This window comes from Acomys minous, assembly GCF_964271855.1.
Source record: "Acomys minous genome assembly, chromosome: 5".
Taxonomy (NCBI): domain Eukaryota; kingdom Metazoa; phylum Chordata; class Mammalia; order Rodentia; family Muridae; genus Acomys; species Acomys minous.
Window position 1 is genome coordinate 7,675,675 of NC_140494.1, and position 55,015 is coordinate 7,730,689.

The 55,015-nt window shown below is 44.6% G+C and overlaps 1 protein-coding gene across 2 annotated transcripts; it reads right to left on the minus strand.

Annotated features, from left to right (window-relative positions):
- Window positions 1–1,558: 1,558 nt before the first annotated feature.
- On the minus strand, window positions 1,559–43,675 carry IL2RA (interleukin 2 receptor subunit alpha; the record flags this gene model as incomplete). 2 transcript variants are annotated; one of them, XM_084783972.1, is made up of 8 exons in its annotated part: window positions 43,433–43,675; window positions 17,299–17,475; window positions 15,497–15,610; window positions 11,509–11,724; window positions 9,640–9,711; window positions 8,927–8,998; window positions 7,309–7,375; window positions 1,559–2,014 (listed from the first exon to the last, which is right to left on the minus strand). In XM_084783972.1, exons 1-8 carry the CDS (start codon window positions 43,494–43,496, stop codon window positions 1,990–1,992), a joined length of 807 nt encoding a protein of 268 aa, XP_084640098.1. In that variant the 5' UTR covers window positions 43,497–43,675. The 2 variants fall into 2 exon arrangements, with proteins under 2 accessions (XP_084640098.1, XP_084640099.1); XM_084783973.1 differs by lacking the exon at window positions 1,559–2,014 and having other exon boundaries at window positions 7,305–7,375.
- Window positions 43,676–55,015: the final 11,340 nt, after the last annotated feature.

The window sequence follows — 55,015 nt, forward strand, 5'->3', positions numbered from 1 at the left end:
TTAATTTAATGGGGCTGGAGAGATGGCTCATTGTTTAAAAGCACTGGCTGCTCTTTCAGAGGACAAGGGTTCAATTCCTAGCACCTATAGGGCAGCTCATAACCACCTGTTCCAGGGAAATCCTACATCCTGGGCACCAGACACACTCGTGGTACACAGATAGATGTTAAAATTTTAATTTTATGTGAGTAAGGTTTTCTATGGAGAGGGTGGAGGGTGAGGCAGGGTTTTGCCGTGTGGGTGAAGCTGGCCTCATACTCACTCTTATCCTCCTGCCTCAAGTGCTGGGCTCCCAGGTGTTTTCCTCTACCCATAGCTCTTCAGTGAGATTGTAACTGTTGGATTTTTCCATTTCTTTTCTAAAATTAGTGGTTTGATATTCTACTTAACCCCACCCCCCGCCTCCCAATCAAAGGCATATTTTGGAAAGGAGAGGCCAAAGATAGAAAAAGTCTGATTCATATTTGGTCACATAAAAGACCCAAAATAGTCCTGTCTGACCTTTGGTTTTGGTTTTGCTTTTTTCCCTCCGTAACATTTTCAGAAACGAAGACTGATAGTTTAAGCTTCTTATGACTCCCCCAAATACTGTTAAACTCCAACATCTGACTCAACTCATTTGAGAGGAAATCTCGTACAAGAGATTGAAGAAGAACGCCCTCTGAAGCTGGGTGATGGAAAGCCAGCTGCTTTTGGCAGCAGTGGACGAGGAGAACAACACAGGGTAGCCCAGCGGTTCACAAAGTGTGGTCTAGAGATCAGCATAAAGGCACTGCCCAGGAGCTTGCAAGAAATCCAAACTCCACATTTACTGACTCAGAGACAGGGCTGACTCCACAGTCTGTTTTCACAAGGCTTCCTGGCGACTCTGGGTTGGGGGGTTTGGGGGCCAGTTATGTGATGATGGCTGGGATAGGCAGTCCATAGTCAACCCTTAGTATAGAACCCTCTGCTTCTTTCTTTCTTCCCTCTCTCCCGTAAACATTAAAAGCATTCCTTTCTTTTTCAGTGTTTTCATGATATGTACCAAGTACGTGTCTGCTCCTTGTGCATTCACCTGCAGACATCAAATTTGCTCAGGCCAAATTTGGAGTGCAACTAATAGCAGTTCCAAAGAAACCAGCTCTTGCAGTGGCCTGTTAATAAAGCGTTTGACTAGTGTGATCTGCGCCCCAGGATCTGGTTTAGCCTTCCATTCCTGGCACTGACCCTAGCAGAGGCTTCTGGAGAGTGAAACTCCATGGTTCCCCGCAGCTTGCCCATTTTGTGTTGATGTTACCCAAAAGTTGTTCTGCCGTAGTTTCTGTTCTTTAGAAATTCAAAACTGAAGCTTCAATGGAAAGGGGGGTTCCCCCGTCTGGGATTGAGCTAAGAACATATGGAGTCCTAGTCACCAGCCCAGAGTTTTAAAGGCTGCTCAGTAAATGATGAAATCAGAAGAACCAGTTAGGCAACCAGAGGTTGAGAAAGGAGCCATGTGGCTAGGATCAGCTTGGGAGAGCAGAAAGGAAGAAGGAAAGGGGGCTGGGGCATGGGGGAGGGGGAGGGGGAGGGGAGGAGATGGGAGGGGGGAGGGGGAGGGGGAGAAGGGGAGCATTTGTGCTGGGCTTTAATAGGCTTTCCAGACTGGGAGGTTACAGTAAAGTCAACCTAAAAGCTACCTTTCCTATATTATATATGGCATGAAAAGTGTCCATGCTACTCTCGTTCTTATCAACATATACACACAAAACCAGAACACGCAGAGTGCGTTGGTCCCTCTGTCCCATTAAAGACTTTAGAACTGCTGTTTAGAAATGGTTAGATCCCATTCTTCAACGGCGAAGTCCAACTTAGAGTTGCAGTTTCCTGATGTGCTGCCATGTCTGGCAGCTTCAGAACTTTCTAGAACCCAGGAGACAACAGTTGAGTGGGTGTTTCTCTTCTTAGGTTTTGCTTGAGCTTCATGATTCCACCAGCTTCTCTTGGCCTCCGACTGCTCTTAGTTTTCTAGATGGTTCTTCTACTCTTCTTCCTGGAAGAAGATTAACTCAGTCACGGCCACCTGTGTCATAGTATACCAAGAGCAACATGGTCCCCACCCATGTGAACCGAACAGTGCACTTTAACCCTAACTGAGATGCTAACCTTAAATTCCACCTGGGGTCTTGTTACCTTCCTGCCTGGTGTAACCCAACCTCAAGTGTTCTCCATCTCTCCAGAGGCCAAAACTGGCTCTGTGTACTGGTAATTCAACTCAGTGTTCTGAGAAAGAACCCAAAGAAGTAACATTCCCCCCCCAAACCCCCCCCCCACTGCACTCCCCACCACACCCACGCTAACTCCAGGCTGGACGGTACAGATATAGAGGCTGAGTGAGTCTGACAACGTGGATGTCCAAAGGGGCTGTGCTTGTGGCTAACAGAGTATATTACTTGAGACCATCGCTTTACATTTTGCTGTAGGATCTGGTGGTTACCACCCTCTCTATCTCAGAAACCCAGGGCCCCTCTCTGACTCCCCCCTCATCCTTAACCCTACTTTCATCCACTTAACCAATCACACTAACTTGGCCAACTCTTTTCCGTATGGCTTGATTGTTTTCCTCCTTTCAGTCAGATCCACAGACCCACATGAGAGTGATCACCGACTTCTATGTGGATTCATTCCATCACAGTCAACTTGCCAGCACATGGTCCACAGTGAATGTGGCCTCTACAGGGCCTTCCGAACACTCAGAAGCTCAGAGTTGCCGTCCCTCTCCTAGGAGAGCTGATCTGAGCTACTGTCACCCCAGCATGACATCCTAGCTCTTCACTGTGGCCTCCCATCTTCCGTGACAGTGTTTCTGCCCATCTGGGCAGTGTGGTATCTTTGTGGCCACAGTCCCCATTCATTTTACACCCCGTCACCCAGGATTGCCTTCTCCCGGACATCACCCCGCCATTCACATTTCTGTAGGCACCCCAGCTTTCTCTGCTAGATGCTGTTTCCTGCCTTAGTTTAGCTGAGCCTTCAGAGGCTGTGAGTTCAGTAAACTATCTTTGAATCCCATGTGGATTAGATGCCCTGTCTGTTTACATATCTTCAGCTTAGACTTTCAACAAATCTTCTTCCCACTCCTCCCTCCCTCCCTCCCTCCCTCCCTCCCTCCCTATCTCCCTTTCATCTTTTTCTTCAGTACCAGAGATTCAGTAATAGGATTAAGAAACTGCTCCACTATTGATCTACCTCCTCAGTACCACAAAAACAACAAAACAAAACAATTTCAAGGCATCTTCTCGTCTACTACTCTGTAAGTTCCCAAGGGCAGGGCTGAGTTTTGTATATCTGTGGCCCATGGTGCAACATCCGACACTTGGCAGTTGTGGACTTTCCCCCCTTTTAGTCCTGTGGGATAATAACTGCTGACCTGGAGTAATAGTAGCAATTAAACATACTGAGTGATTTATGTGGGTTGAGATGCCTTGTTTCTAGCTGGTGCTAGTTTGCACTTTTGTTGTCTACCCAATGGACATATGTTAGCAGTGAAAACTTGATTAACATAGTTAAAGAACTAAAGTGTGTGTGTGTATATGTGTGTGTATGTGTGTGCGTGTGTATGTGCATGTGTGTATGTGTGTGTATATGTGTGTGTATGTGTGTGCATGTGTATGTGTATGTGTGTATGTGCATGTGTGTATGTGTGTGTATGTGTGTGCATGTGTATGTGTATGTGTGTATGTGTGTATATATGTGTGTGTATGTGTGTGCATGTGTGTGTGTATGTGTGTGTGCATGTGTGTATGTGTGTGTGTGTGTATGCATGAGTGTGGAGGCCAGAGAATGACTTTGGTTGTTATACCCCAGAAGTCAGTTATTCTGATATTTTGAGACAGAGTCTCTGGTTAGCTGGAAACTTGCCGAGAAGGGTAGGTGGGTTGGCCCATGTGCGTGAGGGAGCTGCTTGTCTCTGCCTTCCCAGACCTTGGATCACACATGCTCACTGTGCTCAGCTATTTTTTTTTAATGTGGGTTCTGGGCTTAAGCTCATAAGGCAAGCACTTTAGCCAGCTGTCTTCTCAGCTCCAAGAAGAGATTTTTAATGGTATTTAAGTTTGAATTTACAGAGCTAAATTATGGTTTGAGGTTTCCCATCTCACTTGGAACGTCACAGGCTCCAAGCAGGTTTGTGCTGGGAACGTCTAACAGATCCATGAAGATGGCTGCCTGCTTCTGCTGTGTAAAAACTCCCTCCACACCTAGTGTTCAGCTACCACTGTAATCCCACACTTAAAAAGTTGTGTGATAGGAGGGCTGCTATCGGTTCAAAGATGCCTGGGCTACATAGCGGAAAATCTGTCTCAACACACCCAGCCAGCAGTTCTCAACCTGTGGGTCTTGGCCCCTTTGGAGCAGTTGCTGAATGACCCTTTGGGGAAGTTTTTGAATGACCCTTTCACAGAGGTTGCCTAACATTGGAAAACACAGGTATTTACATTACGATTCCCAATATTAGCAATATTACAGTTATGAAGTAGCAACGGAATGATTTTATCGTTGGAGGTCACCACAACATGAAAAATTGTATTAAAGGGTCCGTGTATTAAGGAGGTTGAGAAGAACTGATATAAATCAAACAAACAAACAAACAAAAAACTCAACAATCCAATGGGAAAAGAGAGTCTTAGTGGGCAAGGGGTTTGGCACCTGAGGGAGAGAACTGACCCTGGAAGTTGTCCTCTGACTCCTGCACACATGCAGCGTCAAGTGGGTCAACCCCACCAAAAAAGTAATATTAAAAAACATAAAAAGGGAGAAAAATATTAACAAAGCAGTTCAAAGGGCTGGGTTTTGTTGAATAGAACACTTGTCTAGCATGCTCAAGGACTTGGATTCAATTTCCAGGACAAAAAAAAAAAAAACGAAAGCAAACAAGCAAACCATGAAATACCTGAAAGTTTGACCAATGTAAGGCAGACATTACACTCTCCTAGATCCTAGTACTCTGTCCAAAACAACCAAAATACCTTGGGCAAAGATCAATTTTTTTCAGTAATTCCGAGGTAGGATTTCCAAATGTCCACAAGAGGGCACCGTTAGATGAAATTAGCTTCTAGAAAGTAGACTTTGTTTTCATTTTTTTGAAAAAAATCTTATTTTTAATTATGTGTCTACATGGGAGTGTGGCACATGTGAGTGCCGGGTCTTGTTATGTAGCCTCAGGCTGGACTCCTTAGTTCTAGGATTTTAGAACTATGGGTTTTGTTTATTTGTTTGTTTGTTTTGGCCGAGTTCTTTGACCAAAGGAGTCATCTTGAGGTCATATTTCAGTCCTCCTAATGACTGTGGTACTGGGAGGTCTTAGGGGGAAACTCATGTGGTTTTTTGCAGTTCCTTGCTTCACATTATAAACTCTATGCTATCGCTGCTCACAAAGAGCCCCACCCTCCGATGCTGAGGGTTCTGGTCTTTAAGCTACCAAAGGAGAAGGCCCTTGCCAGGTAGATGCTCACCCTGAGCAGGGAGAAGGTCTCACAAGCACCGAGGCCACAGACTGTCAGGCATGATACTTCATCCCCCATAGCCCCAAAAGGAGACCTTAGGGAAACAGGTCGTCAGCCGTTAGGGCTATGAATAACTCCTAGTGCGACAACCATCCAGGCATCCTCATTTGGACAGCAGTGATTTCTACTTGATTCGTTTGAGGAAGACTAGGAGTAGGCCAGATGAACAGCATAAGAGTGGAAGAAATTGGATTCCCACCTACCCTATGGCTGTGTTATTAAAGATTTAAGAGTATCAGGGCTGCGCAGAACCTGCTCTGGCAGCAGAGGCACACCCTTGACCTTTGGGACTGTGATGGTTTAGTTTTAAGAATGGAATCTCACTGAAGGACTGCCTAGATTAGGTTTCCTGTGGGCATGTCTACAGGGGACTGTCTTCACTGTCTTAACTTGACCTGGGAAGACCCAGCCTGAACCCATCCCATGGGCTTGGGTCCTAGACTCTATAAAAAAGAAAAGAAGGGAAAGCGAGCTGGGCATAAGTGAGCACACATCAATTCATTGCTCTTAGCTTCAGATTGTGGGTATGGCATGGGTAAGGGCTTCAGGCTCTGGCCACCCATCTCCCTCCCACGCCAGTGATGGGCTGCAGCCCGGAAGTGTGAGTCAGCTAAATCCTGTCTCTCCGTATCTTATAAACACCAAGAAGAAATGAACCGAAGTCAGGAGCAGGCTTTTCTCAAGATATTTTTTACAGTCTTAACTCTTTAAGAAATAATTTATTTACTTTTTTTGTTTTTATCTTTTTAATTTTTTTGGTTTTTTGTTTGTTTGTTTGTTTTGTTTTGTTTGTTTTTATTTTGTTTTTTGCGACAGGGTTTCTCTGTGTAGCCTTGGCTGTCCTGGACTAACTTTGTAGACCGGGCTGGCCTGGAACTCATAGCAATCAGCCTGCCTCTGCCTCCCGAGTGCTGGGATTAAAGGCGTGCACCACCACCGCCTGGCTTCAGTTTTTTTTTTTTTTTTAATTTAAGATTTCACACTGCCCAGGATGACCTTGGACTTCTGATTTTCCTGCTTCTGCCTCCTGAGTGCTCGGATCATAGGGGTAGGCCACTGTCCCTGGTTTCTTAAGGTGCCCAGATCAAGCCTGGGCTTTGTGAGCATGTGCAGCACTCTACACCTGAACTACACCCCTCAGCGTGTGACTTATGCTTTTTTTTTTTTTTTGAGAGCGGTCTCACTATGTAGCTGTATCTGACGAATTATTTTCCATGCATCCCAGACTGCCCTCAGTGATATGATCTTCCTGCCTCCAGCTCTTGAGTGCTCCTCCTCCCTCTCCCTACCCTCATAGGTGTGGTGTGTATGTGTGTGTGTGTGTGTGTGTGTATGTAAGTATGAATGGATGAGGACACTCGTGTGTTGGATGAGTACACGTATGTGTCGGGGAGTAAATATGTATGGGGAGGCTAGAGGTCAGCCTCGAGTGTTTTTCCTTAGGATACTATTCACATTATTTTTTGAAACAGGGTCTCTTAATGAACCTGGAGTTCACCAGTTTCTCTAGGCTAGCCGTCCAGAGAGTCTGAGGGACCCACCTCTGCCTGCCCCCTCAGCACTGGAATTATGGAAATGACAGGTCCACACCACCATGTTCAGCTTTTTTTTTTTTAAACAAAGATTTTGGGGATTGAGCGCAAGTCCTCAGGCTTGCAAGGCAAGCACTTCCTCAATGGAGCTATCTTCCTAGTCTGTCAGCTGAGAAGTTCTAGGCAGTGTTCGTGCTGCCAGGCGAGGGACCAGACACCGGGGTGCTTAGCCCTTACCGGGTTGAACTCACCATCTGTGTTGCCAGGTGAGCCCGCTCAGAAGAATGATGCTGACGAGCAGGAAGATGCAGCTGGCCACTGTCAGGAGCGAGAGGGAGCTGAGTGAGTTCAGGTAGGGGGGCGGGCTTGGGGGAACGGGGAGGGGCGGGGTTGGCGCTGGTTGGGGCCATGCTTGGGGGAGCGAGGGGGGTTGGGGAGCGGAGCAGTGGGGGGGGGGCGGTTGGCGCTGGATCCAAAGAAAATTCTCTAGGTGAGCAAGGACCTCCTTCACAGCTGGAGCCTACAGCTTCTTTTTCCCCTTCCTCTGCCCTAAGGATTTCTTAGAAGGCTCAAGGAGCCAGAGCAGAGACCAGGCGGCCATGGAACGGCATCTAGGCTGGCACTAGGCCTCCAAAGCAGATTGCCGCTGGAACTTGAGGAAGGCTCAGAGGACAGGCCTCACTAGCCATGAAGGGGAATTGATAAAATCGGGGTACCAGGGTTCATGTAAGGGGCTGTCCCTGAACTCCCCACGAGCGTGAATGTCCATTGGGTAGATGGACCATAACCGGCTGCTCAGAGTCCTGCTACCGCATGTTTCCCATAGTGATGGGCTGGACCCTGGAACTGTGAGTCAGAACAAACCTTTCTCTCCTTCACTTTGTTTTGTCAGGCATTTGGTCACAACAATGCAAAAGGCAGCTAACACAGCTCACAATACACTAGGGCTGACCCGTGTGTTTCTGAACAATGTTAGCTACCAAAGTCATATTGTCACCTTATAGGCAAAACATTAGAGAAAGAAGGGGTTATTTCTACCAGCCAATTACACGTATCTTGGTGTAGAGGGATTTTAATCCAGCAACATGGCTACTCAGGATGGAATACAGACACATTCTTAGCATACACCTTTGATCCCAAACAATGAAGGTAAAGTTAGTTCGTATAAGGATGCACCCATGTTTGAAAGTGATCTGTAATTGAGTGGTAGACAAAGTGATGAACCAGAAAAAGATCTGACAGAATAGGATATGTCCGACTCTTAAGGGAGTGTATTGGAGATAGGGAGGAGGCAGTTTTACTGGGACAGTTGTACAGAGGCGGGTTGCAGAGAGAGAGAGAGAGAGAGAGAGAGAGAGAGAGAGAAAGAGAGAGAGAGAGAGAGAGAGAGAGAGAGAGAGAAAGAGAGAGAGAGAGAGAGAGAGAGAGAGAGAGAGAGACAGACAGACAGACAGACAGACAGACAGACAGACAGACACAGGTGATGATGGATGAGCTAGAGAAGGAGCCAGAAGACTAGAACATACTGCCAAAGTTAGTATGATGCCAAGCAGAGTAATTCAGCCAGAGGCCAAGAGATTGATCCATTTGAATCAGTCACCTAGGAGAGGAGTTTGAGCCAGAACAGCTGAGTTGATCCAGCCAGCCAGAGTTCAGGAAGAACTAGAAAGGGTGAGCTTATTCAGCGGTAAGTCACAGAGGGTGAAAACATTCTAGGCCTGTATTAGATTGTACGGTGGCTGGAACCTTTTAGGTTAGCAGACGGAAGCAGTAAGTCTCTGAGATGACAATCACATCAGGTGAATAGGAGTTGCTTTTGCATCTTGGCGTGCTGCATAATTTGTCCATAAATGAGATGACCTGACCCACCTGCTACATGATACTCTGTTGTAAGTGCAAGTGTCTCCATAGTCGTAGCTGCTTCTGAGAGTTGTGGGAAGCCTGTGGAAAAGAGAGATGAGGGGGCAGTCAATATGCAGCCAGCACAGGACTGCATGAGGCTGGAAGAGGAAGGGTTTCTCAGTAGATTCATCACTCAGCGTGGGGAAAGCGAGGCGAAGGGCCTGGTGGGCAGAGTCTGTCTAGAGACCCCAAACTCAGTCCTGTTATTTCTCTTTCTCATACTTCCTTTAGATTGTGTGTGCGTGCAGGGGGGCGGTGTATACATTCATGTGTGTGTGTGTGTGTGTGTGTTTATGTGTGTATGTGCATGTGTGTGTGCATGCAAATGCCCATGCAGGTATGCCTATAGAGGCCAGAGGTCAACATCAGATGTCTTTCTTCATTGCTTCCCTTATTTTTTGAGACAAGATTTCTCACTTGCCTCTTGTTGGTTCAGCTAGACGAGATGATGGCCAGCAAGCTGCAGAGACCCCAAACTCAGGTTCTCATGCTCTGCTTGACAAGTATCTTATCAACTGAGCCATCTTCCCAGACTGCCTTGGGTCGGTTATGCTGCATTGGAGGAGAGGAAGGCAGCTAGTGCTGGCTTCCCCCTCCTCCTTCATTGCTGGAGAGGCTTACACAGCCATTGTCTGTCTTGCATGATGGCCAAATGTCTGCTCATGAAGCTCTCTCCATACCTGTGGTGGTGATGGGACAGGCAGTCTCACTCTCAGGAACAGGATCTCTGCTTTCTTGAGAGTCTTCGCTAGCTGCAGAAGAAAGAAACTGGTGTATTTGGTGCCCAAAATGGAGATCTGGGACTCCAATGCCTCCCTCTGCCCACCGTTTGCTGCTGGCCCCAGGTCCACCTTCTACGGCAAAGCACCTTTTCTGTGCATGTCTCTGGGACACAGTTCCACATCAGGCCCTTTAGAAGCTGGTAATGTGGAAGTCTAACCCTATCAGTGACTATCTTATTGAACTGTGAGCAAATCTTTCTCTCCAGGCTTCCTGTTCAGTCTTGGCTTCCACCCTTGACTTGGAAATGAGCCAAAATAACACACACACACACACACACACACACACACACACACACACACACACACACACACACTCACACACACCACCACCATCAAATGGAGCTAAATGGAGCTTTGATGGTTCCTTTGTGATCAGTGACCCAGAGTGCTATCTAGTTGTATGTCACCTTGGCATAGGCTAGAGTCATTGGAGAGGAAGGAACTTCAATTGAAGAACTGCTGCCTTAAGACTGGGCTGTAGGTGCCGGGTGGTGGTGGCGCATGCCTTTAATCCCAGGACTCGGGAGGCAGAGGCAGGCAGATCATCGCTGTGAGCTCGAGGCCAGTCTGGTCTACAAAGCGAGTCCAGGACAACAAAGGCTACACAGAGAAACCCTGTCTCAAAAAAAAAACAAAAAACAAAAAACAAAACAAAACAAAACAAAAAGCACCAAAAAAAAAAAAAAAAAAAAAAAGATTGGGCTGCATGCAAGTACGTAGAGCATGTGGGAGGGCCCAGCCCATTGCCGGTAGTGCCACCTCTTGCCTGGTGGTCCTGGGGTTCTATAAGAAAGCAGGCTGAGCAGACCATGAGGAGCAAGCCAACAAGCAGTGCTGCCCCATAGCCCTTGCATAAGCTCCTGACTCCAGGTTCCTGCCCTGTTTGAGTTCCTGTCCTGACTTTGTTCAGTGATAAACAGCACTGTGGAAGTACAGGCCAAATACATCGTGTCCTCCCCACATTGCTTGTGATCGTGATGTTTTATGACAGCAACAGTGACCCTAACTCGGATAACCAGGGCCTTGCCTTTCCACCCACCACTTTCAAAGACAGTTATCGGCATGCCCTGGCCATGGCTCACTGGAAGCAGGTTATGGGAAAGAAGTAGCATCCTGGGAGAGCCATGGCGGAAGTCATGGATGTGGCAAACGGTAGCAAACTCATGAATGAACTCCAGTAACTTTTGATTATGGAAGTAGTAAGATTTCAAACAAAGATGGCAGAGGACTTCAACACAGGCAGCTTATATGTGGGCAGGACTGAGTATGTGAACACACATGCTAAAGCAAGCCTCGTTCTACATACTTGTTTTTTTTTTTTTAATTAAAGATCAGGGGGGACATTTACAGGGAGTACAATGACAATGGAACACCGTCTAGATGACATGCCTACATTAAAGACAAGTACAAAGAAGAGACAGTGCCAGTGCGAAGCTGGACTTTGCCTTGTGAACTATGGGATGCATTTGTGGTTGGGAAGAAGTTCTGGACTAGGATCAGAAGCAGCTAGACACAGGACAGCACTGTTACCCTGAGACAGCATCCTGTGTGCTTTGGACCACTGGAGAAGAGATCATTAGTTCTCTGCCTTTAACTATCACTATGCAGAGCAGGGCTGAGAGGACCACGGTGTTTCTTCTGATCTATGTTTTATAACATGAGACCTGGAGGGACAAGCGGCTTTCCCAAGGTCCCAGGGTAGTGAGGAGTCTCACCTTGACCCTGATGAGAAAAGAATGGGATGGACGCGAGAAAGAAACAACCCACCTGGAAACTGATGGTGTGTTCTTTCATCTACACACGTGAGCTGGGGCTGAGTCCACTCTGTCTTCCCACACACCGTTCTGCAGATGCTCGTGGTAGGACCTCTCTGCAGAGCCTTGTATCCCTGAACGCACTCATACTGAACTCTCTGTCCCGCCACGAAATGGTAGATTCTATTGGTATCTTCGTGTTCCCACGGAGGAGGCTCCCTGCAGTGGCCTGAAGGAGGAAGAGCATCCTGAGGGCAAGCTTGGGAAGGCGCAGTGAGTGCCTCTGGGTTACTTCTTGCTCCCAGAGCGATTCTGGTCTCTAGAAACTTGAACTTGGTCCTTACTTTTCTGCTCTACTCTTTCACGGAACCTACAAGTACTGAGAACCCCCCATGACAGGAATGTAGGCGGTGTAGGAAAGGCACGGAACCCAGTGCTGCAGCCATTTCTTTTGAGCTGAATTATTCCCTCTTAGAGGGAGGTTCCTTACGACTCAGAAAAACAAACAAACCTCACAGATCTCAGGATGCTCCTGAAACTCACCCCCTCTCTTCTCTTACTGTTATACAAGCAGTAACAATGACTGAGAGGAGAAGAGTCAAACTGTTGGAGCTGTGAGCCTGGGATGGGGGGAGCCCCAGTGAGGTGGCTTTCAAGGGCTGTCATTCATGCTGGGGTGGGGATTTTTTTGATGATGCAGCTGCATGCGAGTCATCCATACTGCCAAGAACAAACCCAATAAACTCACTGGTTCATGGGTGGAATGTTTCTTTACTTTGTTGTCAGTGTTCTATCAGGAAAAGGCACACGGTGCAGTGCTACTCTGGCAAGGGTTGGACAGTTGATTAAGTAAGACTTAAGCAGGTGGACAGACAGTGGATTTGTCAGGTTAAGAGAGGATGCTTGCTGGGCGCACAGGGGTGTAGAGCAATTTAAACTTAGAACATGGCTGCTCTGGCAGGACATCACGTCCATGACCTTCTAGGTCTGTGCAATCCAACTGGAATACAAATATAACTTTAAATCCAGGAGATAGAGGCAAACAGATCTGAGTTCAAGGCCAGCCTGGTATAGAGCAAGTTTCAGGTAAAGAAAAGCTTAGATCCAGGCCTGGTGGTACATGTCTTTAATCCTAAACAACGAAGGTAAAGTTAATTTGTAGAAGGAAGCACCCATGTTTGAAAGTGATGTTTAATTGAGTGGCAGAAAAAGTGATGAATCAAAGAAAGATTTGACAGAATAGGATATGCCCAACTCTGTTTTTTAAGTTATTTATTATTATGTATATAGGGCTTTGCCTGCACTCAGGCCAGAACAGGGCATCAGATCACATTATAGGTGGTTGTGAGCCACCATGCGGTTGCTGGGAATTGAACTCAGGACCTCTGGAAGAGCAGTCAGAGCCCTTAACCGCTGAATCATCTCTCCAGCCCCAAAATGCCCAATTCTTATGAGTACAGAAAGGAAAGGGAAGCTACTTAAGAGAGCAACACAGAATAAGAGGCCAAGGGGAGGCAGTTTTACTGGGACAGTAATAGAGAGACTGGTTACAGAAAGAGAACTCAGGTGAAGACCAAATGAGGAGCCGATTAGAAGGAGCCAGGAGATTAAAGCAGACTGCTGGAGTAGTTTGAGGACAAGCAGAGCAATCCAGAGGCTGAGAGAGAAGCCAGATTGAATAAGTCAGCTGGGAGAGGAGTTTGAGCCAGAACAGCTGAGTTGAAGCAGCCAGCCCAGAGCTCAGAAAGAACAAGAAAGGGTGAGCTTATTCAGCAGTAAGTCTCAGAGGCTGAAACATCCTAGGCCTAGATTAGATTGTAAGGAGGCTAGAAGCTTCCAGGACTAAGCCTAGGTTAGTAGACGGAGGCAGTGAGCCTCCCAGACAGCAATTACCCCAGGAGAGTAAACGTTCCTGTTACACAGGGGAATGAGTTCTTCATTTGACTGATGCTGCGAAGACCCCAAGGGTTTTGCAAGAGTAGACAGGTGCAAGAGTGCTCTCGTCTGAGAGAAGGCGGCAAGGTGGAGTCAATGGGCAGACCACTCTGTATTGCCACCAAATAAGAGAGGAGGAACAAAGTGAGTGCCAGTTGGGAGTCATCCTAGGACTTTGGGGGCGCTGACTGAGGATAAGGCCAATGTCTGGAGCAGGGGAGAATCTCAGAGTATGGATCATGGTCTTTGATGAAACCACAACGAAAGCTTGACCCAGATTGATCCTGTTGAGCCTTCTAAAGAGCCCTATGCCCAGCAGCTCTGCACTCACTGGAATAAACCCAGACTTGGCTGAATGTTGGCCCCAGAGATTGTGGCCTGTTTGGCGTTGATCTCAAAATTCCCTACCAACTGCCCTTCATCTGATCATGCAGAATCCATATATACAGATACTGTCTACTTCTGAATCATGAAATTACTCATACGCCTAGAACCTTCCAGATTTTCAAAACCCCCAAACACCCAAAATAATCACCAATAGAGCCACATACAAACTCACTGCCCCAAACAGGAAGCTGAGTGTTTCTCACCTGAGCCATTTTCTGTTACATTGCAGTTTGCATAATAGCACAGGGACTGTAGTTTAGCCTCAGAAAAAAATTATTATTTTAAAGTCAAGAAACAACATAAATGACAGAACCCATTTGAATTTGATTTGTTTCTTTAAGATGTAACACCAAACTATAACAATTTATGAAACATCCCTTAGGTAGAAACAGCTGGCGCTCTCCTCCTCCTCCTCTTCCTCCTCTTTTTCCTCCTTCTTCCTCCTCCTTCTCCTCCTTTTTCCACCTCTGCTTCCTCCTCCTCCTCCTCCTTCTTCTCCTCCTCCTCTTTCTCCTTCCTCCTTCTCCTTCTCCTTCTTCTTTGTTATTTGGGGGTGGGGAGGGAGGGTATCATACAGTTCAGGTTGGCTTTAAGCTTCTGCTCCCCAAATGCTAAGATTACTGGCACATACAACCATGCCCAGTTCAGCTGCTTGTCTCTAGAGTAAGAAAAAAATGTTGACCCTCCTAAAACCCTTCAGTAACTATAGAGGTTGGCATCAGTTACCAGGAGAACACAGAAAACATTACATGTACTTGAAAACACCAGGAAGAGGGAAGGACCGAAACCATCACATGGCAATAATGCAGTAGTGTGGCCTTTCTCCCCAACCCCCATACTGGGCACTGCGAGTAGTTTTTAAGTAGTTAAAGGTCCCTCGTCTAACTTAAGGGACCAGAGCTCTTGCTTTCACCCTATGATGTGACTTTAGCTAAATTGTTTAATGTCACCGTGTCTCAGTTTCTTTGGTCATTAAAGTACGTCTTCCCACTCCCTGATTCACTCAGTTGTAGAGTTCAAATGGAGATTATACATGATGCAATAAAGGTCTTTGTAAGGTCATAAATGATCTTCAAATGGCCAACTGGTCCCCTGAAAATCTCAGGCAACCCTAGCAGACTCTTTCTTCCTGACTTCGTAGCTTAATTTAAGCATTATTATTTCATTTGGGAAAGGTGTGGGCAGACACAGTGCACCCACTCATCCACACCTCATTAACAAGTAATAATTGTCTGGGGCTATCACTTTATAGCTCTGTTCTGTAAGGAGCAAATTGTTATCAATAGATTTTCTCACAGTACATCGCTGTGTGCTTTAGAGAAAAACAGGAGGAATTTGGGACAGCAGGGACCACTGTCTATTCGACCTGTTTCTTCTGTGGGCAGTGCCTAGTTCAATTCACAGCTATTCCCAATGCATGCTTTTTTAATTGAATTGAATCTGGAGTTGAATTCTCATGCTTCTAAAGTGTAGCCCATGTTGCCTTCAGACAGACTGGTTTAAAATGCTAAGCAGTGAGTCTGCCAATATCAGGCAACGTAGCCATCTGCATGGTCTTCTGACAGGAGAATGAATTGCATCTGCCTGTGGAGAACAGGCCTAACCTCCCTTCTCTGGCTCATCCTCTCTGTGTAACCAAAGGCCAGCTCCCAGGATGGCTGCTGAGCCGCATGCCTTACCTGGAAGGTTCTCTTGGTGCACAGACTGTGTCGTTGATGTCTGCACTTCTGTGGTTCGTCCCTCTTTTTGGTTTTCAGGAACAGGTGTAACTTTCTTTCTTGTGTTGCCATTGTCTGGAGAATATGGGAGCAACAAGGCAAATAAGTTCCCAAATGCTCAGAATAGGAAAATGCTGTTCATTCACCCCGGGACTTCTCTTTAGTGCCCAAGAATTTCTTAGTGTTGGCATAGGAAAGATGAACAAAGAAAGCCGCCCTTGGATGGAACCGGCACACCCAGTCCAGCCCTGACCTCTCTGTATTTGCATTTGTATGCATATTGGCAACGGATACAACATATTCCTAGAAGTGGGTCTTTCCTTGTCATCAGTGTGGCCAGCGTTGCACATGGCAGGGAGGAGCAGTCTACCTCCAAAACCCTCATCTAACGCCTTCACTCTCCTCTGGTGGTTCAAAGCTATGGGTGTTGGAGAAACGTGCTCTTAAGGCAGAAAGCCCCTCCAGGTGTGCTGGCAGAGAAGCTGCCGACACGCACCTCAGTGAGGGGACATCAGAACTCCAGCTTAGGATAAGGGGAGATCTGTTGGGAAATGAGTCAGCCAGGAGCTTCAATAGCAGTCATCCTTAAACTCTGCCCTGCTCACATGGTTGGTCTCACAGACTCACTCCATCCTCAGGGTTAAGAAAGAAAGTTGGATGGCACAGTAGATCAGTTATGGGGCCCACCTTGGCATCCAACAACAGAGGAGCGATTAAAGTAAATGTGGTATGTATGGAATTTTCCTTTAATACATGCACATACACACATACACACATACACACACGTGTGCACACACATGCGCATGTGTGAATCATGATTTCACTAGGTAGTCTTGTTTGGTATGGGGCTCATCATATAGACCAGGTTGGCTTCAAACTCACAGAGATCCACCTGTCTCTGACTGATGGATGCTAGGTTTAAAGACATGTGCCACCACTCTCAGCTCAGCTGCATGATGGGAAATTTTCAGCCATAAAGAAGAAAATTAATGCAACTAGAGATAACAGTATTAAGCAAATTAAGCCAATCTCAGAAAGAGAAATATGGTTGTTTTTTTTTTTTTGCATTTGTAATTCCTAGATTTTCTATAGGTACCTAAAGTTAAATGGGTCATCTATAGGACCTGAAAGTACAATAATACTGTCCAAGGAAACAACCAAAAAAAAATGACTAATAAGAGGCTGGAGGAATAGAGTAGTGGGTATCAGGTGGGGACAGAATATGCTCATTCTACAGTGTATATGAAAATATTTGTATATAACACAATACTATGTATAATGGATATACACAATGAAAATGTTATATACACATATATACATAAATATACACATATAACATATACATGTACATATATTCATAAATATACATATATAACGTTTTCATTGCACGTGTGTGTGTGTGTGTGTGTGTGTGTGTGTGTGTGTGTGTGTATGTATAACTCCTCCACAGTCTCACCCCCCAGAATGGAGAACTGAATACAGAAAGAGGCTGTGTGAAGGAGCATTCTGAGCTCGAGGAAGGGAGAAGGAAGGCCAACAGCATTGTCATAGAACTTATCAGATCAAGCCAGGCTTAGGACCGAGTAGACAGACACTCGTTAAATACTGTTAAGTGACTGGATATCCCAGAAGCCTCTAAAATCTGTTACCTGATAGATTTGTCCACCATTCCTTTTTAATCTGTTGGTCCGAGTTAATGGGAGCTGGGTAGCCTCCTTATGTCCTAGTTCCTTTCCCATGGAGGTTACCAAAGGGACACTTACAGTTGCTCGTGCACTGGCAGGTGTTGCTCCATGAGTTTCCTAAACAAACTATATAGACCAACTCATTGACTCTTCGGAACGTTCTCTTGCATTCACAGTTTAGGATGGTGCCATTCTTGTAGGAGAGAGCTTTGAACGTGGCATTGGGGACCTTTGGTAGGTCATACGGGCATATCTCTGTAAAGACAAGAAGGATGTTAGGGCAGGAGGCCCCGAGAGACACCAGTTTGATGGTGTAGTGGCTTGCTCACACACTTATTTCTTCCCTCTATTTAAAGAGTTGGTATGTACCCCCACTTCCCCAGGAAAGGAACCGAGGCTCACACTTGGTTCCTGTCCTGTCTGGTTTTATACCAACTCAACACTGGATAGACTCTTTTGAGAGGGGAGAACCTCAATTGAGAAAATGCCTCCATAACAGTAGGCCTCCATAGGATGTAGGCCTGAAGGGTGCTTTCTTCATTGGTGATTGATGGGGAGGGCTCACCCCATTGTGGGTGGTGCCACCCTGGGCTGGTGGTCCTTGGTGCCATAAGAAAGCAGGCTGAGCAAGCCATGAGGAGTAAGTCAGTAAGCAGCACCCCTCCATGGCCTCTGCATCAGCTCCTGCCCCCACGATCCGGCCATGTCTGAGTTCCTCCTCTGGTTTCCTTCGCCAGTGAAGTGGAAGTGGAAGAAGTCAAATAACCCTTGACCCCCCGCCTCCCAAGTTGCTCTTGGTCATGATCTCATCACAGCAACAGAAACCTTAACTAAGATGATTCCTTAGAAATCTCTGTATCAGAGACACTTCCATTTGGAATGAGTGTCTGTTACTGCATAGATATAGAAATGAGCTTCCTGCTGAGAATAGGAGACTGTCGAATGCTCAGGCCCCTCCAAGGCTTGGGAACATTGCAGAAAAGGGAAGGGAAACAAAGTAAGAGTGAGAGGAAGGGGTGGGGCAATGTAGAACACTGTCTTCTGAGCATGACTTGGGCACTGCACTCTTGAACCCCCAGCAGTTGTCGTTACCTGCACAATTTTGTACCTGTCAGCATTCCATCATAAAACAGGGAGGGAAGGACCCATGGAGTCCCACCTGTTGCTGACGATTTATAAACGGGCAACAGTTGGTGATATCATGGGACCCCATGGTTAAGATATAGGCAGTTGGTGGTTTCTGAGAGAGGGAGAGAGATTTTTCTCAGGAAAGTCAGACTACATAGCCACTGGTATGTTGCTTGTATTCCTGCAAATAGCCTGACACCCATGCTCCCATAAGTAGCGCTAAACTCATTGGTTCACCACAAAGACAGACATGAACACAGAAGAGCAATTAGGCAGGGCATCAGTAGGAGTGGGATCAGTGGGGGTGCGTATGTGAATATGATCAAAATACATTATATGCATGCATGGAAATGCCATAATAAAACTCATTAAATATATATATATATATATATATATATATATGTATGTATGTATTCATGTCAGAGATGCTACAGAAGTGTTCACTCACTTTCCTCTACAGTATAAAATGCACATTATAGAAGGAATAAGTAGAAATAAGTAGAGTTTTATCCTGAAGATACTTCGTGTCTAGCAAATACAGAAGAGAGGATGGGTGGGCCAAAGTAGGCCAAGGCTTTAGAGACGGACTGGTGTCCTAGCTGGTGAGCAGCACAATGTGGGTGCTGGGAACTAAACTCAGATCTTCTGGAAGAGCAGTATGCATTCTTAGCCACTGAGCCATCTTGCTGGTCCCCACATGATAGAGCTTACAAAGCCTCTGCAAATGGAAAACACATGACAACTGCAGAAGGAAGGTTGAGGTTAAATAGCCTTTAGCTATTTAAGTTTTTGTAGCATGCCTGAAGTGGTCGGGCGTTAACTAACTAGAACATGGAAAGTTAAGAATGCATAGCAAATACCCCAGGGAGGGCATCCAATAATGAAATAATGAGCACATATAAAAAGGTAATGCAGTAAATGAAATAGAATATTCCAATATATATTGAATATATATTTGATTAGCCAAAATGAATAAGGATACTAATGGGAGCCCAGAATGGTGGCACATGCTTGTAATCCCAGCACTCAGGAGGCAGAGGCAGGCGGATCTCTGTGAGTTCAAGGCCAGCCTGATCTACAAAAGTGAGTCCAGGACAGCCAAGGCTACACAGAGAAACCCTGTCTCAAAACAAAACAAAACAAAACAAAACAAAACAAAACACAAGTGGAGCACCTAGGAAAGAGCAAGAAGGCAGATGTGAAGATCAAACCATTGTCACTGATTACATTAAACATCAATGTACAAAATTTTCTAAAGTAGAAACTGACAGACAGCAAACAGCAGGGCTCACCGACATGCTGTCTGTGCTAGAAGATGGCTAAATATGAAAACCACAATAAGTTGGAAGTAGGAAAGCAGGAAAAGATATGCAGAGGTAAGCATAAGAAAGCTGATGTGGCTATGTTACTATCAGAAAGTAGCTTTGTAGAAGGGGCGTTATTCATAGCTGAAATATCTCTTTCCATGAAGGCACTAGGAGTTCTACACAGCGGCACTGTAAGGCAGTGGGTGTGGCAATGTCAAGTCGCTTGTCATTTGTACATACTGAATAAACTAGACAAAAATCTAAAATCAATTGTATTAACACATTAAAATATTAAAAAATAAATCCACCCAAACCTCCAAGAAGACCAGACTGGAAAATTGTAACATTGCTGAGATAAATTTTAAGGAAAGTAAATAGAGAAACATACAATGTTTATAAATTGGAAGAATGATTTTTTTTAAAAGACACATCAGTTTACCTTCAATTCATCTGTCAATTCAATGTAATTACAATCAAAACATCCAACGTACGTTTTAAAGTAGAGTTGGCAAGTTATTTTCAAACTTCCTTGGAAGTGTCTAAGACAATTGTAAAATGAAGTTAGGGGACTCATACCATCTGTTGCCCAGACCATCAGCAAAACTAACCATCAAGACAGCAAGGAATTAGGATGAAACCAAGTGCAACAACAGAACATAAGTTACAGAAACTCCTGCACATTCCTGCACATCCAACCCACCACCCCCTGTTTGCCAAAGCAATTCCATAAAAAAGGAAGAATATTTTCAGCAAATACTATTGAGCCACGTGGATAAATGTGTAAAGGGAAAAGAGCATCCTTCCATAGAGAAAATTAATTTTTTTTCATATAAAGAACCATATAATATCTATAAACATCACACATGCAACCATAAAACTAAAACTATAAAACTTCTGAAAAGAAATAAAGGCTTTAGAAGTTGGGGATAGGTAAAGATTTCTTAGGACACAACTTGTGCTGAATGGAAGAGAAAAACAGGGCTGGAGTGATGACTGAGCAGTACGAGGACCAGTGTTCTGTTCGCAGCACCTAAACCAAGCAGCTCGCAGCCACCTGTGACTCCAGCTCCAGAGGCTCTGACTCTGCCTTTCCACCCACCACTGCACAGATTAAATTTTTTATAAAGAAAAAAAAATACAAAAAAAAGTCAGCACAGAAAATGGAGAAGATTATGGCGAACTGTGAAAAAATATTTATAATGTGTATATGACAATATTTCTTTCCAGAGTAGTAAAGACCCACACATCAACACTAAAAGGCAAATGATTCAATAAATGAACAAACACAAGATCCCAGGAAGCTGAGGCAGGAGAATTCTGAGTTTGATGCCGGCCTGGACTACTAGAGAGATCTTATCTCCAGCATAACAAAACCAATTCAATAATTTATGCACCTATCATTGTGAGACTAGAGCACAAAATTTAAAAAGCACGCAAGCTTGGGTTTCTGCCACACACACAACAGATAAATCTAAAAAACAAAACAAAACAAAACAAAACTGAAGAAGCTAGTCACACTGTGTGGTCCACTTACACATGACATTCAAAAAAAAAAAAAAGCAGACAGAGCAGGGCTCGAACACAGAGACAGCAGCTTCTCGTGGTAGAGCTCACTGCTTTCTTATGTTTGTGCACAGCTGCCAGGACTCATCACATTGCTTCAGATCTGTGCATACAGCTTCTCTACACACAGTCTTTCCTACACACCACACAACAATAGCAGCAGCAACAACAACAACAACAGCAACAGCAACAACTAAAATAAACCTACAGGTCCGGGTCTGGAGAGATGGCTCAGCTGCTGCTCTTCGCTGGGTGTCACAATCACTTGGATCCCAGAACCTGTGCAGCAAGCTGGGCGTACACCTGTAAGACCGGCCCTAAGTGGTAGTGCAGGTGGGAGGACAGCTCGGAGTTCCTCGCTTGCAGACTAGCTGAGAAAGGGTCCAGGGAGAGACCCTGCCTCGAAGGAATAGGCAGAGAGTGACAGAGAGGGACACCTAGTGACATCCTATGGACGTTAATAGTACTTGGGCATATGGTCTGTGCATACAAGTGTGTGTACACTCACACAGGCAGAGATACACACATTAAAAGAACAATATATAAAATCTTTAAAGATAATTTCTCTGTAATTAATTTTACTGCAACAAAATCAATTAGCTTAGCATTTCTTGAGTAACTCTTCACTAGCACAAATAGTCAAGGATTAATTTGTGTGTTTTTGGTGTGTGTTTTGGTTTTTTTGTTTTTGTTTTTGTTTTTGTTTTGTTTTTAGAGACAGGGCTTCTTCTCCGTGTCACCCTGGCTGTCCTGGAACTCTCTCTGTAGACCAGGCTGGCCTCAAACTCACAGAGATTCAACTGCCTTTTCCTCCCTAGTGCTGAGACTGAACGGTGTGTGCCACCACTGCACAGCAAGGATTAATTTTAAGTGTATTTGGGATCTGGTACCAAACCACAAGCCAAAAAGCAAAGCAAAACAAAACCTTTTCAAACACATAATGTTAAAAAGGGTCAGGTGGGAGCCAGGTGTGGTGGAGCATGCCTGTAATTCCACTCGGGAAGCAGAAGTCTACAAAGTGAGTCACAGGCTACACAGAGAAACCCTGTCTCAAAAAACCAAAAACCAAAAACCAAAACCAAAAACAAAAACAAAAAACAAAAAACCCACGCAAAACCAAAAAAGGTGAGTTATCTTTGGGATAACTTTGCATCTCTAGGCATTCTTCAATGCATGGTGGTAGTTTTCTAGACAAGGCCATGGAAATTTCCATAGTTGTCATGGATTAGTCCCATGTCCAAAGAGGTCATGTGGGAACATGGAGAAAGTTCTAGAACTTTGTGTTCTCAGATTTTCTTTTCAGAAAAAAAAAAATCCCGGAATTGCTCATAATTCTCTCTCCTGAAAGGCCTTGCCAGACTGTTCCAAAAATTACCCAAAGACCCTGAGGCAGAACAGTCAATCTGTGAGACAGGCATCCCTGGAAATTTTTTTTTCCTTTTGAATCCCATAAGAGTAAATCTGGGTTATTCTTAGCTCTTCTCACTCTGGTGTCATAAAAGAAACATCTGTGTACCAGCCAAAAGAAGAAGAAAAAATAATTTGTCTAGAAGGTTTTCAGAGAGGTCATGAAGGAGAACTCCATGTACACAACTCAGAAAAGGAATTCTAAATTATCAGTCTAAGATGACATCATGTGGCAGCTGCCTTCACGCTCTGCTTTTACCTCCTGAAAACCCCCAAAAGCACTTCCTCCAAATCAGCTCCCAGGCCTTTCTCTGCCTTAATTCTTGGGATACAGGGCTTTCAGGAGACTCCTCACACAGACTCCAAGGAACACGGGTGTGCTGTTGCTTTCAGCTTTTACACCCCTCGTGTGGGCACAGGGCCAATGAAGCAGCTAGCAGTTGTTTGCCAACCCAATACAAGGGTTTGGATCAGAGACTTCCAGTAGGAGAGTTACGCCACACTCGGCCAGTGTTCAACATGCTGCCCATCTTACGTCTCATTCACCGTATGGGGTGGCCGTGTGGGGTGGCCGTGTGGGGTGGCCGTGTGGGGTGGCCGTGTGGGGTGGCCGTGTGAGGTGGCCCCGTTCTCCCCAAACCCCTCTCCTTCCTCCTCCATCTTCCACCCTCCATCACTCTCCCTGAAATTAGACCATGATGCAGCTTCCGTTGTGTTTATTTGTGGATCTAGTGTTTCCGGGAATTTCCTGAACAACTGGAATACAAGACGGTATAGGAACTTTTGACTCTCTGGACAATAATAGTGACAATCACAAAGCCTCCTCCTGGTGCCTGCAGGGGTTGAATGTGGAAATCAGATCTCCCATAGGCTCCTATGTTTGAACACTTGGTCCCCAGCTGGTGGCGCTGTTTGGGATGATTGTAGAACCTTTCAGAGGTGGAGCCTTACTGGGAATGGAGGTAATTTTTGCTTTTTTTACCATTAGCTTCTGCCCCAGAAAGAGACCCCCATACATAGCAAGGAGATAAAGGCGCACAGACTAGTGTCAGTACTTCTTATCCTAATTGCCATCCACTTAATATGGCTTTAGGGCTTTGACTCTATGCCTCAAACAGAAAAGCTTCCCCCTTTATTTTTAATTCTCTCTCTCTCTCTCTCTCTCTCTCTCTCTCTCTCTCCCCCTCCCTCTCACCCACCCTCCCTCTCCCTTCCCTTCCTCTCTCTCCAGGGTTTCTCTGTGTAGTGCTGGCTGTCTTGGACTTGGCTTTGTACAGCTGGCTGGCCTCGAACTCACAGAGACCCATCTGCCTTTGCCTCCCTGAATGCTGAGATTACAGACATGGTGCCACTACGCCCGGCTAACACTTTCATTTTTAGAAAGAAAATAAAGCTAGAATTAATTTTGCCTTGACATCTGTGTCCCTTGAGCTAAACAGAAACATTGACAGTTTGAAGACTACTTGGAAGACAGGTGGCCCCTTTTATCAGTAAGACGGAGCCACTAATAGATGACAGGCGAACTGAAGCCGAGGTTGCTCATGATGGCGAGCATTCTAATCACCTGGAGATACAGACTGGGCGATTTCTAATAAGCTACCAAGTGGCGTTGGCGCTTTCGGCCACACAGGGGGTAGTTAAGGTCTGGGGAGAGCTTCTGCCTGCTGCATCCATCTTTTGCTCTGTGCACCCTTGCTGAGGACGCTTGCCCTCCGGTGCACATTGAGCACGGCCTTGATGTTTTGGAATGTGTCTTCAGAGTGGCTTGTACTTTACTCAGTGTCTCATTGGGGACTGGAGGAAAGGTAGGTGAGTGAGAAACACTGTGGGCTGGGAGAAAGTAGCATTGTCTTGTCTGTGATGTCTAAGAGGAAAACTTATTTGACCCCTGCAGCCCAGGTGCGTGACATGAAAGGTACAGAAGAGGAAGAGGCTCCCAGAGGATGTGGACAGAGTTTGAGATAAGAGTCACGGCTGTGTGGGTGGTTCAAGGAAAAGTGTGTAGCAATGCCAGCACTGAGAAAGTGGCTTCCCTTTTGTGCCTCCCCCTTTTCCAGCTATGGCGAGTGAGGAAGGAGGTTAGAACCACTCACCAAGCCTGTCTGCTGGACAGGCATTTACCAAGCTTTATAAGGGACTCACCAATACATCAAGTGTGCGAGGCACCTGATAAGCAGCCTGGCTTTGGCCTGAAAGTCATTCTCTTCCACATCAGCTCCAATGAGAAAGCCAAGGGTGATAATGTCAAGGTTGTCTCCAGCCCAAATCAGTGGTCAGTCCTTAGAGTTGATGGTGTGTGTGTGTGTGTGTGTGTGTGTGTGTGTGTGTGTGAGAAATAAAACACCATAGAATGTGCTGAATGTCTTTGGACACACTCAAAAATGCTTTGAGAGCTGCTAGAGTCACAAGGATGGAACTGACCCTTCTTTGTCCTTTCTGTGAATTTTGGAAAAGCCCAAGGAAAGACTGAATTCTTTGATTCCAAGTACAGAAATCTTCCTCCCATGCCAGAGACATGTGACCTCTAGGAGACGGGACACTCTTCACCCTGTCACTTGCTGTCACTTGCAGGGAGATGTCTCAGTTGTCTGAGTACCAGACGGTATTTATTGCTGTTGTGGTTCAGATCATTATCTACGAACGCAGAGCACCCAGGCCCCCCTACTTGGGTTTTTTTTTTTAATGTATAATAACAGCCCTAATTTCTGAGCTCCGCTTTGTGTATGTTACCCTGAGTGCTTTGTGCAACCGCGAAAGGGAGATGTTCTCATCCGGCTTCGCACAGCTGGAGACCGAGGTCCCAGGAGGTCATGTCACCAAACCGCACTCTCACAGTGCTGGGAACCGAGTGCCAAAAGTCTACTGGCTGCCTGCATGTTTATCTTTCAAAAAACCCCAAGTCTGCCTTCAGGAAATTATCTCAAGTGGAAAACTCAAAGGTGTTAGGACAGAGCAAAGAAAGAGGAAAAGGACAGAATGTGCATCTGTAATGATCTTGAAGGAAAGAGTTAGAAATAAACACACAAGCCACCCCATTTGCTTAGTGACTGTTATCATCTGAGCCAATTCCACGTATTCCTGACCCCTCACAGCCATGCCTTTCCCATGAGTCACAACACCCTTGCATTCATAGCCTCTCTCCACTGACTTTCTAGACTCTCATACAACCCAGTGACTGGCACTTCCGCCGCGATAGCATCTTACAATTTCTCTCCGCCCCACTTCTTCCTACCGTTCCAAAATGCCTCTGCAATGCCATTAAAATGAAGAACTAACTGGAAGGGAAGTCCAGCGTGGCACTCAGCTTTGTGGTTTGTCTCAGGATACAGCACCTCTCCAACGCCTCTTTTTGCTCCCTTTTTACCCAGGAAAATTTTCATCTAACATACACTAAGTTCTTGTGTGAGTGTGTGTGTGTGTGTGTGTGTGTGTGTGTTTGCTAGACAAATTCTTTTTAAAAATTTATTACATATACATTTATATAATTATACATACATGCAATAAACTACCTACAGCAAGAAGAACCATGAAACAATCAGGAATTATATAAATGTTACATTTATAACGTTTTGGCTATTTGTATTTGGCAACCTTGAAGAGAACATCTTGGTGAGTCTAAAATTCTGAATATAAATCAATATCTACCATAGCTCGTCTTTATCAACTTAAAACATCTATCTAGACCTAAAAACATCTTAACCCCTAAACAACTAAGCTTTTTTTTTTTTTAACAACTAAGCTTAACTGTAAAACTAAACTCTGGTCTTCAACCCATTGGGCCAGAAGGCTGAAGATGATGCTCCAACATTATAGAGAGATTTGGGTGACTGTTCAGGCATCAAACTGTCCCTGTCATTTTCTCATTGTGGAAGCTGCTTACCTGCACTTCCTGTCTACTCAGATAATTAATTTTATTACACCAAGTTCTCAACAAGGAATGTTGACTTCATTCTTACTTTACTTTGAGCATCCAGTTGCCAGTCAAATAGCAGATGCAGCTTCCTCGGAACCATCAGTCAGCCATGGGACCCAAACAGCTTCTCAGATACCCTGAGACAATGCCACATGGATTTGTCCTTCTGAGATTTGACTTGGAGCCCATTGGGGAGAATCCTGGCCCCTGCCTCCAAGCCAGGTTTGAGTTCCCCTTGACTGGAGTTTAGATCACAGAAAACAAGCTATCCCAGCAGAGGGGTTGTGGAGCATGGAAACATGGTGTACTATTTCCTTCTTTGCTGTGACTTAATACCTAACACAGGCAGCTCAAGGAAGGAAGGGCTTATCTTGGCTCACAGTTTGAGGGTTCACAGTTCATTATGGTGGGACATCACAGCAGCAGGAGCTCGAAGTCAGGAAACAATGATAGACGCTGATGATGAGCTAGCTTTCTCGTTTTAATGCAGACCAAGACTATGGCCACTGGGAAGGACACCACCCACTTTTAGGGTTAGTCTTTTTTACTTATTAACCTAATCTGGAAAATCACGCCCCCTCAGACATACCTGGGATTTGTTTGCAAGATGATTCTAATTCCCATCAAATTGACAATGAGATTAATCGTCACAAATACATTTCTGTACTCAGCAGACTACAAGGAGGCTCTTTTGCTGGACTGTTTGTTACTCAGAAGGGACAGAAAGATGAGTGTCCCATTGAAATAATTTTATTATTTATTAACTGTAAAATTCTCCGCCAGTCTCTACAATATTACTTCTCTGTGTTTTGTTTGTTTATTGCTGTTGTTGTTTTAGAAGTAACTGATATGTGAAGTTACAGGACCAGGAAACAGAGTTTCTTTTGAAGTAATATTCTAAGAACCATAAGAGAACTCTGAACAAGTTCCCTCCCTCAAACGTGCATTTACACATGTAGGTAATAGCCTTTGAATCTCTTAAAATATGGTAATTTTCTTAGTTTTGTTTCCTGTTGCTGTGATAAAATGTAGCAGCTGTTCTGGCAGTGGCTTTGTTGTTTGTTTGTTTGCTTGCTTGCTTGCTTGCTTGCTTGTGTTTTTGCCAACTTGATAAAAGCTAGAGTTCTCTGAGAAGAGAGAGCCTCAGCTGAGAAAGCATTCCCCTCCGGTTGGCCTGTAGGCAGGCTTGTCAAGCATTTTCTCGGTTGACGTGGAAGACCCAGCCTATTGTGGTGGTGACCATCCCTGGCCAGGTGGTCCTGGGGTCTATAATAAAGCAAACTGAGCAAGCCAAGGCAGAGGGTATCACATGGGCAGATGGGGCAGGAGCAGTAGTTTGACTATCTCCTCTTGTAAAGCCACTAACGCCACCACAGGTCCCTACTCCTAAGACCTCCTATATGATAATCACCTCCCTAAGGCCTCACTTCCAGATGTGGTAAAGCAGGGAGAAGGGGGTGGTAGGGAGCAGGGCTGTAGGCAGTCCAGATGTCCAGGATAAGCTTGACTCTGGTTATAGGGGGATTTCTAATGAACACAGGGAGAGCAAGCAGAACACTTACATGCATGCAGTCAAGTCTTCTGCTTTCCAGTTGTGGCTGGGATGTGATCTGACTTCCTGAGAGATCATGAGCTATGTGTTTATTCCTTTCTTCTCAAAATACGGTCCGTTGGATGTCTGATATGTGGTTTTTCTTTATTTTGTTTTGTGTTTTTGAGAAACGGTCCTAGAACTCTCTGTGTAGACCAGGCAGGCCTCAAACTCACAGAAATTCACCTGCCTCAGCCTTCTAAGTGCTGAGATGGAAGTCATGTGCCATTATGCCTATCGATGTGTTCTTTTTTTTAAATTGATGAATTTATTTAGTTATTTGTTATTGTGTATGTATATGAGTGTTTGTATGCTACAGTACATGCGTGGAGGTCAGAGAAAAACTTTGCAGGTGTCAGTTCCTTCTCCTATGTGGGTGCCAGGGATTGAACTCAGTTCATCAGGCTTAGTGTCAAGTATCTTTACCTGATGAGCCATCTTGCCCGTGCAAGCTATTGTACTTTAACCTCTCCGAGTTCCAATAGGCCTTCCCTCTTGATTGGCTCAGTGTGTGGCCACACCAAGATTCAGTATAGACCTAGGAAACTGTGACTTAGACACACTTTACAGGTCACAGTCTGTATGATAGGAAGCAAGGCCCACATTGCAGAGGGAACCGGAAGGCACTTCCTTTGTAAGCAGGGGCAGCTTCAGGGGATTTTTAGGAGGTGGAGGATGAGTCAGTCTGTATTGTGGATGCACCACCCTCACCTCAGCACCAATTGCTTTGGGTTGGCCATGTTCTCCATGCTCAGAGGTTCTGAGACATTGAGAGGATTAGTTAACGACGGGGATAGTTTTCACACCTGCAGGCACATGGACAAGACTGGCCAGTGATAATAGCATCCAGGTAGCTCCTACAGTCAGAGTCCTGGGGTTTGCAGATGTAGCTCAGGGATGTGAATATAGCCTTGCAGTGCTCACCGTCAAGGGGCCTGAGCTCTGTGCTGTCCTATCTGGTTTGAGCTGTTTGACTAGAATACAAGGTCTGCTACACACACACACACACACACACACACACACACACACACACACACACACACGGTGAACTCTAAAACAAGAAGTTGGGTAAAGAAGCATTTCTGTCACCTAGGCAAGAAGGAAGAGTCAACTTAATTAATTCCTCTTGTTTTGCATGTGTCTTTGTTTTCCCCTACTACTTTTCACACTCCTTTATCTAATTGTATTTATTAATGATCTAACTTGGATCTTTTTCATCTATTTCTCATTTTTATTCCTTTTTTATATTAATTCTACTTTTATTATTGTATGCCTTTTTTGTGTGTTTGATATTAACTCCACTTCCTTATGGCCATTGGTGTTGTGGATGCTACCTTTTTTTGTTTATTTGGGGTTTTTTTGGTTTTGTTTTTCGAGACAGGGTTTCTCTGTTTAGCCTTGGCTGTGCTGGACTCAGCTTGTAGACCAGGCTGGCCTCGAACTCACAACGATCGCCTGCCTCTGCCTCCTGAGTGCTGGGATTAAAGTCATGCGCCACCAACCCCCTGCCTGTGGATGCTATCTTAATAGGATTTCATTGTACTTGATTTGCTTCTGAGCCATTGATGCTACTGTTGGTCCTGGCGCTCAAGCCCAGCATTGTAAACACACAGGGTAGGAGGTGAGATGTACTCCCACCACAGATGAGAGAAATTACACCACATTCCCTCCATCACTTAGGCAATATCTCAACATGAATAATGAAGGAGAAAAAAAGTCCCAAGATGCTCAAGAGTGGGGTTGGGATCAGGGCTCTTCAGCCCTGGGTGGAAGGACAGAAGTAATGCATTGTGCCAGCTCCACACAAGAGAAGCACTGCTATAAATCACTTCTGCACTCTTCCAAGTTACATAGTGCCGAGGCCACAGCAATAACCAGAGATCCTGCATGTCATATACTGCACAGTCTATAACAACTCCTGAACTACTAAAGGGACCGCACTCATGGGAATCCTACAGTAAAAGCAGCACGCAACCAGTCAGAAGCTACTAAATGCAGCCCAGGAAGCCAAGGGACACACAGAAGTAACCCAGCTAGAATTAAACTTAACACCTGCCACAAAACAGACCGATGCTCCAAGGACCTCTAACAAGAGAAGGCTGAGCCATAAAAAGGTCTTGTTAATTGTCAGCAAGCTTGATTTGTGGGCATTTGGGTAGTCGTGTGCCCCATACATAAGAAATGTACATTCTCCTTACCACACGTGAAGCCTCCACAAAAACTGAACTCTTACAAAGCATCAGAGGTGGTTTCTACACGTGTCAAAGAGTAAGCACCACAAAGTCATCTTCTAACCGTGGTGTAATGAAATGAAAAGTTAAGAGCAGAAAGCAAAACCACAAGCAACAATAAAACTTCACACATTTTAAAAAGAGAGCTTAAACATCCAAATAAACCCATGGATCAAAGGGGAACTCGGAACTCATTGTGCAAAATGAAAACAATAGGCATAAAACCCTGCCGTTCGCAGCTAGCACGGTGTCCATAGGGAAGCTTACAACTCCAAAGGCAAACACAGGTTTAATTAAAGAAAAGCATTGCCCAATTAAATGTCTACTGAAGGAAGTTTTTAAAAAGCGGAATAAAGCTAAAGAAAGGAGATCAAAAGATATAAAGACTATAGGAGGGTTTGATCAAAAGGAAAACAAAAAACAAACAAAAACAAAAAACAAAACAAACAAACAAACAAAAACCCAGCAGAGAATGTCAGCTGAAATAAAAGCTATTTATTTAAGTAGATTCTGAAAATCCCCGGGACAAGAAGGAGCAACAGAACACCAGTATGAAGGTAAGGGAGATGTAACTACTGATCAAAAACTCAACAGTAAGCAGGATTGTGAGTTCAAGTCCAGCCTGAGGTACATGATAACACCTTGTCTTTGAAAGAGAGAGAGAGAAAGCCAGGTGGTGGTGATGCAAACCTTTAATCCCAGCGCTTGGGAATCAGAGGCAAATGGGTCTCTGTGTGAGTGCTAGACCAGCCTGGTCTCCATAGTGAGTTCCAGGACAGCCAGGGTTACATAGTGAGACCCTGTGTCAAACACACACACACACATGTGTAGTCACTGCTAAAGAGAAGTTCCCTTAAATTAAAGGGAAGACACTGAAAACTGTGAAACATATCTGCACAATTGTGTCTTGCTGGTGCCTAGCCTTTCTCCTTTGTGAGTTCTGGTGTTACTGGACCCACAGTTTCTGAGGCCCAGCTCCCTCAGGCTGCATCCAAATGGCAGTCTCCGCAAGGTAGGAGTGAGCGAATGACCAGTAAGGCCTTTTTGGAGAAAACCTGTGCCTCATCGGCAGTCATTACACAAACAACAGATTGTAGGCCTAGAGGAACTAGGAACTTGCGCTTAGAAAGAAAAACAGAGGCAACGCACTGAGACTCTCCACCACACATAGCTGCCTCTAAACTGTCACGTCTGGGAACCTGCAGTGCCTCAGCCTTACGGTGGCTGGGCCTGGCTTTTTCTAACTCCCCAGTCTCATTGAAAACAAGCTTGAGCACTTGAAAGAGTTAACCACAAACTTACCACAAAATGTCAACTTGATTTAAATTATCAGATTAAAAAAAAAAAACAGATGGGGAAGAAATATCCCTCTTCTTTCTCTGAAAACTAGAGCCAGTTTTCCCCCTCAAATCTTGGAAACTGATTTCCTGGGAAGAAGCCATATTTTTAGCAGTGCTATACTAAATTAGCAAATCCCACCCACAGTCTTCTGAAAAGAGACAGAGCCTTCCGAGAAGTTAAATTGTACTGGTAAGGAGATTTTCAAATAGATGTCTATGGGGGTTTCCCCTGCAATTGTCGTCCCAGTGCTCAGGAGGTTGAGGATGTGACCACCATGAGTTCCAGGCCAGCCTATCTATATAGTGAGTTCCAGGTCAGCTTGGGATACATAGCAAGACCCTGTCTATAAATGTATAAATAAATAAATAAATAAATAAATAAATAAATAAATAAATGCATGCTAGAGAAATGGCTCAGCGGTTAAGAGCACTGGCTGCTTTTCCGGGTCTCCTGAGTTCAATTCCCACATGGTGGCTCACAACCATCTGTGATAGGATCTGATGCCCCTCCTTCTGTCATACAGGTATACATGCAAGTAGAGCATTCATATACATAAAAAACATAAATAAGTCTTTAAAAATAAAATAAAGCTGGACGTGGTGGCACATGCCTTTAATCCCAGCACTCAGGAGGTGGCTCACTGTGAGTTCGAGGCCAGCCTGGTCTACAAAGCGAGTCCAGTACAGCCAAGGCTAACATAGAGAGACTCTGCCTCCAAAAACCAAAAAAGAAAAAGAAAAAAGAAAAGAAAAGACAACAAAAGAGCAGAGAAGTAAACACTGTGTGGGACAGCAATTTAAGATTAGAAGAGAAACAGAAAACCACAACAACAAAAAACCCAAAAAAGTCATGGAAAATAAGAGGCACCCAGGAGCAACTATGCTGAGCATTGCAAATACCCTAGTATAAGAACGTATATTATATGGTGATGCACGCCTTTTATCCCAGCACTCAGGAGGCAGAGGCAGGTGGATCGCTGTGAGTTCAAGGCCAGCCTGCTCTACAAAGTGAGTCCAGGACAGGCAAGACTACACAGAGAAACCTTGTCTTGAAAAACCAAATAAATAAATAAATAACTCATATTATACTGTATATTATACTAAGAATATGTATTGAAATATATGAAAGCAAAGCTGGAGACGATTCCGTGGGCTTGCCACACAAGCGTGAGGACTGGAGTTTGTCTCCCCAGCGTGTCATCAACTCCCTATGGCTGTGCGCGTTCAAACCTCCAAACTGGAGGGCAGGGAAAGTGGAGACAGGCAGACCCTCTGAGCTCACTGGCTAGACAGCCCAGCTTATCAATGGCTGCAACTGTAGTCTCTAGAGAGGAAGAGGGTGGCCAGATGCCCCTGGAGCCTGGCAGGCTTTGGCCAACAGTTCCTCAGCATCAGCAGCTAAAACTTGCCTCAGAGAAGCAGAAGCTGAGGAAACAGTGAGAAAGGGAAAGTGATGGACTGGTTGGTACCAGGCGGGGAAACAGAAGAAACTGAACATCAGGATCCTCAGGGCGTGCCTCCCCTCAGGGGTAGCAGCAGGATGGCTGAGGACCTTGCCCTTTTATCCTAAAAAGACTCTTAAAAAGTTTGTTTTACTTTCCTTTAAATAAGAAGTTTTCTCTTTACAAAAGTTCTTTGTGCTCTAAATCAGGCTCTGAACAGAGGTGTCACTACCACAAGGACAGGAAGCAGACACTACTCTGATGCTCAGCTGAGTGAGAGGCTTGGCAGGGAAAGCCACCACAACCTGCCCGCAGTCAGCAAGTGTCAAACATGCAACCCGCTGTCAAGTCACTGGCCTCAAAACTCCCTGGAAACTCTCAGGGTTCTTTCTGGGCAGGAAGAGATTGACGTCATCGTAGATGTCGGGGACTTCAGACAAAACTTTTAGAAACATTTCTTTTGCCATTGCCCAGCGACATGATAACCTGACCTTTCCCTGGGGACATGGGCCAGTTTGCTTTTGGGCCTAATTTCATTTACATATATATATATATCATATTTTTATATATACTTATTTATCATGTATTATTCTTATAGTCTATAAACACACCTTTTAAGAAGCATTGCTCTTTGCTCTATAACGTATGCTAAGCACCAGGGGATGCAGCTCGGTGGTAAAGTGTTTGTCTAGTGTGAATGAAAAGCCCTGGGCTCAATCCTCAGCAGCGCACTAAACAGACACAAACGCCTAGTGTGATAATATACTTTGTAATCCTAGCACTTGATTGAGGAAGGAAGATTATGAGTTTAAGGCCAGCCTGGACTGTGCAGAAAGTTCAAGGTCAGCCCGAGCTGGCAGAGTCCCTGTCTCAAAAGACAAGAGCTTGAGCTATGCCTGCGCCCGCCTCCCCACCTGTGGTAGAGTGCTTACCTAGCTTAGCATGTGGAAGGTCCTGCCTTAGAGCTTTAGCTCCACAGAAAGAGATGAAAAAGAGAAGGGGAAGGTGGAGGAGGGAGGAGAGGAGAGGGGAGAGGGGAGAGGGAGGAGGGGGGAGGAAAGGGAGGGGAGGACAGGAGGGGGGAGGGGAGGGAAGGAGAGGGGAGGAGGGGAGGGAAGGGGATGGGAGGAAGTGAAGGGAGGAAGAAAGGAAGAGGAGGAGAGGGAGGGAAGGGGAGGGAAGGGGAGGGAAGGGAAACCCACTAACAGCATAAATTAGATTAATGAGATTCCCTCTCTCACTTGTTTCCTCTCTTTCTTGAAGAGGTCATAGCTTTTGAGGACTGGAGAGAACTTCAAATGTATTCAGACAGGTGGCCATTGGCCCGTAGCTGGTGCCCCTAAATTCATGAGACTGAGCAAACCATCTGTTTCTAAACGACCCCACATATACCTGACCTGAAATGCTCCCGCAAGGTGTCTCCTGAGCCAAACAATGCACAAAACCTCCACCCAAATTGATCTAAATTCAAAATGGAAAGGGTTGGGGTCAAATAATTCTAGCAATTTGTGCTGACAAGGGGGTGCTGTCCGCTCTTCGCTCTGTTCTAAACGTGAATATCCTGGAGGGCTTACAGTGTGCTGGCCTTGCAGGGATAGCGGACAGTGGCCTCTGTGTTCACCAATTCTGTGTTTGTGCTTGAACCTCAGCACTCGGCTTGGGGGGGGGCGAGAGTTCAGGCAGTGTTTCTTTCCTCATAAACAATCAGCTCGTGGAGGCCAAGAGCTGGGTCTTACTCATCTTTGCCTCTCTAACCTTGTGACTAACACACAAGTGGTTGCTCAACAGACGGCGAACGAATTAATGAGTAGAGGACAGAACAAAGCAACAGACAGAAAATTAAGCAGAAGTCCTGCTGTGACAGGGCGCTGCTTGTCACTCTGCCCCTTCTGCCTGTCACATGCACCTGTACAGCACCTTCTTAGTCGGCCTTTGGAGCACCTACCCATCTTTGCCTGTTTTTTCTTTTTTTTTAATTACTTAGAGCACACAAAAACAGTTTCTGAAGGAGGTATCTATTTTGGTTCCAAACAGAAAACAGTGGGTGATTCTGTGGGCAGAGACGGCAATTCCTGAGCAAGGTGTGGTGACTCACACCCAGAGGTGCTCAGAATTTCCTCTGTTTTGTGGGCTGCTGAGGCAGGCTTGAGCCGAAGTGCTTTCTTTGAAGCACCAGAAGCAAGGAAAACACCCCCAGTCTGCTCTTTGAAGGTAACAGAAGGATCCAGAGAACACAGGTTCTGAGGATGAGGCAGGTCCTGAGATATAGTGGCATGCACTTGTAATACAAGCATGGTGAAGGATGCTTGTAGCCCCAGCAGTGAGGCTGTCGAGACAGAAGGCTCACGGGAGCTTTCTGACCAGATGATCTAGCTGAACTGGTAAGCTAGCTCCAGGTTCAGCGAGAGACTCTGTCTCTAAATAAGTAAAAAATAAAGTGAAGAGATAGAAAATAGAATGTTGACCTCTGAACTCCACACAAGTGTGTATATACATGCATTTGTGTACACACACACACACACACACACACATACACACACACACACACACACACACACACACACACACACACGAAAAAAACACACACAAGAGCTTCAACAGGTAGGCCATTCTGGTAACCTGTGCAAGGTGGCCATGGCTCAGGATGGTGGGTAGAGACACTGTAAACTCAAGTTCTAGAGACTCCCTAGTTGTTGTACATCAGCTAATGATTAGCTGATGAAAGGCTCAGTTTCTCAACTATAAAGTGAAGATAATAAGACCTTTTAAAAATTTTTTAAGAGTCAGGGGCTCATTATGCATGTAGCTCTGATTAGCATGGAACGTGCTATGCCAGTGGTTCTCAATCTGTGGGCCTAATTGGCTAATTGCCTAAGACAATTGGAAAACACAGACACTTATATAATTCACATCAGTAGCAAAATTGTAGTTATAAAGTAGCAACAAAAATACCTTTATGGTTGGGAGTCACCACAACATGAAGAGCTGTATTAAAGGGTCGCAGTGTTAGGAAGGTTGAGAACCACCGCTCTATGTAGAAAAGGCTGGCCCAAAACTCACAGAGATCTGCTGCCTTGATTTCCCAAGTGTTGAACTTGAAGGCACAGACCACAGTACCCAATAAAACTACCTTATTTTGAAAATTAAACCCAGATACCTATTTAATGCCATATCTGAGAAATTGCACATCGAATGTGAACACAGGTTTTTGTTATTATAATCACTGTTTAAAATGCTTCTTCCAGGCCTGGAGGGATGGCTCAGCAGTTAAGAGCACTTGTTGTTCCTGCAGGGGACCTGGGTTCAATTCCCAGCACCATATACTGGCTCACAATCTTCCAGAATTTCAGTTTCAATGGATCTGATGCCTTATTCTGGGCTCCACGGTGCACATACACACTTGCAGGCCAAACGCTCATGCGCAGAAAATAAAGTAAAATCTTTAAGACATATAATAAAGAAATAAAATGGTGCTTCTTCTGGGTGAAACCATTTGCTGCTGGTAGTCCACTTATGTGAGCCCAAGCCTTCTGCGTGTAGGGTGCCCGGTACTGCCTTGAGGGTTGCTTCGTGAGGCCTAGTGAACTGGCAGGGGAGAAGTAGGCTGTCACCTTAGAAGCCCTGAGATTCTGGTCTTGTGGTAGGAGGTTGACAGGGCTGGGTCAGAGTTAAAAACAGATGTAGGAGTAGAAGACTCAAAAATTCTTTGACCGTGTCCATGGGCGTCATGTGGTCCTTGCAGTCCTGGTCAGTAATGTACCATGTCAAAGAAATCTACTAGAGACAGCTAATGCCTATAGGCACTGAGGGTTAAAGTAGGATGAAGGGCATGCAAAGTAGGATGAGCAACAGACAAACAGTGTTATTGTTGTTATTATTGTTGCACATCTGTATGTGTGCATGTGTTTGTGTGTATGTGTATCTTTCTGTCTCTCTTTCTGTGTGCATGCGTGTGTATGTGTGTGTGTGTGTACATATGCTTATGGTAGGTATAGTTCACCTGTTTGTTCTGTTCAGCTCCTCAGCCTTCAGCTGACCATGCGTAGATAATGTCCATGGCTACAGCTTCAACTGAACAGTCACACAATACCGACTTCCAACATCCTCTGTTATTCGTAAGTACCCTTCAGAGCCAGATTCTCCACAAGCCCTTCCCAGAGCGACTTCCTTAGTTGTCTGCGCAGTGTGTTGCGCCCTCTCGTCTGAGCACTTACACTATCCATAGGCTGTGTTATCTACACCTTGCAGCCTTTGGCCAATATTTGATCTTCTCTGGAGTTGCTTCCCATTTTAGTCTCGAGTTCTGTGTGGCTAGGTCATGTGTATTTCTTCTGTTCCATGAAAGCCTGCTGCTCAGAACTGGGCCAATAGGCTGATAGTACAGGTCTCACCTTGGGGCCTGTTTGAACTGATTTGAGCTGTCTGAAGCTACCAAATCCCTACTCAAACAGAATGCCTCCTAACAAAATCTCCAAGTGTCTTGTAAAGTTTGAGAAGTACTCCTGTATTCTCAGTGAATAAAAATGAAATAATGGAATCAGACCAACATGGGAACCATTAGTGTTTCTCCTCCTCTTCCCCTCCTTCTCCCACTTCTCCCTCCTCCTCTTCTTGTTTGTTTGGTTGTTGTTGTTGTTGTTTTAATCAATCACAATGGCCTCACCTCAAACTCACAATCCTCTTGCATAGCTCTCCCAAGTGCAAGGGTCACAGCTGTGCACACCATGCCTGCCTGGGCCGTAGTTTCACTTCCCTACAGTGCTGGCTGGATTTCAATCCCCACTGCATCCTCATTGTTTGCAGAGACATAAAAACAACATCATCAGTACGTCTGGTTCTTCTCCCAAGGGAGCCTGACTTCACTGGTCTTAAGAAGTCCCAGTCATCCCAGCTGCACAGTGTGCTGTGCAGCTGATGTTGGGAACCGTTGTTCCACACACAGTCCCCAGTGAGACCTGTGTTGTCTTACTGGTGAGGGCAAAGCCCAGGATGACCATACAATCAAATAGCCAAAAACTATCTGAGCAACGTTAGAGTAGAAAATATCAACATTTCCAGGGGATATTTAATTGTTGTTTTCTCTGCAAATGGGTGACTTCCTTGAAAACAGGGTGGAGAATTGGTAGTGGAATGAAATGTTGACTCACCGCCAGATGTTGCCTTTCCCTTGGCAGTTTCAAGATAGGAATCACTCAGCAGATGTTTAATCTTCATATTGGAGAACAAGGGCTATACCTTTCTCCATCCCTATAACCATAATGTCTGAATGGATGGATGGATGAATAGAGAGACATCACTTCTGAGAATCAGAATAAAGATGTGTAAGAAATATTGGGCCAATATTCAAGAGGCCTGAGCGGGGCACACCTTTAATCCCAGCTCTTGGGAGGCAAAGGCAGGTGGATCTCTGAGTTCCAGACCACCCTGGTCTACAGAGGAACCCAGCCCAGGACAGCCAGGGCTACACAGAGAAACCCCGTCTCAAAACAAAACAAATAAAAATAACCCCTCCCCCCCAAAAACCCCAACAAAACAAAAAAAGGAGAGTTTGAGTCCAGCCTTCATTTGAAACCCATTTAGGGACAAAGGGCTTATAACATTTTAAAAAGAATTATTCTTGTGTGTGTATGTATGTGTGTGTGTGTGTGTATACAGCACATGCAATCCAGAAGAGGTCACTGGATCCAAACACGCAGTTGTAAAACTCCCAGCATGGGTACTAGGAACCAAACTCAGCAAAAGTTAGTATGTTATCTTAACCACGGAGGCATCCAAGGCCTGGGGCTTATAACTTTTTGAAGTAATGCATTGAATGAAGGTCCTCTTTTTTCCTCACATGGAATGACTCAAAAGAAAGAGAAAAGATTCCCACTCCTATTGAGAAATATGGTCATTTTTGAAGGCAGAAATCCCCACAGCAAGCAAACCGGCACAAGAAGACTTCACCAAAACACAGTGGTATTTTTACCCTACACCCACAACTTGAGCAGTGCGGAAGTAATAATCACCTTTTGAGAGTGGGAAATAACCTACAGCCAAGATATCAGATTTCAGTCTGTTGAGACTGGACAACCTTTCAATCCATGTGGCACTGGACCTGTCTTTGGTTGGGAACTTTTCCTGTTTCAAAAAGTATCCCAGCATAAAAAGGAGGGTGTGTGTGTGTGTGTGTGTGTGTGTGTGTGTGTGTGTGTGTGTGTGCGCAGATTTTTTTTTATTTCCATAATTCTTGACGTAGAATAATGGGACTGGAAGGGGCTTTCAAGATCTCTGTACCGACCTTCTCCTTTTGTGGAGAGAATTTTGCTGAAAGCTGTGACTTCCAGGAAAGTTTTGACATCATAGGATTTCTTGCTCTATGCTCCACTTCTTTAAAAGCTCATTTACTTCCTGCTTCTATTCCTCACTGGCCGCTGGTGGCATGCTCTATTTCTTAAGAGAACTCATTCTTTATTTGTAAAATGTATGTCCGCCACTGGACAGTAAGGAAAGCAGAGTTAACGCCATCAGCCTCTGTACTGAGGTGTTTCTCAGTATTCGGCCGTCATGGTGTTCGTTGCTTCCACAAGAAATTGTATAGAGTTATCAGGGCTGGCGAGACGGCTCGGTTTGTAAGTTGCTTGCTGCATAAGTTCTGATCCCTAGAGCCCACATAAGAGCTGAGTATCGGGGCTGAACATATAGCTCATAGGTTAAGAAAACTTGTTGATCTTTCATAGGACCCAGGTTCAACTCACAACACATGGGAGTTCATAATCATCTGTAATTCGGTCCCAAGTGATCCAATGCCCTCTTTTCACCCTTGAAGGCACCAGGCAGGCACATGGTGCACATATATACATGCAGGCAAGACACTCATACACCTAAAATAAAATAATATTTAAAAAAAGTTAAACAAAACAAACAAAGAAAAAAGCTGGGCGTGGTGGCGCACATCTTTAATCTCAGCACTCAGGAGGCAGAGGCAGGTGAGTTTGAGGCCAGCCTGGTCTACAAAGCGAGTTCAGGACAGCCAAGGCTAACATGGAGAAACCCTGTCTCAAAAGAAAAAAAAATTAAAAAGCAGTACATCCCTTTAATACCAGTCCTGGGAAAGCAGAAATAGGTGGAGTCCTGAAACTCACTGGCTAGCCAGCCTGGCCTAACCATGCAGCACCAGGCTAGCCAGAAAGTCCATCTCCAGATGGAGACAGCAACACTAAAAGCCCCAAACAAGCTCATGTGAATGGCACCTGAGGGTTAACAATGTCGCTGACTTTTGGTCTACATACACACACACACACACACACACACACACACACACACACACACACTCATCCGTATACACTCGTGTCCACATGAACACACATGTACATACATGAACACAAGAATCCCCCAAATCCTTGTTTTGGGAGGAACAGAGTGACAAAGGTACAGAGCACGCACAGGCTGTTCTTTCAGAGCAAGGCCAGTCGGCACATAGATGAATGGAATAAATCATTATCCTTTCAATTCTCAAAGCTAAATGGAGCACAAGCATGGGTTGCATATCAAGCTGTCTGTTTAAGACACTTAGGGAAAAAAATCATGACTGTTTTATTGAGTATGCCTGATATTTAGCAAAGCCTCGCCTCTCTCTCCAAGGTCTGTTTTGAAGATGAACAGAGCAACAGTATCTCTAATACTACAAAGAAACTAAAGGAGCACACGTGAAGGGTGTGTTTTACTAACAAAGCTAAAGACGGGAAATTCTAGTGTGGGCAGCCACCTTTACCAGAAGGGATGATGTGACAAGCTTATCACCTTAATGGGTCACCACACCTTTTGTCTGTTGACTCTACAGGGGCAACGATTTGATCACAGAATTCCTAAAATGAAGGATGATCAAGGGGCGTCTCAGAATTTCCACAGTTCTGAGAACGGGGCGTTCAGTAAGCCGCTGTGTTGGCAACACCAAGGAGAACTCTCTTTTATAACCACATCCCAAGACCCAGTGATATAGAGACTAAAAACACCCAGGTTGACTAATATGTCCCTTGTACCACATCATAATTTTAAATGGTGGCTTTGGAAATTTTCAGAATGAAAATCTGCCTTATGAATCAGCTAGAAATTACATCTGTTGACAGTCTGTTTTATTTCATTAAGGATCTCCCCCCCCCCCCCCCCGACCCCGAGGAATAGAAAGACTTGTTTATCTTTCTAAATTTTTTTAAATTTACAGTTTATTTACTTTTGTGTCTATAAATGTTTGGCCTGCGTGCATGTCTAGTCGCCATGTGTGAGCAGTGCCTTTGGAGGCCAGAGGAGATTGTCAGATGCTCTGGACTTGGAGTTACAGATGGCTGTGAGCCACCATGTTGAGTCTTGGGTGCTTTGCAAGGGCAGTGAGTGGTCTAAACCAATAATGACCCATCTTTCTATCCCCATTGATGGCTTAAACTCATTCTTCCTGGAGGAAAAAGAAATCTGAAATGAGATTTATCTCTTGTCCTGGGGCAGTTTCTGAGCCACTTGGTGACCCCAAGCAAGTCCAGGCACTTTATTCTCTTTCCCACTGGGCACCAATTTGCCTCTTGACACACGTCCTTGTACCTGACTTCCTTCTACTGTCAGCCAGACTCACCTCTGGTCTTGTTGGGAGTAGAAAAGACAAGCTGGGTGTGAGCCTTGCAACTGTGACAATCAGACTGTGGGCTTTTCTGCTGATTCATGACACCCACACTGCGAAGTGGTTATGAGTTGCAGTAAAATTTATGTATCTGGTGTATGAAATGTACTCTATGAATCGTATTACCTCACATATTCAAGAAGTTTTTTTGCTGCCTACCAAATGCAGTTGTAACATTTTAAATTGTGAGCTAGGAATGCAGCGTGGGGGTAGAGTGCTTGTCTACCATGCTTAAGTCCTTGGATTTCTAGCCCATGCAACCCCGAGATATGAAAAAGACTGAACTTTCTGTCCAGGGGCTTAATTTCTTTGGCCCCATTTCTATCTTTCTTTTCTTTACCCCATAGAATTCCCATATTCCTGTCCAGGACAGACAATACATGGGACCACTTACTATGTCTTGGTCCACGTGTCTTCTTACGTGAAATATTCCCTAAGGTAAATTTACCAATCCCAGGGCTCCATGGACACGCCACCTTCATGAAGCCTTCTCTGATGGCCCTGCACTCTTGTAGCTCTGAGCACATTCCCACCTATATTACTGTCATTTCTGCATATACATATGCATAAAAGTACTGGACAGATGTTTTGCAAAACCAAGCAAATGAGCCCTATATAAGTCAACCACAGCACATAACACAGGTTTTCTTGAAATGCTTTCCTCCGAGTATGCTTGATAGTAAAGACTTGGCTGTTCTGACTTGGACTGATGAAACACAGATGCTGTTGAGGGAGAGATCACATTAAAAACTCGTGTGTGTGTGTGTGTGTGTGTGTGTGTGTGTGTGTGAAGAATTTTTTGATACCTGAGTTGGCTTTTATTTCTTAAAACAATGTCTGAGAAAATCCATGATGATGGAATTCACAATTTACATATGTGGCCACACATATTCATGCAGAAGCTGCACACAGAGAAGCAGAGAAAAGCCATGCTCTGAAAATGAATATATTTGTGTTTTCTGAAGTTGTCATGAAGTCCCATTCACAAGGAACGTCCCAAGACAGCAAGACCAAAGAATCCCTGGGATGAAGTATCCCTGAAACCCCAGATCATCTCTTCCTGTATGAGTTACTCACACCTTACGCAGACTAAAGGGGACTTTTAAAGGTCTCTAATAGCTTTTTAGAATTTTCATACAGTTATGATTGGGGATGTAGTGGCAGAATAAAAGAAAATGTAATTGCGGGGCATGGTGGCCCAGGCCTATAATCCCAGCGCTTGGAGCCTAAAGAAGGGGCTCTCCAGCCTGAAGCCAGTCTAGGCTAGATAGGGAGTTCCAGTCTAATCCGGGCTAAAAGAGTACCTGAAAACAAGCAGATACCAGACAGGTAGAGTTCAAGGTCATCCTTGTTTATACATAGTGAAGTTTGAAGCCAGCCTGGGCTACATGACAATCTGTCTCAAAAAACCAAAAACTCAAGAAGTTTGAGTGACAAAATGCTTCATGCCACTCTAAGCAAGGTTTATAGATTAAGGGTCACTGAGGCATAGAATGAGTTCCTGGTGGGTCACAGACAGGAGACAGAACCCGTGATTCAACTCCCTTCCCAGAGGTTTCTACCTCAGTGTTCCCTCTGGCTCTTTAGCTGAGGAACTGTAGTCTTCCCGAGATTCCCCGGGGCAGCCCCTGGCCTCTTACCTGTCAGACAGCTGGGTAATATTATGAATGAGAATAGTCCGAGCATCAGCAAGCGTGGCTCCATCTTCCCGGCTGGTGTGTGGGTCAGGACGGTAGAGGGAACCGGATGAGATGCTCTGTGGTTTGTTGGATCCTGTGTCCTATTGGGAAGATGCCAGAACAAGGGCTCAGTCCTCTCTGGTTGTCATGTTGGTGTTTATACTATGCCAATGACCGTCAGGAGCTGTTCTATTTAAGCATTAGGCTGATCTGCTCAGCAGGAAGTGGAGCCTACTTTGTTCTGTGATCTCATATAGGAAGTGCCTTTTGATGACAATATAGTTTGCGGTAATTTTTCAAACCAGCTTTTTTTTTTTTTTAAGTTCAGTTACTGGGAGGTGTGGGCTGTTTGGTGAGAAGGATCTGGCTCCACTTATGAATTCTTTTTTTTGTGTTTCACTCATAAAAGGAAAGGGAGATTCCCCTGCCATTGCAGGAGGGGTGAGCAAGCACTTCTTGGCAGTGGTCTCATTTAGGGTTCTGTAAACTGGGTCCTCCAGGTGGAGTTTCCCCAGAGGACTTACCAAAGGCCACTGAGGATCGAGCAGCAAGGTCTTGCAAGGGAGTGGAGGGGCAGCTTCCACCAAAGATGCACGTTGCATCTAAACTGGCCTGACCCTAGAGCCCTCTTAGAAGTCTAGCTGGGCTCAAGGCTGTGCTGTGTGTTTAGCGGATGATGACGAATAGGCACATCTGTATTTGTTCAGTCCGTGCAAGATGTTTTTGAGTCATTGAGCATGGTTCATTGCTCCATGAATGTGGGAGCCACAAATGCAGAAGATGGACTGCCACCCAGATGAGTTTGCAGTTACAACGGGAGACTTTTGAGTATGGCTTCTCCCAAAAGGCCTTTCAGAACCCTCTGTATTCTCTCATAGGGTCACTATACTGTCTTGTCCTCCACTGTTTATATGCCTTTTGACTAATAGCCTAATTTCTGATCATCTTGTTTTGTGAATATGATCTGACAGAAATCTTGTTTTCCTCCCTTGGGGGGGGAAAATGCACACTGGCATATAATCAGTAAATCTATAGACCATTTATAGAAGAATCACAGGCACTTCCATAGACTGTTTATACACGTGTCACAGGCACTTTGAACTCCGAGAGGCTGAGGATCTTAAGGTTAAAGGTACCATGCTGTGGGCTTTGGAGACAGGTTATGATCAGTGTAGTTTGACATCACCACTGAACAGCACGCAACACACATGGGTATTCAGCCATGATGCATTAAGGCATAAGGAATATGAATATATCTCAAGCACAGATTTCAAGCCATTTCAGACAAATTCTTGTGAGCACATGCCAAAGTTTTGTTTCAAACCTGTTGGAAATAGGTAGCTTCCACCAAGTCCATTTCAAATATTTCTTCCCTGGCAAAGACTTTTAAGAAAGAAAAGGTAGTCTAGATGACCCCAGTAGATTAATTTAAGAAACATTTGTCTGAAGGTCACTGTGTTCCTTCAGGACAGGTGGTTGGTGGGTCAACTGTGTAAAGCTGAGTCTCCGCATATCAGGAAGTTGTTCAGCTGTTATCAGAAATGTTTGGTATTTCTCAGAAGAAACTGCACGTCATATCAGGCACCAAATATCTGACCCAGATTGCCTTGTCTTAGGTTAGAAGTGAGGCTTGGCTCCTTCTAACAGTACAAGGTGGCCGTTGGCCGCTGGCCACAATGAAGGAGAGCAGGAGACACTTAGCAAGGGAAAATTTTTGGATGAATCTCTTCAGGAAAGACATAAGGGTTGTCCTTCAAAGGTGAATGTAGCCTTTACAGACGGATCCTGCAGGCACATGCCATGGCCAACAGTTAACCAGAAGTACGGCTGAGTGTGAGGCTAGAAGAAGATGGGGGGAGAAATGCCAGATGGGTTAACAATAAAAAGGACTTTGAAGGACAGAATAAGGTGATTAGACCTGAGCCACAGGACATATCCAAACAGGGTGGAGCATGGCCCAGTGCGCTGGCTAGTTTTATGTCAATTTGATACAAGCTGGGGTTATCTGAAAGGAGGGAACCTCAAATAAGAAAATGCCTCCAAAAGATCTGATTGTAGGGCATTCTTTAAATTAGTGATTGACAGGGGGAGGGCCCAGCCTATGATGAAGTGGTGCCATCCTTGGGCTGGTGGTACTGACTGCTATAAAAAAGCAGACTAGGGAAGCCATGATGAGCAAGGAAGGAAGCATTCCTCCATGGCCTCTTCACCAACTCTTGCCTTCAGGTCCCTGCCTTGCTTGAGTTCCTGCCTTTATTGCTTTTGACAATAAGCTGGTATATGGAACTGTAAGGGAAATAAATCCTTTCTTCCCAAGTTGCTTTTGGTCAGGGTGTTTCACCATAGCAATAGTAACCCTAGCTAAGACACCCAGGAGTGCCAAAAGTGGTGTGGTATGCTGGGAAGAGTGAAATTTCAAGGGAAATGAAGGCTGAGAGATGCTAAATTACTCCCTAGACATTAGTAATAAATACTTAAATGTGTTTATTATAAATCCAGATAAAATGGAGGCTTGCTGGCAGAGTATTTGCACAGGGAAAACAGAATGTGGGGGTAGGGAACTGAGGTTGTGGGCATTAGTGGAGGTAAACCTCACTGACTTGAGTTAACCACGTGAATGGGTCAGGTTCACGTTCTTGAGGACAGTATTAAGGGAGCAGGAGAGAGATAGATTAACCCCACTTACAGAAAGGAGGTTCGGGTCTGCTCGGGCAGCTCTCTCATTCCCACTGTGTGTGTATCCCCATGGTCTTGGAAGATGGTCTTTTTAACCATCTGCACTAACATTTGATTTCTGGTCTCCCCCATCCCCACCTCACCTCACATTTCACGTAGAGGTTTTGTTGATCAGAGTCTAAGGCTGGAGGGGAAGATGGGCAGGAACTGAGGGAGAAAGGTGAAGAAAGGGCAAACCTCCCTTTCCCTGACCCCCTGCATTGCCACAGCCACTTCAGAAGCACTGCCAGCCCCGGAGAGCATGGAGGAGGCCAGGGGAAGAAGGGAAAGGATATGCGTGAGGGACCATGGAGGGGATGAGGAGGAACTTAGCGGAGGGTGGTACCCTGTCCTTCCTGGTGAGGACACGCACGTGGTCATCCTGTTCAATTGCGGATGGTCTCATCCTACACACAAAAGGTTACTGAGATGAGAATTCTATTGGATTCTTTTTGTTTTTTCTTCACATATGAAGTGTTTTAATGTTTCCATTAATGTTTTTGGTGTCAAGGTCTCTAAATAAAGCCCTGATTGTCCTGGAACTTCTTATGTAGACCAGACTGGCCTTGAACTCACAGAGACCCACTGCCTCTGCCTCCTGAGTCCTGAGACTAAAGGCCTATGCCACCATGCCCAGCATACATTTCCATTACTTTTCTGTAGGTAAGTGTAAAATATTCACATTAATTGTTTTGATGCAGATATTTTGTAGAATTTGTCATCTTTGCTTTCTGTTTTGTTTTTAATCTTATTTTTCCATGGCTTTATTTTCTCTGGTTCTCTGGTTCTGAAAGGCCCAATGTCCTACTGAAAAGATAAACAAAAACTACTCTAATGTTTTTCTTTAACATTTTTAAAAAGTTGGGCTCTTTTTTGCTGTTTGTAGTTGCGGCTGGGGGTGGAACCCAGGGCCTCACATGTGCCAAGAACATGTCCCATCAATCTTAGTTACATGTCCCACACTGAGCCATACACCTCCAGACCCAAAGCATCCATTTCCTAAAAACTGAAAGATAATGTCTGTCCTCACTTATGAGGTACGGTATTTGTGCAACGTGTAACGTAGCCGGGTGATGGCATCTCCATCTCCCTGAGTTCTTTCACTCCTATGTATTGGGAGCATTCAGATACTTGCTCATCAGCTTTGAAGACTACAGCTATGCTACCATGCTACACAGCATAGAACTACTTTCTTCTTTCTAAGTGTATTTTGGTACCCATTATCTGTCCTTCAAAAAGCATCTGCTGAGGAGCTGGAGAGATGATGGCTCAGGATTAAGAGCACTATTGACCCTTCTTGGGGACTTGGGTTCAGTTCCCAGAACCCACACAGCAGCTTACAGATGTAACTCTAGTTCTAGGGCATCTGACTCCCTTCTCTGGCCGCCAGTGCTACTTACTACACATTCACGATGTACTTACGTACACACAGCACATGACTCATACATATAAAAAATAGAAATAATGGGGCCGAAGAGATGGCTCAGTGGCTGAGACCACTGGCTGGTATTCCAGAGGACCCAGGTTCAATTCCCAGCACCCACAGGGCAGTTCACAAATGTCTATAATTTCAGTTCCAGGCGATCTGACACTGTGACATGGACGTACATGTAGGTAAAACACTGATACACATAAAATAAAAATAAATAATTATTTTTAAAAACAAGTACCAGTTGAATTATTTGGTCATTGTTTTCAGTTGTTAATACATGGTTCAGGACAGGTCATCGTTCAGCAACTGAGTACTTGGTTAGTGTGTTTGAGGCCCTGATCCCAGCATCTATCTTTCTCTGTCTCTCTGACATGTTTAATGTGGTAAGCAAGACTTCACAAATTAGAGATGCAAAGAGTGAATTTTTTTCCGCTATAGAAAAGATGATGAAGGGCTGGGAGATCACTCAATGGATAAAGCACCTGCCACACAAGTGTGAGGACTGGAGTTGAGAGTTCTAAAACCCAAGTGAAAACCAGGTAGGCATGATGGCTGCTCATAACTCCAACACTTGGTGGATGAGACTGGGGTCTCTAAAACGAGCGGTTTAGCTAGACTCTGAATCAGGGGCACTGTAGGTTCAGCAAGAGGCTTGCCTCAGAAAATGAAGTAGAAAATGATTGAAGAAGACACCTGATGTCAAACATGCATGTGCACAATGTGTACACACCTAGGAGCTAAGATACCCACACACGTGCAAACATACACATGCATGCACTCCACATACACATATGTACATACAAAGTGAATTAATAAAATGAAAAAAAGAAACGTGGTAGTGAGCAGTATCAAGATGGAGTGGAGAGACTAGGGCGACTTTAGGGGTATAATTGAGAGAGTAAAAGAAACCCTAAAAATCACTGGACAGTAATAGTTTACAGTTCCTTCTGTGATATTAACCTTTTCTGCCAACATTCCAAAGCTTTTCAAAAATTGAATTCCTTTTTCTTGTGCATTCTGGAGTTGAATTAGCTTAAAGCGTGCATTAGAATTCTGAGCACAGCTTTCTCTATGAGCCAGGCATAAGATAAGAGGGAGCTGTGTAGCTCAGAATCTCATGATCTCTCTCTGTCCCTCCCTCCCTCCCTCCCACGGTCCCTCCCTCCCTATTACTCCTGTCTATTAATTGTCTGATGACGTCTTCAGAGGATGTCCATGAAAAGGAAGAACCGACACTCAGATCAAAGCCCTTCATTTCTGTCAAGTAGTCTATGAACTCTTGACTGAGTGCCTGACATTAATTAACTGTTACCTAGGCTCTGAAGTGAAGTGGTTAAGACCTCATCACTGCCCATCATTTACTCAAGGAGAAAAAGAAACCAGCCCTTGCAAAGGGAAGCAATTGCTCACCGATTCTTGACACTGTCAGACTTGCCTGTCCTACTCAAGTGACACCACATGAAAGCACCCTCACTCTGTCATTTCAGTCCCCTCTCTGAAGAGCCATGTGCTCATTTGTGGTCTCAGAATTAGAAGAGGGGAGGGGAGAAAAATGGAAGGGAGGGGGCATGAAGGGGGATAGAGGAAAGGAGGAGAGGAGGGGAGAAGGGAGGAGAGGAAAGAAAAGGGAGAGGAGAAAGAAAGGGAGGAGAAAGAGGGGTGGGGTGGGAGAGAGGACTGGGAAGCGTAGGTACAGAGAGAAGAAAATGGAGGCAAGGAGAGGAAAAAGTCTAAAAGGGGAGAGGCGAGGAGGAAGAGACTCTTCATTTTCTTGGAGGATGGCTAGAAGAAGGTCAGGGAACCCATAGGTTATTTATCTATTGCATTCCTTAGGTGAGTTATATGGGGCACCAAGCCTTCACTGCTTAGACACGGGCATGGGTGTCTATCTAAGCCCCCACAATTTCACCTTTACACAGTTCATGTGCTTGTGGGTGCATTTCCCCCTAGTATTCAACGCAATAAATCCTAGATGAGGATCTAAAAAAATGGATCCCATGCCAAAGCATGTCATTAAAAATGGACTGAAAAGGATTTCTCGTCTCCAAGAACTGACAGTCTAACCATGGAGACGGGCGGCATGGACAGACAGGTCCCTACTAAGTGTAAAGCATTCCAAATGGAGAACTCCAGAGGAGGCCACAAGATGGGACGTGGTGGGGGAGGGAGGCAGCAAGTCTCAGTCCTTGCCAGGTGGCTGATGGAAAGACAGTGTCACTGTGGTTGACAACTTCCATCAGTAGCAGATATATGGGAACACCTCAGACTCTGCCCTGTTTGGCAGCAGACAAACAGGCTTCTTTCTTTCAGACTGGCATTAAGAGAAGACGGCAGCTAATTCTGTGAAATCTACAGGTGCATCCTGTTATTGTGGCACAGGGCTGAGTTTGTTAGCTTGTAATTTCCACTAAGTTTTACTAGACAGGGTCCTGTGGAAAACCAGAATCCACTATGCACCAAGGAACTGTCATCTGTGCAAATGCTGAGGGGGGCTACCCAACTTGTGAGTTACTCCCCTATTAAAATACCAGGAGACCATTGGCTTGTCAGACCCACAGACTTAGTCCTCATGCTGAAAAGTGAACATCAACTTTGCTATCATTTGCAGTTTATGCTAATACTCAGATTCCTATTCCGTGTGTGTGTGTGTGTGTGTGTGTGTGTGTGTGTGTGTGTGTGTGTGTTCAGATGTTTGCATGTGTATATGATGATTAGAAGAGGTTGATGTTGAGTGTCTTCCTCAATCACTCTTCATAGTTTGAGACACGGTCTCTTACTGAACTTGGAACTTCCCAAGTTTTGCTCAACACTTGGCTATCAAGTCCTATCTCTATCTTCCTAGCACTAGGATTATAGGGCTCTGCTTATGTTGGGGCCAGGCATCAAGCCTGGGTCTTCATTTTCATGCCGCAAGTGCTACACTGGCTGACGCACCTCTACCTGACCAATGATCCCCCTTTCTATCGAGTGTTCACCATATAGATATCAGGAAAGGCTCCCTGACGTCTTCCAAGCTGGTCCTAGCTCAAGGATATACCCCAATCTCTCAAGCCAGCAGTGATGAACTCCAGTGACTTCTGGAGGTGAGGACGGAGTGGTTTTGTAGGACTGGGTTGTGGGTTTTTAGAGGAAGGTGAAGTCGTGTGTGTGTCACCTTTTGTCTAGACTCTATGTAACTATAGCTTTCCGACTGACTTCATCGGCTCAAACATTCAGCCCTCCCTTATGGTTTTTTTTTTCCAGTGCTGGTAATCAAATGCAGGGCCTGGCATGTGCCAAATCAAGTGAGCCTCCTCACTGAGTGAGTCCTAACGCCTCCTTTAGTCTCATCCGCTACTTCTAGGTAAGTCTTCCTGAAGAACACATTTCTCCTTTTTTTTTTCCCCCAAGTCAAACTTAGGAATGGCCAAAATGGCATTGAAATGAATCTGAAACTCTTTAGCCTGGTATTTACAAATTTTCATAGTCTGCCTCATCCTCCTTCTTCAATATGAATTTTTCCTTCACACTTTCTGTTCAATCACTAGTCCCCCAAATGGCCGTCTTCTTTTTAGTTGTCTCTGAAGAGTCTGCAATCCCAAGCCTTGCTCACTCTTTTTTTTTTTTAAGTTAGCGTATAGTAGTTTTACAAAGAAATATATTTCATTATGACATTTTCAGAAATGCATATCTGGTCATATTTTGATTATATGTACTCTCCAATTACTCCTTAAATTTTTTTCCTTTTATTGAAAATAGATTTTTTTCTGCATGTACGATATCCTGATTGTTTCCCCTCACCCTGCTCCACTCAGTCCCCTTCCTATCCTTTCCCATCCAGACCCACTCCTTGTCTGTTTCTCCTTAGAAAACAAATAGGCTTCTAAAGGATGGTAGTGATAAAATAAAATAAGATAAAACAAAAACTAACATATTAGACTGGGACAAAACAAACAGAAGGAAAAGAGCCCAAGAGAAGATACAAGAATCAGAGACTCACTCATTGGCACTCAGGAGTCCCGTAAAAACCTAATTAAGATCCACTATCTATCTACCTACCTACCTACCTATCTATCTATCTATCTATCTATCTATCTATCTATCCATCCATCCATTTATCTATCTATCCATCTATCTATCAATCTATCTATCTATCTATCTATCTATCTATCTATCTATCTATCTATCTATCTATATGTACATACATAGGACCTGGTGCAGACCTGTGCCATGCTGCTGCAGTCTTTGTGAGTTCATATGAGCTTTGATCGTGTTGGTTTAGACGGCCTTGTTTTCCTGGTGTCCTCCATCCCCTTAGGCTCTTACCCTCTCTATGCCTCCTGTTCTGCAGGGTTCCCTAAGCCCTAAGGGGAGGGATTTGATGGAGACATCCCATTTAGGGCTAAGTGTTACAAAGTCTCTCATTCTTTGTACAACGGCTGGCTGTGAGTGTGGCTTCATGCCCATCTGCTGCAGGAGGAAGCTTCTCCGATGATGACTGAGCAAGGCGGTGGTCTATGAGTGTAGCAGGAACGTCATCAGAAGCTGTTTCATTGTTATATTGTTGCTGTTTTGTTTTGTCTTGTTTTGGAACAGTAGTATTCGGTTTTACCCTAGGTCCCTGGGCAATCTAATCTTAGACTCTTGCTTACCCAAGCAGTGTTGGGCATGGCTTCCATCTTATGGAGTAGGTATTAAGTCAAATCAGACATTTGTTGGCTACTCCCACAAGCTTTGTGCCACCATTGCACTAGCATATCTTGCAGGCAGAACAGCATTATCTATCCAAGGATTTGTGGCTGGGTTGGTACTTACCTTTTGGTAGCATGAAGACTACCTTTCCTGTACCAAAGCTGGTAGAATATAGAGGTGAAGTCTCTATGCAGGCACCAGCTCACCTCTTCAATGAGTTGTGTAGGTGTTGTCTTCAGCCATGGGGCCTTGCTGTTAGTTTATGGAGAACAACCTGTTCTCTTAGCACCAGCCTAGGTTGTTTGGGAACTCCCATGGAACCCCTTTGGTCAAAAATTCAATTATATGTAACCTGATCCTGATTCTGGATGCTTCATTTGATGACAAGAGATAGCTAGTTGAGGCTCTGTTTCCCCATTATTTGGTGATTTCCATTAGATTTTTTTCCTTCCTTCTTTCTTTTTCTTTGGTTTATAGAGACAGGGTTCCTCTGTGTAACAGCCATAGTTGTCCTGGACTTGCTCTGTAGACCCAGGCTGGCCTTGAACTCACAGAGATCTTCCTGCCTCTGCCTCCTGAGTGCTGGGATTAAAAGTGTGTACCATGCCTTGCTCATCTGTATATATTTTTAAAAGCTTCTACTGTATTAAGTTTACATACTACCCTTCAAATGTTCCTTAATTTTAACATCTCTCCTCATAGTCTCTCCTTCATCCCCTCCTCCCTTAACCTCTCCATCAGATCCTCCCGTTCTAGCCTTCCTCCTCCATTCATCCAGAACTGTACAGTCTATTTCCCTTTTCTAATTAGATCCATTTGCCTGACCTAGTCACTTACTCTATATGTAACCTCTTTGGTTATATTGACTGTAATTTGCTTACATTGATTTAATAGCTAATATCCACATATAAGCAAAAACATACCATATTTCTCTTTCTGGGTCTGGGATACTCACTCAGGATGTTTTTTTTTTCTTAGTTCCATGCATTTACCTCTGAATTTAATGATTTCTTCTTTTTTTGAAAAAACAGCTGCGTAATACTCCATTGTGTAAATGAACCACATTTTGAAATTCATTCTTCCATTGAGGGACATGTAGGTTGTTTCCAACTTCTGCCTATTATGAATGGAGCAGCAATGAACAAGGCTGAGGAACTGTGCCTGTGGTGGGAGGAAGTGACCTTTTGGTGTATGCCCAGTAGTAGTACAGCAGGTCAATTCCCACCTTCCTGAGGAATCACCACACTGGTTTCCACAGTGGCCGTACAAGTTTGCATTCCCACCAGCAGTGGACATGGGTTCTCCTCGCTCCACATCCTCATCAGCCTGAGATGTCACTTGTTTTGTTGATCTTAGCCATCCTGACAGGCGTAAGGTAGAATCTCAAAGTAGTTTTGATTTTCATTTTCTCTGATGGGCAAGGATGTTGAACTTTTAAGTGTTTCTCAGCCATTTGAGTTTCCTCTTTTAAGACTTCTCTGTATAGATCTGTACCACATTTTAAAATTGGGCTATTTGGTGTTTTTTTTTTTTAAATATCTAGTTTCTTGAGTTCTTTATATATTTTAGATATCAGCCCTCTATTGAATTCTAAAAAATTTTTCTGTGCCATGAAACTTCTGTTTCATGAGGACCCATTTATTAATTGTTAATGTTAGCACCTTTGCTATCTGTGTTCTGTTCAGAAAGCTGTTTCCTGTGTCATTTCAGTCACTGCTATCCTCCATTTTCTCTTCTATCAGGTTCGGTGTATGTGGTTTTCTGTTGATGCCTTTAATCCATCTGGACTTGAGTTTTGAGCAGGCTGATAAGTATGGATCTGGATGGATTCTTCTACATGCAGCCATCCAGCTTGACCAGCATCGTTTGGTGAAAAGGGTCTTTTTTTTTTCCTAGTGTGTTTTTCCTGGCTTCTTTATCAGGTGTTCATAGGTGTGTGGATTTAAATACAGATCTTCAAATCAATTTCATTGATTAATTTGTCAGTTTTTGTGCCAATACCAAGCTGTTTTTATTACTACAGCTCTGTAGTACAGATACCTCTAGCAGTTATTTTATTATTCAAGATTGGTTTTGCTGTTTTTGTTTTTGTTGTGTGTTTCCATATGAAGCTGAAAGTTGTCCTTTCAAGGTCTGTGAAGAACTGTGTTGGAGTTTTGATGGGGGTTGCATTGAATCTGTAGATTGCTTTTGGTAGAATGGTCACTTTTACTATATTAATCTTACCAACCTATGGCCTTGGGAGATCTTTTCATCTTCTATATCCTCTTCAATTTCTTTTTTCAGTGTCGTCAAGTTTTTTTATTATACAAGTCTTTCACTTGCTTTGTTAGAGTTACGCCAAGATATTTTACATTATTTGAAGCTATAGTGGAAGGTGCTATTTCCCTGATTTCTTTCTCAGTCCTTTTGTCACTTGTATACACCGGGGCTACTGATTTTTGTGAGTTAATTTTGTATCCAGCTACTTTGCTGAATGTGTTTATTAGCTGTAGGAGTTCTCTGGCAGAATTTTGGGGGTCACTTATGTATACTGCCATATCTACAAATAAAAATACCTTGATTTCTTCCCTTACAATTTGCATCTTCTTGGTCTCCTTCAGTAATCCTGTTGCTCTAGCTAAGACTTCAAGTACTCTATTGAACAGGTATGGAGAGAGTGGATGTTTCCTTGTTCCTGATTTTAGTGGAATTGTTTTGAGTTCCTCTCCATTTAAGTTGATATT